Below are 71,040 nucleotides of genomic sequence, written 5' to 3'. Positions count from 1 at the left end.
GGTGTGTTCGCTCAGGGAGAATATTTGAAAGCAACTCGAGCCAACAAATTCACGATCCCTGTCCTTGCTCTACGGCGCTAAGGTTTCCGACCTCCAGGTACGGTCTGGAAATCTCCCCAAATTACGCCTGATCTCCAGATTACAGAAGTCAGTCTCCCCCGAAGCACATGGCTATGTCAGAGGGTGGATTCTATGGTGCGATACCCTACTGAAATCCCCCTTCCCCAAATCCTTCCACATTTCACCTTCCAGGAATTTTCCAGCCTGAAGTTGTGGCTGCCAATTTCCAGGGGGGTCTCTTGGAATCACAACTGATCTCCAAGTTTCAGAGATCCATTCCCCTGGAGAAAATGGATTCTTTGGAGGGGGGGACTCTATAGCGTAATACCTACTCAGTTTCCTTCCATCCAGAGGTGGGATCCAGCAGGTTCTCACAGGTTCCTGAGAGTAGGTTACTAATTGTTTGTGTGTGCCGAGAGGGGGTGACTAATTGGTGATTTTTGCCACGTGATTTTTGCCTTAGTTACGCCCCTCCTCCGCTCCTCAGCAGTAGCGCGCAGAACTTGAAGCAGTCTAGCAGGAGGTGCGCCGGCATGCGTGGCAGCCGGCGCCTGCATGCATTTGTTTTCCGCCCAAGGACTGGCGCAGCGGCTGCGTCCTTGCCACAGCCCCGCCCAGGAATGCCCCACCCCCGTCATGCCCCGGCCAGCCCCATTGGCGCTACGCCACAGTTTGAATCCCACCACCATGGGAACCTGTTACTAAAATTTTTGGATACCACCACTGCTTCCATCCCAAAACTCTGCCCTCCACACGTGCTTCTGACTTTTCTCCAGTCCTTCTAAAAACGTGCTTTGCTCTGAGGTTTTTGGAAAGATCTCAGCGCAGTCTGGATGGCCGGTCTGGGTGGACAATACAGACCTTGGTGAACTAAAGTTCTGATTCAGTATAAGGCCAAATCCAAATCCAAAACCTTTATTCGGCATAAAACCAGAGTGTGTCATGAGTTCCAAATACAATACAAAGATCATTATTGCACAACTTGCAGTGCACAGAGTAAAAATGTAGCAACAGCTTCAGAGATTTCAGCATTAGAGTTATTTAGAAGCTGAGCCATTTTTACCTTATCAGAAAGGAGCATAAATCCTGTTGGTCATACAGTTCTCAAATCAGTTCTGATGTTGTTGTATTTTGAACAGTGAAGCAGAATATGAGAAAGTGAATAAGTTGTATTAGGACAGAAACGACATTTCCAGGGATATTGTATAGTTTTATCTTCAAAGATGTAATTGACGGAAAAGAGTTGCACCTTGCTCTAGTCACGACCCATCTGCAATTGTAACTAACAGGTATATAGCAGGGCTAGATTTCTCAGGGATAATCCCAAAGAATATTGGAGAGCAAGAGCTTTGCGCTTTGCTCTGGAGAAATTGATATTCTTGATCGAATAATCTAGACTTAAACGATGGTAAATCTCCGGAGCGGTGAGCATTTGTAGGGCCTCCCAAGAGAAGCCCACGGAAAAGATCTTTTTTTCAATATGTAGCCACCATTTCGAAAGCTGGAGCTCTCTCATTTCTAACTGGGACAAACTGTTAGGGTCAGTATAAGGCAGCTTGATGTGATGGGCTGTGGCTCTGGGGCAGAGCCTCTGCTTTGCACGCAGAAGGTTCCAAGTTCGATCCCCGGCATCTCGAGTTAAAAGGACCACGTAAGGAAGTGTTGGGAAAGACCTCTGCCTGAGATCTTGGAGAGCAGCTGCTGGCCTGAGTGGATGATGCTGACTTTGATGGACCAAGGGTCCGACTTGGTATAAAGCAGCCTCACATGTTCATGGGTTCTTTGATCCCAGCAACATTTGAGGACTGGACTGGGTGTCGTGAGCCAGCCCCTGGGTACTTACCAGGATACAGAGGACTCTGAAGCAGAACCTGATGACATGGGTGCAGCCAGAATTGGCTGCTCCTGAGGAAGACCAGAATTGGCTGCTCCTGAGGGAGACCTCCCTACGTGCAGGTGGAGGAGTCTGCAGATCGTCCCAGGGACCCCAGGAACGAGTCAGCTGTGCGCAGGAGGCAGAAGCAGAGGCAGCTGCTGCAGAAGCAAAGGAGGAGTGATTGTATTGCAGCAAGATATGGGGAGATAGAAGTGTCTGGATCTGATGAGGATTAACTCCTTGCAGAATCCCAAGCCCTGAGGCAAGGCTTTCTCTCTGAGGCAGGCGTGAGCCTGCTTCTGCCTGGGTGCAACAAGTGTGTTTCCTGTTGCTTCTGTGTGCCTGGTCTGCTACTGATCTCCAGCCTGTTTACCTGATCTCCTGTGCCGTGACCTGTTGAACGGACCTGTGACTACACCTTTGTCGGCCGCCTGCCTCGACCCATTGTACTGTCTTCGGACTACGCTCCCGTCGGCCGCCTGTTCTGTCCTGTGAGACTGGGCCTGACCGTTTTTTCCTGGTTTCGCCTGCAAACACGCTGAAGAAAGACAGCCGTGCACGGGATTTCGCTTTTCGACTGGACGGAATCTTCGTGGGTAACGCAGGCAAGCCATTTTCATTTTGGCGCATGGAGGAAGGAACATCTCGAGCTGCCCCTGCACATTCCAGAGAAGAAGCTGAGGACAGACTTGACTGGAAGAGCTAAACGGTTCCATATTTCTGTGGCTTTGGCAGTTTGGCTACGGCCATGGAATGAACACTTCTATGGCCAAGGAGTCTTCATGGCTGCTCCCTGAAGGAACCAAAACATTGGCCACTGGTCCCTTCAGCGGATTTTTTCACACAATTCCACAGAATTTGTCAAAACCACTGTCTAAAGTCAGGGCTCTTTTTTACATACCCAACTGGGTTGTTTGTATTTTCTGCGGCTCCGGAGAGCCCAATGGTTTGTCCCATGGGGAGTGGCCATGGCCATGTAGGCTTGGTGACAAAATAAAAACAGAACATTGTGCTGAGAGGAAGGAATCCCTGGCCAAAGAAATACTTAATTCCTGCCTCCTTGCATTGATGCACACGTGCATAGATTGGCATGCTTTATTCTACTCAACTTTGCTTTGGTCTCCTCCGACCACAACTGGGGAGGCATAACAGGGGGTGGGTAGAAAGGCCATGGATTCTGTGGGGAGCTCATTTCCTTCATGAGGAACATGGATCCTTATCCTCTTACTGGAGAGGAGGAGAAGGAGAAGGAGAAGGAGAGGAGGAGGAGGAGGAGAAGAAGAAGGAGAAGGAGAAGGAGAAGGAGAAGGAGAAGAAGGAGAAGGAGAAAGAGAAGAAGAGAAGAAGGAGAAGAAGGAAAAGAAGGAAAAGAAGAAGGAGAAGGAGGAGAAGAAGGAGAAGGAGAAGAAGGAGAAGAAGGAAAAGAAGGAAAAGAAGGAAAAGAAGGAGGAGAAGGAGGAGAAGGAGGAGGAGAAGGAGAAGAAGGAGAAGAAAGAGAAGAAGGAGAAGAAGGAAAAGAAGAAGGAGAAGGAGGAGAAGAAGGAGAAAGAGAAGAAGAGAAGAAGGAGAAGAAGGAAAAGAAGGAAAAGAAGAAGGAGAAGGAGGAGAAGAAGAAGAAGGAGAAGAAGGAAAAGAAGGAAAAGAAGAAGGAGAAGGAGGAGAAGAAGGAGAAGAAGGAGAAAAAGGAGAAGAAAGAGAAGGAGAAGGAGAAGGAGAAGAAGGAGAAGGAGAAGAAGGAGAAGGAGAAGAAGGAGAAGGAGAAGAAGGAGAAGAAGGAAAAGAAGGAAAAGGAAAAGAAGAAGGAGAAGAGGAGGAGGAGGAGGAGGAGGAGGAGGAGGAAGAGGAGGAGTAGTTTGGATTTATATCGCCCCTTTCTCTCCTGTAGGAGACTCAAAGGGGCTGACAATCTCCTTGCCCTTCCCCACTCACAACAAACACCCTGTGAGGTGGGTGGGGCTGAGAGAGCTCCGAGAAGCTGTGACTAGCCCAAGGTCACCCAGCTGGCGTGTGTGGGAGTGTACAGGCTAATCTGAATTCCCCAGATAAGCCTCCACAATTCAACCAGCAGAGCTGGGAATCAAACCCGGTTCCTCCAAATCAGAGTGCACCTGCTCTTAGCCACTGCTCTTAGCCACTACGCCACTGCTGCTCCTATTTGCATTTCAGACCTATTTGCTCCTATTAGCAGTCGGTCCACCTCACTCCGATAGGCAGATTCATCCCCTCCAGAGATGAGCCCCACCATCATGGTGTCATCGGCAAATTTGATAATTTGATAAATTTGATCTCCAGGTACTTCCCCATTCAGAATTGACAACCCTGCAAATCATTGGTCCATCTAGCTCCACATTGTCTTCTCTGCCTAGCGGTGGCGTTCGACGAAAGGTCATTTCCCCGTTACTCGGGAATCATTTTAAGCTGGTTTGAGGGATAGAACCTGGAACCACAGGACGCAAAGTTGGTGCTCTCCAGGTAAGCATGGCTGCCTCTTCCCTCAAGCTAGCTGGGCAGATTCTTGGGGCAGCAGACCGAGGACGGGCGCTGTAATTCTGCAGCCGGCGGCACAGAAGGAGGCAGTTGGGTGTGCCATGTGGAGGCGGAGCCTGGGGAGGGCAGGATTCTCCTGTCTATCATAGCAACACCATTATCAAATTTGCCGATGACACAACGGTGGTGGGGCTCATCTCTGGAGGGGATGAGTCTGCCTATCGGAGTGAGGTGGACCGACTGCTCTCATGGTGCAGTGAAAATAACCTGGTTCTTAATACTGACAAGACAAAAGAGCTTATGGTGGACTATGGAAGGAATAAATCAGAAATTCGGCCGCCGACTATAAATGGAGATGAACGGGCCCGAATTAGCTGGTTTTAAATTTCTGGGCATCATGATTAAAGAGGACTTGACCTGGGGCGTACAGAACTGCCGTGGTGAGTTAAGAAGGCCCAGCAAAGACTGTACTATCTGAGACTGTTAAGGACTTAACAACTGAATGGAAAACTCACAATTTCCTTTTACTGCTGTGCTATCGAGAGTGTCTTCCACCTACTGCATCACAATATGGTTCTCGAGTTGCACGGTGGCGGATAAGGAAAGCGCTCCAAAGGGTGATCGTTCCTGCACAGAGGATTATCGGCTGCCCTCTCCCCTCCTTGGAAGAACTCTATAATTCCCGGCGCCTAAAGAAAGCCCAAAATATTCCGAGAGACCCGTCTCATCCAGCACACTCTCTTTTTGAACTGTTACCATCTAGGCAGGAATTGATGCAGGTCTATCAAAGAGCAGGACAAAGAGGCTGAGGGACAGCTTCTGGGGCTGTGGCGATGCTGAACTCCGCGACTTCGTGTTGATGTGTTTGGGGCTGTGTAGGGATGGGTGGAGGAAGGGGAAAGTGAGGATGGGGTATGAGTCTGAAATTGTGTGCATTGAGGAATGCTGCTGTAAATTTCGTTGTGCGTGCACAATGACAATAAAATGCTTATGCTTATGCTTATGATTTGAGGAGAAGAGAGACCTCATCTGTGTGTCATGTCATAGAGTCCACAATCCAAAGCACCCAATTCCGCCAGGGAAACTGACCTCTACCATCTGGAGATCAATAATAATTCTGGAAGATCTCTTGACAAGCTGGAACAGGTCCAGAGGAGGGCAACCAAAATGGTCAAAGGTCTGGAGTCCATACCCTATGAGGAGAGACAGGGAGCTGGGGATGTTTAGTTTGGTGAAGAGAAGGTTAAGAAGTGACATGATAGCCATGTTTAGATATTTGAAGGGATGTCATGTTGGTGAGGGAGCAAGCTTGTTTTCTGCCGCTCCAGAGACCAGGACCAGGAGTCATGGGTTTGAGGTGAAGGAGAAGAGATTCCACCTAAACATCAGGGAAAACTTCCTGTTCGACAGAGGAATGCACTCCCTCGGAGTGTGGTGGAGTCTCCTTCTTTGGAGGTTTTAAAAGAGAGCCTTGTTCCTGAATTGCAGGAGGTCGGACTTGATGACCCTTGGGCAAGGTGACCAGACGTCCCGCTTTTGGCGGGACAGTCCCACTTTTTGAGCAATTTGTCCCGCATCCCGCGGGGTTGTTTAATTCTCCCGATTTTTGGAAGGCTGCCGCACTGCCTTCTGGGGCGTTCTGTGACAGGGCGGGAAACGGGAGCGCCCCAGAAGGCAGTGCGGCAGCCTCCTGTGACAGGGCGGGAAACCGGGGAGCGCCCCAAAAGGCAGTGCGCTCCTGCGGCTGCGTGCACGCGCATGTGCGCGCGCGTCCCACGTTTAAAACGTGAAAATCTGGTCACCTTACCCTTCGGGTCTCTTCCAACTCTATGGTTCTATGATTCCAGGCCTCACCTGGAGGTTGGCAGCCCTAACGCCTCCCAAATTTCCTGCCCTTTCCCCAAGCAGTTTCTTGTGGCTTATGCTTCATTGTTGTGCCAGCTCTGGATCGGCATCAGTCGAGAACTTCTTGCTCATTTTCAACCCGGGCAAGTTGCAAATGCTTGCATGATTCCATGGAAACCTGTGGCATTGGGTGTGTGTGTGTGTCCCCAATCTGCCCCTCTCCCTCAGAGCAGCGATATTTCCAACAGACTCCAAGCCCCCGGCCTCAGCCCACCCGCTCTCCTCCCTGCCAAGAACCAGGACAGCTTCTGACAGTAAACTAAACAGAAAAGTCAACCCGTCTGGTTAATGTGTCCTGTTGCTGTTGGGGCCTGGATACTTTTTCATAGATCATTTACACCCCCCCCCCCCCCCCGAGCAGGCTGGTAATTAAATCTTGGCTGCTCGTTTGGCAGGCTTCCCCTCCAGGGGTCACGATGTCGACATGTTCACTAGAGAAGATTCCTCCCAGCAGAGGAGCATCAATTGCCAAGGAGGAAAGCGTAGTGCAAGAAATACAAATCTGCAGCCCTCGGGAACAATAGCTGCTCATCGAGCGCTCTTGGGAGATGGGTTTGTTGGTTTTTCTACCCCTTTTCAGCTAACTGTTCTGAGCTGTTGTCCTTCAGAGGGTTGCCAGATTTCTGCATTTCATCTGGAGATGCTCCTCTTCCTTCAGGTCTCAGGATCAGTGGCCTAAATTTATTATCCATCCATCCATCCATCCATCCATCCATCCATCCATCCATCCATCCATCCATCCATCCATCCATCCATCCATCCATCCATCCATCCATCCATCCATCCATCCATCCATCCATCGGGGTGGGGGGGGGGGGGGGTGGGGGGGGGGGGGGTGGGGGGGGGGGGGGGTGGGGGGGGGGGGGGGTGGGGGGGGGGGGGGGTGGGGGGGGGGGGGGGTGGGGGGGGGGGGGGGTGGGGGGGGGGGGGGGTGGGGGGGGGGGGGGGTGGGGGGGGGGGGGGGTGGGGGGGGGGGGGGGTGGGGGGGGGGGGGGGTGGGGGGGGGGGGGGGTGGGGGGGGGGGGGGGTGGGGGGGGGGGGGGGTGGGGGGGGGGGGGGGTGGGGGGGGGGGGGGGTGGGGGGGGGGGGGGGTGGGGGGGGGGGGGGGTGGGGGGGGGGGGGGGTGGGGGGGGGGGGGGGTGGGGGGGGGGGGGGGTGGGGGGGGGGGGGGGTGGGGGGGGGGGGGGGTGGGGGGGGGAGATTGCAAATGCCTTAGCAGACCAGGTGCTTGGGAGCAGCAGCAGCCGTAGAAGGCCATTGCTTTCACCTCCTGCCTGTGAGCTCCCAAAGGCACCTGGTGGGACACTGCGAGTAGCAGAGAGCATTGGGGGGTGGGGGGGGGGGGGGGTGGGGGGGGGGGGGGGTGGGGGGGGGGGGGGGGGGGGGGGTGGGGGGAAGGGGGGGGGGGGGGTGGGGGGGGGGGGTATGGAGGAGAAGTCGATTTATGGCTACCAATCTTGATCCTCTTTGATCTCAGATTGCAAATGCCTTCGCAGACCAGGTGCTTGGGAGCAGCAGCCGCAGAAGGCCATTGCTTTCACATCCTGCAGGTGAGCTCCCAAAGGCACCTGGTGGGCCACTGCGAGTAGCAGAGAGCTGGACTAGATGGACTCTGGTCTGATCCAGCAGGCTCGTTCTTATGTTCTTATGCAGGCTGAACGTTAGGAACAAGATCTACCAGACCATGGCCACACAGTCCGGAAAACCCACAAAACCACCAAAAGATCTTGCCGATGGCTCACGCCCAGCACGAAGGAAATCCTTGCTCGGGTGCTCGGAAGCTGTGCTCGGAGGGCCGTGCCCTCAAAAGCATTCCCATTTGCAACCTCTCTGGGAACGCTGCTGCCCTTTGTATTCTCCATTGCAGACCCAAATAAGCAGGCAATCAAGAAATGCGGCCGTCAACCCCTGCGTGGCCTTCTCAGGAATGCGCTAATTGGGTAGCCGGGAGACATAAACTGCCCTTTGCAATGTATATGAAAACTGCTCATTAAGTCAGTGAAATCCCATGGTGGGCTGGGTGTGTTGCATCAAAAGAGGAGCCCGGGCACCAAGCCAGAGAAATGTGGGGCTATCGGCAAGGGGGAGCTTATAGATAAATTTGGGTGGGGGAATCACGAGCCAGTGAGAAACTGTAAAAAACAAATAAATACCCCCCCTCCCCAAACTCAATCCAGCTAAAATTAAAGCTCTTGAAGCCTCACTGATTTCAATTATAAAAGTCAGGCAGGGCACACTTTCTTGGGAGTAAGTCCCTTGAACGCAGCATGAGTTAGGGCTGCCTACTACGAGGTGGAACTCGGAGATCTCCTGTAGTTAGAGCTACAGGCAGTTAGATCTCCAAGCTACAGAGATCAGAGATCAATTCCCTGGAAAAAATGGCTGATCTGATGGGTGCGCTGGGCTCTATAGAATAATACCCTACTGCGTATAGAGCAGGGCTCTATAGAATAATACCCTAGTGCAGTGGTGGTGAACCTTTGGCACTCCAGATGTTATGGACTACAATTCCCATCAGCCCCTGCCAGCATGGCCAATTGGAGTGCCAAAGGTTCGCCACCACGGCTCCTAGTGAGAAGGATATTGACAAGCTGGAACAGGTCCAGAGGAGGGCAACCAAAATGGTAAAAAGTCTGGAGTCCACGCCCTACGAGGAGAGACTTAGGGAGCTGGGGGTGTTTAGTTTGGTGAAGAGAAGGTTAACGGGGGACATGATCGCTATGTTGAGATATTTGAAGAGGTGCCATGTTGAAGAGGGAGCAAGCTTGTTTTCTGCTGCTCCAGGGACTAGGACCAGGAGTAATGGGTTCAAGGTGAAGGAGAAGAGATTCCACCTAAACATCAGGAAAAACTACTTCCTCTTCCTCTTCCTCTTCCTCTTCCTCTGAGCTGTTGACTCTGCTGTTCAGGGCTCTATGGAATATTTAAGAACATTCCACCTTCAGCAGTGGATGAAACTGTGGCCATATGGCCTATGGGCAGACAGTAACCGACACCTGAAATTTACTGTCATGAGATCTGTTAATGATCACTGGCATGAAGCAGATTTATGGAGGAAAGGCCTACCCGTTGGCTGTGAGCCATGATATGTTGACAGATGGTGTTCAGGGGTCTGAAAAAGAAGAAGACTTTGGATTCATAAATGGCCTTTCTCTCCTGTAAGGAGACTCAAGGTGGCTTACAAACTCCTTCCCTTCCTCTCCCCGCAGCCGACACCTGGTGAGGCAGGTGGGGCTGAGAGAGTTCTGAGAGAACTGGCCCTGGCCCAAGGTCACCCAGGAGGAACGTAGGGGTGGGGAAACAAACCCGCTTCACCAGATAAGTGTCCGCCACCTCTGATACCTCTGAAGTTGGGGAGCGCTCTGAAGGGAAGATAATTGTGGGGTTCCATTGTGGAGCCCAATTGTGGAGAACCATCGGTGGAGTTCTCTGCGGCATCTCTCTGGCCATGGTATAAAACAGGATGTTAGACAACATGGGCTGTTAATCTGATCCGAAAGGGTAACTCTCATGGTACGCTCATACACTGTAAATTTTACAACCGTCCTAGAAGACTGGCCAGTGTTGTGACTACTCTCACATGCCAGATAGAAAGTTGAGGATGTGAGAAACGAGGGACAGGCCTAAAGCTACCCCAGGAGTTTGTGGCAAAGGAGAGATCTGAAACAGGGACCTCCCCTATCACAGTTGTTTACTCCTGCAGAAAACCTCATCAGCAAAATTGCTGCTTGGATAACATATTTAGTTTTTCCTTTGGGGGGAAATGTTCTTAATTAACACTGACTACAAACAGCTACATTTGAATGCACTCCATTGAATTGTTCTGTTTATCTTTGACTCTTTGACATGCATTTAGAAGGAAACGGGTATTGATTTCCTTGTTCTAAGGTGATTCCGCCTCATATACATAGTTTCAGGTGGGTGCAATAGAAAAGCAAGATTTGAGTCCAGAAGCACCGTAAAAGTACAACAATATTTCCAGGGATGAGCTTTTGATAACCAAATCTCCCTTCATCAGATACAAGTAGGAATGGAGATCCCTGACCTCTTTTATACTAGTCGGAAAGTGGGAGTGGTGTTTGCATTTTATTCCCTTTGCATTTATTTCCTTTCCCGCCTTCAGACTGGGGCTCAGGGGTGCAGGGATCTCCAGCCTGGCTTGTATCTGATGATCTGTACGGGTCTAACATTTTCCTCCTCATATAACTTCCCCCCCCTATGCTCCCAACAGGTGGGGTCTTTTGTACACCCCCCCAAGCCAAGACAATTTTGGGGTCCCAACAATGAACAGAGAGCAGAAAATGTGTTTGAAAACAATGCTATATCACGACAGAAAACAATGGAGAACACAAAGATCTTCTGATCTTCTCAACTGCCCTCTCCTTTCCAAGAAAAGCCCATTCTGCCTTCTGTGCTCCAAATCAAATTTGTTTGCCAGAAGAAGAAGGAGAAGGAGAAGAAGAAGAAGAGGAGGAGGAGAAGAAGAAGGAGCAGGAGGAGGAGGAGAAAAAGGAGAAGAAGAAGAGCAGGAGGAGGAGAAGAATCAGAAGAAGGAGGAGAAGAAGAAGAGGAGGCGGAGAAGAAGAAGAAGAGGAAGAGGAGGAGAAGAAGGAGAAGAAGAAGAAGGAGAAGAAGAAGGAGGAGAAGGAGATGAGGAGGAGAAGGAGAAGAAGAGGAGGAGGAGGAGAAGAGGGAGGAGGAGGAGGAGGAGAAGGAGAAGGGGAAGAAGAGGAGGAGAAAAAGAAGAAGGAGAAGGAGAAGAAGAAGAGGAGGAGGAGGAGGAGAAGGAGGAGAAGAAGAGGAGGAGGAGAAGGAGGAGGAGGAGAAGAAGGAGAAGGAGAAGAAGAAGAAGAGGAGGAGGAGGAGAAGAAGAAGAAGAGGAGGAGGAGGAGGAGGAGGAGGAGAAGGAGAAGAACAAGAGAAGACAAAGAAGAAGAAGAAGAAGAAGAAGAAGAAGAAGAAGAAGAAGAAGAAGAAGAAGAAGAAGAAGAAGAAGAAGAAGAAGAAGAAGAGGAGGAGGAAGAGGAGGAGGAGGAGGAGGAGGAGGAGGAGGAGGAGGAGGAGGAGAAGGAGGAGGAGGAGGAGGAGGAGGAGGAGGAAGAGAAGAAGAAGAAGAAGAAGAAGAAGAAGAAGAAGAAGAAGAAGAAGAAGAAGAAGAAGAAGAAGAAGAAGAAGAAGAAGAAGAAGAAGAAGAAGAAGAAGAAGAAACAACTGTACTGGCATTGCTCGGACATACTGGAATTCCTCTACCTTACCTCCTCTGACTGGGAAGAAAAATGAAGAGGGGTGGGGGTGGGGAATGCGTATATTCAGATTCAAATCTTTCCGTTAGAAATTCAGACAAAGACCCTGCCCAAGAGATGTATCTTCCCGGCAGACCAGGTCCGAAAGGGAGCCTGGTATCCAGGCACGAGGGCAAGGAGTCCTATGGGGGAAGGGGAAATGATGGCATCAGGCCAGAAAGGGAAAGAATTTGCCCAGAGGATGCCAGCAGCAGCCAAGCAGAGGCCGGATCCTCGCTATTTGTCTGCAGGAAATCACCGTGGCTTGCTTTTAAAGCGCTCCAGATGGCCGTTCACTAAACCGAAGAGAAACAGGAAGGGATGGAGCCAGGGATCCAAGTGAACGCCGGCTACTTTCTCATCGCTGTTACCAGGCTGTAGCGGGCATATAATTAACAGGACGCCGACAGAGTAAGAGAGCAAGTTTATGCAGAGGTCCACGCGCTTGCAATCGAGCAGGAGCCGGCACCCATTTGCAATTAAAGAGCCAAACTTCGCGAGAGCAACAAAGAACCAGTATCAGGAAGTCTTTCTGCGGTCGATTCCGCACAGCAAATGCATAATGGGTTGCAGACGTTATAAAGGAACCCGATTTCCTTTTTTCCCTGTCCACATGCATGTCATGCAGGCAGCGACTGCAGCCCATGGAAACAATTCTGGTTGCTTTTGCGCCTTCGCGTGGAGATGCTTCTCTTTTTTAAAAAGCTCATGTGTAGGAGCAGGGAAACAAATCCAGTTCACCAGATTAGAGTCCACCGCTCTTAAACATGCTGGCTCTACTAGAAGACCTTTAGTGCCACACGCTCATTATTTTAGCATCTTACCCAGAGGTGGGATCCAGCAGGTTCTCACAGGTTCCCGAAAGTAGGTAACTAATTATTTGTGTGTGCCGAGAGGGGGTTACTCATTGGTGATTTTGCCACGTGATTTTTGCCTTAGTTGCGCCCCTCCTCTCAGCAGTAGCGCGCAGAACTTGAAGCCGTCTAGCAGGAGGTGCACCGGCGTGCGTGGCAGCCTGCGCCTTCGCGCTGCAATTACCGGTTTTCTCACCCAAGCGGATCGGCATGTGCCAAGGCTGCGTGCCTGCCACAGCGCCCCGCCCAGGTGAGATGCCCCCCGCTCGCTTCCAGAATGCCCGCCACGCGACCCCGTGGTGCCCCGCCCAGCCCCATTGGCACTAAGCCACAGTTTGAATCCCACCACCATGGGAACCTGTGACTAAAATTTTTGGATCCCACCACTGATCTTACCCAGCCATCCAATATGGTGGGGGGAAATGCCAGCAAGTCACCCAGCCAATTCTGATTATGTTGTGTTTGTGTGTGCGCGCACGAGATAGGTCTCGTCTCCTTCCTCCAGCCTCCCTGATTGCAAACAGGGAGAATTATGAAATGATCTTGGGCAGGAAATGAAAACAGGTGGGAATATTAGCAAGAAATTATTTTCATTCCGTCTGTTATTTCTGTGAGTGGAGGGTTCAACAGGAGAGAGTCCAGAGAGGGCAGAAAACACATAACTGACACAGTAGCTTTCCAGTCAGCAAAGCTAAACAGATTTTTTTTTGCAACAGAAGAAATTCAAGAGGAAGTCCGACGGAGAAGGGTGGGAGTGAATGAAACTAACAACAACACTCTCTCAGTGAAAAACCAATGGAAATGGACATAGCAGCAAATGTTATGAAGACTGTGATGGAAAATAGTTAGCTGAACTATGTACCCTGTTTCCCCGAATATAAGACATCCCCGGAAAATAAGACGTAGTAGAGGTTTTGCTAAAGTGCGAAATATAAGGCATCCCCCAAAAGTAAGACGTAGCAACGTTTTTGTTTGGAAGCATATCTGACGAACAGAACACAGAAAAATAAGACATCCCCTGAAAATAACACATAGCGCATCTTTGGGAGCAAAAATTAATATAAGACACTGTCTTATATTCGGGGAAACACGGTATTAGCTAGAAACATGTGATATTATACAACCAGTGTTATTAGGAAGCTGAAGTATGTGAACATGGAGTTTACACAGAGGTGGGATCCAGCAGGTTCTCACAGGTTCCCAAGAGTAGGTGACTAATTATTTGTGTGTGCCGAGAGGGGGTTACTAATGGGTGATTTTGCCACGTGATTTTTGCCTTAGTTATGCCCCTCCTCTCAGCAGTAGCGTGCAGAACTTGAAGCAGTCTAGCAGGAGGTGCACCGGCGGGCTTTGGCAGCCCTGCGCCTGTGTGTGAATTCGTTTCCCGCTTAAGCGATCTCAGAGCAGCTGCGTCTTTGCCACAGCCCCGCCCAAGAATGCCCCGCCCCCGGAATGCCTGGCCACGCCCCGTCGTGCCCCGCCCAGCCCCATTGGCGCCACGCCCCAGTTTGAATCCCACCACCATGGGAACCTGTTACTAAAATTTTTGGATCCCACCACTGAGTTTACAGACTTCATCTCAAAAAGGGGCGTGTCATGGAATGATGCTATCGCTACAGTAAAGGGAAGTCACATATGACTGTGAAAAGCATCTTTGCCTTTTGATCTCCTGGAGGGAGGACAGGAAGCAGTACAAAGGTGCCAGGATGAAACTTCAAAGGCCTAAGTTACCTCGTGGCCTGAACAGAGTTTTCCGGAGAAGGGAAAAACAAAAGTTTTTGAATTCCATCCTGAGACGTGGTCAGAGAAGCATCTCTGGGCCATGGGTTCCCGGAATGGGGACAAAGAACCAAAAGGAATGTAACCAGCTAAGCAATTCCTTAACTGCATTTATGTTTTATTTCTTTGATTTCTGTTTTTCAATAAAAATCGTTGAGACCTCAGCTGGTTGGAGTTATTGGAGAAAAGGACCCAGGTTTTACCGAAACAAGCGTGGCTCCCCCAGGCTTGCTTTCATGATAAAGACAAATGAATATTTTGCAACCAGAAGAAAAATTAGGGGGAGTGCGCTTCTCGACACGGGGGGTGGGGGGTGGGATTGCCCAACAAGTGGGAAAATGGATTCTTGGCTGGATTCTTGGTGGGTTTGTTTGCTTTTGGATCCCGAGATGAGGGGAAGAGGGTAGGGGACCGGTCTCTTGTTTTTGTTTGCTTCTGTTTTAAACAAATAGCCGTATGTTTTAGGTACAGTTTTTTCACTAAGCAAGCCTTTATTGGCATAGACAGCAGTACAACAATAATAAAAACAGATTAAAAAGCATATCCAATACATGTTAGGACGAAGGAAATCTACTGGCATTTAGTAATTTCCAGGAGAAAGTCTGCCACTATCATACAGAGAGAAGGATCAGGGTTGTCCAACAAGTAGTGTAATCTAATTAAATCGGGGAGATGGGGTAAATGTAAAGGAGTGAGATTCACATACTTGGATCTGATTTCCTTGAATCTGAGACAGTGAAGTAATTGGTGGGCCGCAGAGATCCTAACTGGAGTCATCGCTTACATGGGCACAATCTTTTTAGCCTTTTTCTTTTGCTTTTATTAAAATCTGCCATGTAACAAGGCAGAAGGCATTAACATTAAACTCCTGGCAGCATTATGGCTCTCCTTTGAACAGGGTTTATTAAGCAATACAGGTAGTATGCCAAGTGGCCCCGTTCAAATGGGAGAGAAAAATACACGGGGGAGCACATTTTCTTGGCTGCGGTGAGTAGGGTAGAGAACTCTCTATCCAATAGTTGACCTTTTAATTTCCTATAAGCTTCTGAATAGGACAAAGGGCAAAGTAAATCCACTGACAGTCCAATAGAGGCCATTTTTTCTTCAATTATGGAAAACCAGGGGTTGGAATGGGTGTCAGAGAGCAGACGGTGGGCCAGGGAATTACAGCCCGAGAGAAAATGAATTCGCAGCCAGAATCCAAAAGTCCTGTTTTAGGTACAGAGATAATGTCCCAGCAGGAATGTACATTGTGTCCTGCTGGATTCTGCCCCTAGGTCCTGTCCTCAAAACTGAACTTTGATTTCAGGAGATGATAACTCTTTCACCTACCTGAAGAGTCAGTTTGTGCTGCTGTGGATATAACAACCCTGTCTCATTGGCCTGTCCTGAGTAGGGAATGCCTCATTCCTTGACCATACATGCCTAAGGCCATAATATGTCTTTCTTTGTCCTGCTGTGAATTGTTTGTTTGGGTCAGGCCTACGTAGGCTTTGTTCGGATCCAGGAAAGCTCTTTGATCGTATCACCAAACATTCCGGGAACCGTTCACGGAAGAGAATGACGGAGAACGACACCATCTCTTTCTCTTTCTTTGGTTGAATTAGCTAAAGGTTAGCAATATTGTGAAACTGGACTTTGGCATCGGCAAAATGCCTAACCTCAAAACTTTCAATGCGGCTTCTCTGCCAATTGACACTGTTGATTAGTGTTGGCTAGATTGACAATACTGAGAAATTCATGGGGGATTCCTCCTCCTCCTCCTCCTCCTCCTCCTCCTCCTCCTCCTCCTCCTCCTCCTCCTCCTCCTCCTCCTCCTCCTCCTCCTCCTCCTCTTCTTCTTCTTCTTCTTCTTCTTCTTCTTCTTCTTCTTCTTCTTCTTCTTCTTCTTCTTCTTCTTCTTCTTCTTCTTCTTCTTCTTCTTCTTCTTCTTCTTCTTCTTCTACGCAGTGGCGTAGGAGGTTAAGAGCTCGTGTCTCTAATCTGGAGGAACCAGGTTTGATTCTCCGCTCTGTCGCCTGAGCTGTGGAGGCTTATCTGGGGAATTCGGATTAGCCTGTGCACTCCCACACACGCCAGCTGGGTGACCTTGGGCTAGTCACAGCTTCTTGGAGCTCTCTCAGCCTCCACGCACCTCACAGGGTGTTTGTTGTGAGGGGGGAAGGGCAAGGAGATGTCAGCCCCTTTGAGTCTCCTATAGGAGAGAAAGGGGGGATATAAATCCAAACTCTTCTTCTTCTCCTTCTCCTTCTCCTTCTCCTTCTCCTTCTCCTTCTCCTTCTCCTTCTCCTCCTCCTCCTCCTCCTCCTCCTCCTCCTCCTCCTCCTCCTGTCTAGAATTCAGGTATGTCCTTACTGTGTCTTCTCTCTCAGGACACCAAAGGCCCAATTCAAAATCCTCAGACTGTAGTGCTGAACAGCCCTCGTAGAACTACATGAGAGCCACAACAGTGCAGTGGTTACTGTCAGAATAGGATCTGCTAGACCCAGGCTTCAATCCCCACTCTCAGACAGTGAGTGTTTTTGTCTTGCCGCACAATGTTTAAAGTAAGCCGGAGACTCCTCATTTGTGGGGCTGTTGTGGTGGAGCCATTCCTTGAAGGAAGCGTGCCCCATCTGTTTATAGGGTCTGGAAAACTGGAAGGACGCGTCCAGCCTCATTAGTTTTGTGAGCCAGCCATGAGATCAAACCACAGCGGGAAGACTCTCGCAGAGGGCTCGCAAAGAATATCGGCTTGGCGCGAACTGTCTGGCGAACAGTTTTTCCTTTATATGTTTTTGGCATGATGTTTCATGTTCCTAATGATAAATGGAACAGAAGCAGCACCATAAAGGGAAGTCTGTGAAAAGGAAAGTTGTTGCGGGTTGAGCTGTGAAGCCCCAGAGAGAGAGAGAGAGAGAGAGAGAGAGAGAGAGAGAGAGAGAGAGAGAGTACAGTGGGAAATGAAACGTCAGAACCCTTTCAACCAAAATGAAAACCAGACTTGTCTATTGAAGCTGATATTCTCACACATATCTGGAAGGGTACAGTCAAAAAGAGACAAGCAACTGAGCATATGTTGTTTTATGTGCATTTGGGGTAGAAAATTCAAAGATAATTCAGCTGCTCAGCAGTCAGAGTTGCGTCCGCATGTGCACGCCAGCCTTTGCCGTGGTTAGGGGGGCTTCCAGCTTTTCCTCTTGGGAACTCCTCCCTGGATCTAGGAATTTTGAAACACCGGGGATCCATCCGAGCTGGATAAGCCAGGCTTTGTTTTACAGTAGTGTGATTTGGCAGCCAGGAAATCCAAATGCAATTTTGCGCTGGATCAACAGGTCTATAGTGTCTCAATTGACGCACGTAATAGTACCTCTCTAATTCTGCGTTGGTCAGACTTCACCTGGAATCCAGTGTCCAGTTCTGGGCACTGCAATTCAAGAGGGATATTGACAAGCTGGGACAGGTCCAGAGGAGGGCAACCAAAATGGTCAAAGTTCTGGATTCCGTGCCCCATGAGGAGAGACTTAGAGAGCTGGGGATGTTTAAGAACTAGCCTGCTGGATCAGACCAGAGTCCATCTAGTCCAGCACTCTGCTACTCGCAGTGGCCCACCAGGTGCCTTCGGGAGCTCACGTGCAGGAGGTGAAAGCAATGGCCTTCTGCTGCTGCTGCTGCTGCTCCCGAGCACCTGGTCTGCTAAGGCATTTGCAATCTGAGATCAAGGAGGATCAAGATTGGTAGCCAGAGATCGACTTCTCCTCCATAAATCTGTCCAAGCCCTTTTTAAAGCTATCCAGGTGAGTGGCCATCACCACCTCCTGTGGCAGCATATTCCAAACACCAATCACACGTTGCGTGAAGAAGTGTTTCCTTTGATTAGTCCTAATTCTCCCCCCCAGCATTTTCAATGGGTGCCCCCTGGTTCTAGTATTGTGAGAAAGAGAGAAAAAGTTCTCTCTGTCAACATTTTCTACCCCATGCATAATTTTCTCCAGACTATAGTCTGGAGAAGAAAAAATTAAGGGGTGACATGATAGCCATGTTTAAATATTTGAAGGGATATTATGTCAAAGAGGGAGCAAGCTTGTTTTCTGCAGCTCCAGAGACCAGGACCAGGAGTCATGGGTTCAAGGTGCAGGAAAAGAGATTCCACCTAAACATCAGGAAAAACTTCCGGACAGTCAGGGCTGTTCGACAGTGGGATGCACTTCCTCCGAGTGTGGTGGAGTCTCCTTCTTGGGAGGTTTTCAAACAGAGGCTGGACGAACATAGGTCAGGAGAGCAGGAGGAGAGCAGGCTAGCAGCAGGAGGAGTTCATATGCATTAGCCTAGTAAGCATACTCAATATGTACAATCTGATACACGCCTTGCCTTTCAGCCCAGTCACCCCACAGTCTTATCTTGTCCTGCCACAAGCATCCTCCCTTATGACTATGGTGACCAGACGTCCTGCTTTTGGCGGGACAGTCCCGCCTTAAAACAATTTGTCCCACGTCCTGCGGGTTTTTTGAACTGTCCTGATTTTTGGAAGGCTGCCGCACTGCCTTCTGGGGCGCGCCCCAGAAGGCAGTGCAGCAGCCTCCCGTGCATGCGGCCGCAGGAGCACTGCCTTTTGGGGCGCTCTGTGACAGGACGGGAAACGGGAGCGCCCCAGAAGGCAGTGCTCCTGCGGCCTTCTGGACACCCAGAAGGCAGTGCGCTCCTGCGGCTGCACGTGCATGCGCGCACGGGGCCACCCGCCTGCCCGCCCGCCCGTCCCGGTTTACAAAGGTAACGATCTGGTCACCTTACTAATGACTCATCTCCTCATTCCTAGTACAAAACACATTTCTCGTTTATCACAAGTGGATTGTATGGCATTATTCCCCACCGAAACTTTTCCCTTTCCCCCAAACCTCCAGGCATTTTCTAACCTGGAGATGGCATTCCTAGCCCTCACCAAGCATCTGTTCAGACTCTTGCAGAATCCCTCTCATTTTCTCCCATACCCACTATTTTTGTAAAAAAGATAATCTTCAAACTGCCTGGAAACTATTCCTTTGCCTACATCCTGAGTGGATCTGTCTTCATCTGTTCCTCAGCAGCGTTAATTGAGAAAACCTGATGGAAAGTTTGGAGCGGGTTTTGATGCCACCCGGCGTTTGGGCTGAGGTTTTCATTTCCGGCGTCGTGGCGAAAGGGGAGACGCGGGAGTTTACACAAAGGCAGGGCGGGGTGATGAAGGACGAGCTTGTTTGGTCCGAGTCAGGAATCTGGCAGCACGTAGGTGACTTGGAAGGGCGCGGGCTTGGCCCAGTTCAGAATGGGGCTGCTCTTTGGAAAATTGCATGGAGCAATTCGACCCCCGGGCACTGAGGAGAAATAATTTCTTCCTGGAAACTGCAGGGCACCGGTGCCATTGATTGGCTCGATTTGTGTCTTTGGATCGCCTCAGTCTCAGGATTCGAGGTGGTGAGCGATACTTTAGGAATGCAAGTGGTTGTAAGAAATCTCAATTGCAGCCAGGCCGAAACATAAATACATTCTAAGGCAAGCAAACGTCTTCTGCCTTCAGGCAAGCTGGACACCCAAAACAGCAAGAAGAAGAAGAAGAAGAAGAAGAAGAAGAAGAAGAAGAAGAAGAAGAAGAAGAAGAAGAAGAAGAAGAAGAAGAAGAAGAAGAAGAAGAAGAAGAAGAAGAAGAAGAAGAAGAAGAAGAAGAAGAAGAAGAAGAAGAAGAAGAAGAAGAGGAGAGTTTGGATTTATATCCCCCCGTTCTCTCCTGTAGGAGACTCAAAGGGGCTTACAATCGCCTTGCCCTTCCCCCTCACAACAAACACCTGCGAGGTAGGTGGGGCTGAGAGAGCTCCGAGAAGCTGTGACTAGCCCAAGGTCACCCAGCTGGCGTGTGTGGGAGTGGACAGGTTAATCTGAATTCCCCAGATAAGCCTCCACAGCTCAGGCGGCAGAGCGGGGAATCAAACCCGGTTCCTCCAGATTAGATACACAAGCTCTTAACCTCCTACGCCACTGCGTAGGAGAAGGAGAAGGAGAAGGAGAAGAAGAAGGAGAAGAAGGAGAAGGAGAAGGAGAAGGAGAAGGAGAAGGAGAAGAAGAAGAAGAAGAGTAGCTTGGATTTATACCTCACGATCTTTCCTGTAAGGATACTCAGAAGGGCTTACAACAGTGGTTCTCAACCTTCCTAATGCTGCGACCCTTTAATACAGTTCCTCATGTTGTGGTGACCCCAACCCTAACATTTATCCATTTTACAGATGGAGAACACTGATGCAGAGTTTTAGGTGACCCCTGTGAAAGGGTCGTTCGATCCCCAAAGGGGTCTCGCTCCCCAGGTTGAGAACCACTGGCTTACAAAACTCCTTTTACCTTCCTCTCCCCACGACAGACACCTGGTGAGGCAGGTGGGGCTGAGAGAGTTCGGAAAGAACTGTGATCGGCCCAAGGTAGGCCTCGTGTAGAGGAGCAGAACATCAAACCCTGTTCTCCATATTAGAGTCTGTTGCCCATGTGGAGGATTAGAATCCGCCGCTCTTCACCACTACACCATGTTGGGTCTCCGGGGTCTTCCTCCAAAGGATTGTTTGACAAGTTGTGAGTCAAGATCAGAGAGGCAAAACGCAATTTTCAAAAGCGCTGGATGAGCGTGAGGATAGATTCATGGAGGTGGAGTCTTCTGCCCCCTCTGCCCACCCCACGATGATTCACGGCGCGGCTGCTTTCATCTGTCCTGCTTACACGTCTTGGAACTCTCCCCCGATGTAGCTGCATCTCTGTGAAAGAAAAAAAGAGACAGTTTTCAGTGCTCTTCTATCTGGTTTTTAAACGGATGGAAGACTGTGCAGGAAAAGGGCATCACAGTTCACTTTTGATTTGAATGTTATGTGTTATCTGGTTTGCCAGCCAACCTCCAGGTAAATCATCCCATAAACACCTATACGGCTAATGGTATTAATGCACCAATGTCTCTAATATTCAACATACATAGGCTCAAACAATTACAAATAAGCTTTTATACTGATTAACATAAACAATAAGAACATAAGAAAGAGCCTGCTGGATCAGACTAGAGTCCATCTAGTCATAAGCATAAGCATAAGCATAAGCATAAGCATTTTATTGTCATTGTGCACGCACAACGAAATTAACAGCAGCATTCCTCGATGCACACAATTTCAGACTCAAACATCATCATCCTCCACCCATCCCTACACAGCCCCAAATACATCAATATGAAGCAGCGGAGTTTAGCATAGCCACAGCTCTAGAGTAGAAGCTGTCTCTCAGCCTCTTTGTCCTAGTTCTGAGGGCCCTGTATCGTCTGCCGGATGGTAACAGTTTAAAAAGAGAGTGTGCTGGATGAGACGGGTCCCTCAGAATATTTTGGGCTTTATTTAGGCTTCGGGAATGATAGAGTTCTTCCAAGGAGGGAAGAGGGCAGCCGATAATCCTTTGTGCAGTGGTGATCACCCTTTGGAGCGCCTTCCTATTCGCCACTGTGCAACTGGAGAACCATACACAGATGCAGTAGGTTAGGACACTCTCTATAGCACAGCGGTAAAAGGACACCAGAAGTTTTTCATCCAGTTGTTGCTTCCTTAAAAGTCTCAGAAAGTACAGTCTTTGCTGGGCTTTCTTAACCACCACTGCAGTCTGGTAATTCCCCAGGTCAAATCCTCTTTAATCATAACTTACCCAGAAATTTAAAACCTTAGCCACCCGCTCCTAATTTGATCTCCATTTTATAGTCAAGGGCTGAATTTCCTGAGCTTTCATTCCTTCTATAGTCCACTATTGCGGAGCTCCTTTGTCTTGTTGGTATTAAGAACCAGGTTATTTTCCCTGCACCATGAGAGCAGTCGGTCCACCTTCATTCCGAGTAGAGCAGACTCCATCCCCTCCAGAGATGGAAGCCCCACCACTGTTGTGTCATCCGGGCAAATTTGATAATGGTGGTATACTATGGATAGACAGGAGTACAGTCATTATATGTATAAAGGGTGAACAGTAAAGGGCTCAACACACAGCCCTGTGGCGCTTCCCCATATTTAGAGTAAGAACTGAGGAAACCCGATTTCCCAGTCTTAACCACTCTAGGGAACGCCCAGACAAGAGAGTCCCTAATCCACAAACAGATTGAATGCTTGAGAGTCCAAGATCCACAAGTTTTGTCACTCAGTCTTTGTGGTATGCAGATTGTATTGTAAATGCGGAACTAAAGAGTCCGCAGTTAAGAGCGATTCCGCACATTAATTCCCCTGATGTCTCCAGATGCGTCTAAAGCAGTGTGGAGACTAATGGCAATGGCGTGCCCCTCCGTTAGATCTCTCTCTTCTTAGTCCGATATGTGCTTAACTGATGTTTATCAAATGTATCTGGAAGGCAAGAACTAATATGCCTATGGACCAGTTTTTCAAAACACCTCATGATGATGGGGGGTGAGTGCCACTGGTCTATAATCCTGAAGATTGTCAGCAGGAAATCTCTTTGGTAGTGGAACAATGGTGGAAGCTTTCAAACAAGATGGAATGGTGGACTGGGATAAAGATCGATTAAAGATCCCAGTAAAAACACCAGCCAGTTGGTTAGCGCATTCCTTTAACACCCGACCGGGAATACCATCCGGTCCAGCCGCCTTCCAGATGCGTCGTAGAAATGGTGGTAGATTTCAGGAGAAACCCTCCCATCCTACCTCCTCTCACAATACTAGACAACACAGTATCAACAGTAGAGACCTTTAAATTTCTAGGCTCCATCATATCTCATGACCTAAAATGGTCACCTAATATCAAAAATGTCATTAAAAAAGCACACAACAAAAAGAATGTTCTTTCTACTAACTCAGGAAGCTCAAACTGCCCAAGGAGCTGCTGGGATACAGTTCTACAGAGGAATCCATTGAGTCCTGTTATCTGCACCTCTATTGAGACTGTGTGGTTTGGTTCTGCAACCCAACAAGATCGTACACAGACTCTCAGAGAATAATCAGAACTGCAGAAAAACAATTGCTGCTAACCTGCCTTCCATTGAGGACCACCTGTATACTGCACGGGTCAAAAAAAGGGCTGTGAAAATATTTACTGACCCCTCGCATCCCTGGACACATAAAACTGTTTCAAGCTCTTACCCTCTAAACGCATTAAGCTACAGAGCACTGCACACCAAGACAACTAGACATAAGAACAGTTTTTTCCCGAATGCCATCACTCTGTTAAACAAATAATTCCTCGATAATCAGTCAAACTATTTTATTATATATTTATTATATAATTACTGCACTACTTTTTCTACTCATTCCTATTACCCATCTCCTCCCAATTATGACTGTATGACTATAGCCTGTGCTGACATTTCATTTTATTTTATGATTTTACATTTTATGTTTTCATTACTATTGATTGTTTCCTGATTGCTTACTAGACCTATATGACAATCATTAAGTGCTGTACCTTATGATTCTTGACAAATGTATTTTTCTTTTATGTACACTGAGAGCATATGCACCGGAGACAAATTCCTTGTGTGTCCAATCACACTTGGCCAATAAAGATTCTATTCTATTCTATTCTATTCCTTGGATTCACAGCCCTCAAAACTTGCCTCACCTCATGTTCCTCGACAGTGAGGTGGGAGCTGCAATCACCTAGTGGCTGTGTGTCATCTCCTGCTGATAGACCTGTTTCAAAGCGGGCAAAAAAGTGATTTAGCTCCTCTGCCAGCGAAGAAGAATCCCCATCTACAGAGATGTCATTGGTGGGTTTATGATTGGTAATTTGTTGAATCCCCTGCCACACCTGCCTCATGTTGTTATTATTAAAATAATCCTCAATTTTTCTCTTATAACTCATCTTGGCTTGTCGTAGATACCTCTCTTGAGACTGGCTCTCACCGCACTATATTCCTTTGGCCTCATCACCAGATCTAGAAAGCAATATTCCTGGTCAAGTGCAAAAGTCGCTGAACCTCCTTTGTCATCCAGGGTTTATGGTTGGAGTAAATCTGGATGCGCTTATCCACAGTAAGAGTGTCTGTGCAGTAGGTGATATAACTCAGAACAGCAGTGGTATATTCCTCCAGATCTGGGTGGTAGAAAACATCCCATCTAGTCCAGCACTCTGCTACTCGCAGTGGCCCACCAGGTGCCTTTGGGAGCTCACGTGCAGGAGGTGAAAGCAATGGCCTTCTGCGGCCGCTGCTCCTGAGCACCTGGTCTGCTAAGGCATTTGCAATCTGAGATCAAGGCAAATCAAGACTGGTAGCCATAGATCGGCTTCTCCTCCATAAATCTGTCCAAGCCCTTTTTAAAGCTATCCAGGTTAGTGGCCATCACCACCTCCCTGTGGCAGCATATTCCAAACATGGGCTAGTCACAGTTCTTCTGAGCTCTCTCAGCCCCACCTACCTCACAGGGTGTTTGTTGTGAGGGGGGAAGGGCAAGGGATTGTAAGCTCCCTTTGAGTCTCCTGCAGGAGAGAAAGGGGGGGGATATAAATCCAAACTCCTCCTCCTCCTCCTCCTCCTCCTCCTCCTCCTTCTCCTCCTCCTCCTCCTCTCCTCCTCCTCCCCCTCCTCCTCCTCCTCCTCCTCCTCCTCCTCCTTCTTCTTCTTCTTCTTCTTCTTCTTCTTCCTTCTTCTTCTTCTTCTTCTTCTTCTTCTTCTTCTTCTACTTCTTCCTCTTCTTCTTCTTCTTCTTCTTCTTCTTCTTCTTCCTCCTCTTCTTCCTCTTCTTCTTCTTCTTCTTCTTCTTCTTCTTCTTCTTCTTCTTCTTCTTCTTCTTCTTCTTCTTCTTCTTCTTCTTCTTCTTCTTCTTCTTCTTCTTCTTCTTCAGGACATAAGAAAGAGCCTGCTGGATCAGACCAGAGTCCATCTAGTCCAGCACTCTGCTACTCGCAGTGGCCCGCCAGATGCCTGGCAACCCAAATTTCCACCTTTGGACCAACTGACACTCTTCTTTTGGGCTTCTGACAGGTCGAGTCCGAAGACCAAGTCTTGGCTACTTTTTGTGGGAGAGAGGCCACAGACACAGAGCTGACTCCGGGCCAGCAAGCTATCATGTCTCCTGGTTCATACATGAGCCTCACGTTCCGGTCAGACTTCTCCAATGAGGAACGCTTCACGGGCTTCGACGGCCATTACACAGCAGTTGGTAAGTAGTTCCTGTCCTACGATGTGGTCTCCCAAGCCTCTGGTTTTCAGTTTTTCACCTTCAGTGAACATTTTCTATGGTCTTTACCAAGGAAGGGGTTGTACTCAGTGGTGTGATCCAAAAATTTTAGTAACAGGTTCCCATGGTGGTGGGATTCAAACTGTGGCATAGTGCCAATGGGGCTGAAGGCGGGGCACGATGGGGCGTGGCCAGGCATTCTGGGGGCGGGGCATTCCTGGGCGGGGCTGTGGCAAGGACGCAGCCGCTGCGCTGGTCCTTGGGCGGGAAACGAATGCACGCAGGCGCATTTCCCGCCGTAAAGCAAGAGCCAATCAGGAATGAGGAGCGAAAGAGGTACTGAAGATGATCCCTCCCTCTGAGCTTGGTTCAAGTTGGATGAACTGAGTTGAACTCAGTTGCTGTGGGGAGTGACGAGAGTCGACCCTAGGTTAAAGGAACCGTGTCGAACCTAGTTAAAGGAACCGTGTCGAACCTAGGTTCACTCTGCAGTGGGGAATCAACCTAAGGGACCTTTCCCCACGGTTTTTGGTCTTCTTGTCCAGGAACTCAAAAGCAGAGGCGAGCAAATTTTGTTGCGCTTGATTTGGAACACATGTGGCATTTCCAAACTTTCTTGGGGAAACACTCGTTTAAAAATATTGCCCTTGTCAGAGAGTTCTTCTACAACTTTGGGCTGGCACATTTACTAATGTATTCACTGAAACGTTTATATCCCCCTGGTCCAAGGCAGCATAGAATAATAGTTGCACAATACTGATTCATTGCCTCATAAGCATTATACTGCCTATTGTTTATTCTGATTCCAAGAAGAGTTTTTATTTTATTTTTGCATGTAAATGCTGCAGTGTTTACATTTTAAAATAACTTAGCGGTTTATATTTTAAGTTAAACCTGCTGTCCCCTACAAATGTTGACACTGGGACTTTTTCCTTGGAATGATCAGGAGCCAAAAAAAATTCAGCACTTGCAGAAGTTTCTGTACAGTCTTCAAGGGGAAGTCCCCACAAAGCATGGGGGCAGTAGTCAGTCATGAATCAGCAAAAGCGTGAGCGGCAGATGCTAGGTCAACCTGTGACCAAAGGCGAGAATTTCCCATGCTAATCCCTTGCTTCTACTTTGTCCCATTGCAGATATAGACGAATGTCTTGAGAAGAGTGATGAGGAATTGGCTTGTGACCACCACTGTCACAACTATATTGGCGGCTATTACTGCTCCTGCAGATTCGGTTACATCCTGCACTCTGACAACAGGACATGTAAAGGTATCATCTTTCTTATGCACTGTTCTTTCTTATGCACTGTTTGGATGCCTTGACTAGAAGAAGAAGAAGAGGAGTTTGGATTTATATCCCACCTCTCTCTCCTGTACGGAGACTCAAGGTGGCTTTCAAGCTCCTTTCCCTTCCTCTCCCCACAACGGACACCTGGCGAGGCAGGTGGGGCTGAGAGAGTTCTCTTAGAGACTGGGATTTGCCTGTGGTAGGGAACCAGCAGCTCTCCAGATGTTCAGGAACTACAATTCCCATCAGCCCCTACCAGCATGGCCAATTGGCCATGCTGACAGAGGCTGATGGGAATTGTAGTTCCTGAACATCTGGAGAGCCGCAGGTTCCCTACCCCTGGACTAGCCCAAGGTCGCCCAGCAGGAACGTTGGAGTGCAGAAACACATGGCCACGATTACAAACCTCCAGGTGGAACCTGCAGATCTCCTGGAATTACAATTGATCTCCAGGCAACAGAAAATAAATTATCCTGAAGGAAATGGCTGCCTTGAGGGATGGACTCTACACCCTACTGAGGTCCCTCCCTTCCTCCAACTCCACCTTTTATGGCTCCCAATCTTGATCCTCCTTGATCTGAGATGGCAAATGGCTTAGCAGACCAGGTGCTCGGGAACAGCAGCAGCAGCAGCAGCAGACCCTTGCTTTCACCTCCTGCACGTGAGCTCCCAAAGGCACCTGGTGGGCCACTGCGAGTAGCAGAGTGCTGGACTGGATGGACTCTGGTCTGATCCAGCAGGCCAGTTCTTATGTACTTGTGTTCTTGCCCCTGCAAATCTCCAGGAATTTCCCAATCCAGAGTAGGCAAACCTAATTGTAACCCAGCCTGCTGTGACGTCCACAGACTGTTAAGAACATAAGAACATAAGAACTAGCCTGCTGGATCAGACCAGAGTCCATCTAGTCCAGCACTCTGCTACTCGCAGTGGCCCACCAGGTGCCTTTGGGAGCTCACGTGCAGGAGGTGAAAGCAATGGCCTGCTGCTGCTGCTGCTCACGAGCACCTGGTCTGCTAAGGAGGATCAAGATTGGTAGCCTTAGATCGACTTCTCCTCCATCAATCTGTCCAAGCCCTTTTGAAAGTTAAAGCAGTTACCTGGACCACAGGTAACTCAACTGTCCTCAACGAGGGGAAGAGTTTTTATATTAATGGTCCCTGCCTGGGGGAGCTCTCTGCAGATGACATCCAGGATCTTGCTAGCTTCTGTAAATCTCTGTAAAGCAGAGTTGTTCCACCAGGCATTCCGCTGAGGACAGTTGAGGCCAATTTTCCGCCCGCCAACAGCGCTGTCTCGTTTCGACAGCAGTCGGGGATGTAGGTTGCTGGGTGCTAATGGATGATGTTTTGTTAGGATATTATTTTACTGTCTTGTATTGTTAACAGCATGTATGTTTTATCATTGTTGAATGTGTTTGTGGAGCTGCTGTGAGCCAGAGTTAGAGGCGGTCAATATCTGAATCCCAGTGTTGAGAAAGAAACAAAATCAGGGGAAGGCCTCAGCCTCTAGGTCCTATTGTTTGCCCTCCAGAGAAGAACATAAGAACTAGCCTGCTGGATCAGACCAGAGTCCATCTAGTCCAGCTCTCTGCTACTCGCAGTGGCCCACCAGGTGCCTTTGGGAGCTCACAGGCAGGAGGTGAAAGCAATGGCCTTCTGCTGCTGCTGCTGCTCCCGATCACCTGGTCTGTTAAGGCATTTGCAACCTCAGATCAAGGAGGATCAAGATTGGTAGCCATAGATCGACATAAGAACATAAGAACAAGCCAGCTGGATCAGACCAGAGTCCATCTAGTCCAGCTCTCTGCTACTCGCAGTGGCCCACCAGGTGCCTTTGGGAGCTCACAGGCAGGAGGTGAAAGCAAGGGCCTGCTGCTGCTGCTGCTGCTCCCGAGCACCTGGTCTGTTAAGGCATTTGCAACCTCAGATCAAGGAGGATCAAGATTGGTAGCCATAGATCAACATAAGAACAAGCCAGCTGGATCAGACCAGAGTCCATCTAGTCCAGCTCTCTGCTACTCGCAGTGGCCCACCAGGTGCCTTTGGGAGCTCACAGGCAGGAGGTGAAAGCAAGGGCCTGCTGCTGCTGCTGCTGCTCCTGAGCACCTGGACTGTTAAGGCAATCTCAGATCAAGGAGGATCAAGATTGGTAGCCATAGATCCACTTCTCCTCCATAAATCTGTCCAAGCCCCTTTTAAAGCTATCCAGGTGAGTGGCCGTCACCACCTCCCATGACAGCATATTCCAAACACCAACCACACGTTGTGTGAAGAAGTGTTTCCTTTTATTGTTCTACCTCTGACTGTTCCCCACCCCCTTTGTGGTTGTTGCAGTGGAATGCAGTGACAATCTCTTCACCCAGAGGAACGGAGCCATCAGCAGCCCGGACTTCCCCAACCCCTACCCCAAGAGTTCGGACTGCTTGTACCGTATTGAGCTGGAAGAAGGGTTCTTCATCACCCTGCAGTTCGAAGACAGCTTCGATGTGGAGGACCACCCAGAAGTGTCCTGTCCGTATGATTATGTAAAGGTGAGCACAGCCTGATGGGGGCAGCAGTGGCGTAGGAGGTTAAGAGCTCGTGTATCTACTCTGGAGGAACCGGGTTTGATTCCCCGCTCTGCTGCCTGAGCTGTGGAGGCTTATCTGGGGAATTCAGATTAGCCTGTGCACTCCCACACATGTCAGCTGGCTGACCTTGGGCTAGTCACAGCTTCTCGGAGCTCTCTCAGCCCCACCTACCTCACAGGGTGTTTGTTGTGAGGGGGGAAGGGCAAGGAGATTGTAAATCCCTTTGAGTCTCCTGCAGGAGAGAAAGGGGGGATAGAAATCCAAACTCTTCTTATTATTATTATTCATACAGTGGAGTAGCTAGGGAAAATGGAGCCTGGGGCACCATCTGAGTTTTCTCCCGCCCATATGGGTGGCCGCCAGTGGTGGGATCCAAAAATTTTAGTAACAGGTTCCCATGGTGGTGGGATTCAAACTGTGGCGTAGCGCCAATGGGGCTGGGTGGGGCACGACGGGGGCGTGGTGAGGCATTCCGGGGGTGGGGCATTCCTGGGCGGGGCTGTGGCAAGGACGCAGCCGCTGCGCCGGTCCTTGGGCGGGAAACGAATGCACACAGGCGCAGGCTGCCACGCACGGCGGTGCACCTCCTGCTAGACTGCTTCAAGTTCTGCGCGCTACTGCTGAGAGGAGGGGCGCAACGAAGGCAAAAATCACGTGGCAAAATCACCCATTAGTAACCCCCTCTCGGCACACGCAAATAATTAGTAACCTACTCTCGGGAACCTGTGAGGACCTGCTGGATCCCACCTCTGGTGGCCGCCCTCCCCAACCACGACTAAACAACTGTTTTCTTTGCACCAGGTCATCTCAAAGTCACCATCACATTATAGAACATGCCCAAACTCACAAATCTGGATAAAAGCCAGATCCAGATGAGTTTAAACGGATCCTCATGAATTAATATGATTTTTGCATTGGAATGAAATGAAACCCCCACGAAACTATAGAGCATAGATGTCAAACTCGTGGCCCTCCAGATGTTATGAACTACAGTTCCCATCATCCCATGCCAGCATGATGCTGGCAGGGGATGATGGGAACGGTAGTCCATAACATCTGGAGGGCCACGAGTTTGACACCTGTGCTATAGAGCATGTCTACAAGCAGCACCAAAACAATCACGCCTCCCACGATCTGTGGCGCCACAGTGGCGCAAGAACCTGCCCGAAGAACACGGATCCTCATGATTTTTGCACTAAGTCATCCCAAAATCACCGGCACATCACAACTCCAGCCTTCACAACTCCAGCTCGTTTGCCCACAGATCTTGTTTGGGCAGCTCACAGTATTTGTTAAAACTCTCCTTCGACATGTTTTAAATTAATCACCTTTCTGCCTCTTCATTGTCCAGCTTTCAGCTCTGCACATAGTCGTGGGGAATACGGTGGCATAAATTATCTTTACAGGGGATATTCACTTACAACCCGAGGTGGGATCCAGCAGGTTCTCACCAGTTCCCGAGAGGGGGTTACTAATTATTTGTGTGTGCCGAGAGGGGGTTACCAATTGGGTCCGCTTTTCCGTCTCCATGGCCTCACCTCCCCAAGAGGCATCCTGCCTTTGAACGCGAAGGTTCCATATAGCAATGGCGACTAATAATGTCACTCCCTGAACTGGGTTAATCCCTTTCAGGTACTGCAATTCATGGATTCTCAGCCTTTCGTACCTTTTATCTCACCAGTCTCTATCAAAGAACCTGTGTGTTTCACCATTGCTGTGTTCAGATTTGTGAGTTGGGGCATTTTCTATAATGTGATGATGATTTAGAAATGACCTGGTGCAAAAAAATGTTTTGGGGTTGTGGTGGGGTGGCTGCCCATGGGGGGGCATCTAACCAGGGCTCAGGTTTGCCCAGGTATGCCTCTGCCCCCTTTGCTGAGGGGGGGCTGGCGAGGGAACCTGTTACTAAAATTTTTGGATCCCACCACTGCTTACAACCCTTTCAAAAAGGTTTCTGATTTATTTTATTCCCTTTAACCTCTGATTTAGTAGTTCTGTAGTAGTTCTGACCGCCTGCCTACCCCCTCTCTGTTTCTGTTCTATTTCCTTTGGCAGATCACAGCTGGGCTGAAAGAGTTTGGGCCCTTTTGTGGAGAAAAATCTCCGGGACGTATCGAAACCAGAAGCAACAGTGTCCAAATCCTGTTCCACAGTGATAACTCGGGAGAGAACGGAGGCTGGCGGCTGTCCTATACAGCAATCGGTGAGCTTTTCCAATACAATGTTCTTTGAGTTTGTGAGGTTTCTGCTGATCTCCCGTGTTTTGACACCACTACTGAATTTAGGCTTACCATTGGTGTCATGTTGTGGTTAAGGTGTTGGATCTGAATCTGAGAAACTCAGGTCGATTCCGCACGTGCGTTATCGACCTAAGTTCGAGCTGCGTTCGGCCTAAGTGCTATACACAACCACTGGGATTGACATGGTTTTGTACCAGCTTCGCCCCGTGTAACGGTCAAATTTCCGACTCCAGTTGGGAACGACTACTTTTTCAGGGAACCACGCTCGAACTCAGCTCGATTCCAGGAAAGTCCGGAATCTCTGGTTCCAGGAGTCCCCCACTCAGCCAATCACAGCTGAGTGTTTTGGGGATACATACAGCTGGCCAATCAAAAAACGCCACCTTCGTCCCTCCGTTCCTGTGGCAGTTTTTTAATAACGTGTGTGGGGATAGACAGAACATGGCCGTAGAACAGCAGCCAATCGGAATGGAGCACAGGATGATTCCACCCTCCGAGCTGGGATCAAGCTGGTTGCAGTGGGGAACAACAATGGTTTCGACCTAGGTCAGTACCCTTCTCAGGAAACTGGGTCGAACCTATTTTACTCGTGTGCGGAATCGCCCTCAGGTTCAAATCCTCACACTGCCACGGAAGCTTGTTGGGAGACCTTGGGTCAGTTGCACGCCCTCGGCCTAACCTACCTCACTAGGTTGTTGTAAGGATAAAATAGAGGCAAGGAGCATGATGTAAGCGTAGGCTAATATAGTCAATAGAGATACTTAGCAGCAGAGATGTGGAAGCAGTCTAGTGTGGAAAAAGTAAGATAGCCAGAGATACTTTGAGTTGCTTTTTGTCTAAAAATAGTTTACTAGCTTAAAGGAAGGGTTACATGGAATAAAACAACAAATGCTGCACTGCTCTGTTACATATTTACAGTAGTAATTGCCATCTAGGACTACATCTTGCTTTCTGTCTGCTATCTCGCCTCGTGGTTCTGAACATGTACAGTGAACAAAGAAAACAGGTAACTTTATAATTTTAGATTTACATGCTTACTAACATGTAGGCAATGGCGGTCTGACTGACCAATGGCTAATCAATAGACCAGGTCATAGAACAGTGACCTCAGCAGCTTATTTACATCCAGATAGTTAAACCCTTAGTAACCGAATTGTGACAGACACTTGCAAATACCAACAGTTAGCCACTTGGGGACTCCGTGGGGGGGAAAAGAAGGATGTAAACAAAGCAAATAAAAATAAATGGCCACTAACCTGGATAGCTTTAAAAAGGGTGTGGACAGATTTATGGAGGAGAAGTCGATCTATGGCTACCAATCTTGATCCTCCTTGATTTCAGATTGCAAATGCCTTAGCAGACCAGGTGCTCGGGAGCAGCAGCAGAAGATATAAGAACATAAGAACTAGCCTGCTGGATCAGACCAGAGTCCATCTAGTCCAGCTCTCTGCTACTTGCAGTGGCCCACCAGGTGCCTTTGGGAGCTCACGTGCAGGAGGTGAAAGCAATGGCCTTCTGTGGCTGTTGCTCCCGAGCACCTGGTCTGCTAAGGCCTTTGCAATCTCAGATCAAAGAGGATCAAGATTGGTAGCCATAGATCGACTTCTCCTCCATAAATCTGTCCAAGCCCCTTTTAAAGCTATCCAGGTTAGTGGCCATCACCACCTCCTGTGGCAGCATATTCCAAACACCCATCACACGTTGCGTGAAGAAGTGTTTCCTTTGATTAGTCCTAATTCTCTCCCCCCCCCCCCCGCATTTTCAATGTATGCCCCCTGGTTCTAGTATTGTGAGAAAGGTGCCCACCTCCCAGGTAGGAGACATCGCAGGATCAAACAGAGGCTGACCAGGACACAGATCTGATTATCCACACTTAGCTATGTGGAGAGATGAGGGAAGGGGAGAGACGAAAATGTACTGGAACTGGACAAATATGCTGCAGTTGTCTGTACTTTTCTGTGCTCTGTTAGTAGCTGTCTCTGCCAGGAAGTGGCAGGAATTGTCATGCTAAACACCTCCCGTGTGCCAGGAAGACATTTGGCCTCAGCCCACAGGGAATCCTCGCTGCATCCCAATTCTGCTTTCTGCCTAACTGGACATGGCGGGTTTTCTCCTTCCTTTCTGTCTCCTTATTTGCACTCTGGAAAAACAGGGGATCCGTGCCCGCTGGTGGAGCCGCCACTGAATGGCAAGATCGAGCCCTCGCAGGCAACGTACACCTTCAAAGACCAGGTGGTCATCAGCTGCCACACCGGCTACAATGTCCTCAAGGTAGGCTGGTCGTGGGGACCAACCTTTATTGGGAAGCGATACTGAGAGCCAGTGTGGCGTCGTGGTCAAGAGCAGGTGGATTCTAATCTGGAGAACCGGGTTTGATTCCCCACTCTTCCACCTGAGTGGCAGAGGCTTACCTGATGAACCAGATGTGTTTCCGCACTCCAACATTCCTGCTGGGTGACCTTGGGCGAGTCCCAGTTCTCTCAGAACTCTCTCAGCTCCACCTGCCGCACAAGGTGTCTGTTGTGAGGAGAGGAGGGGAAAGGAGCTTGTAAGCCACCTTGAGCCTCCTTACAGCAGAGAAAGGTGGGGTATAAATCCAAACTCTTCTTCCTTTTAAAGGAAAGTGTCCAGCTTTTCTAAATCACCTGAAGCTCCTGCCTGATATCACAACACCAGCCTTTATTGGCATATAAAACAGGACAAAATTTTAAAACAAAAGAAGGTTAAGAAATACAGTTAAAATTAACTAATTTCCAGTATAAAATTTGCAACAGTTTCACAAAAGAGTACATCAGAGCTGTTCAGGAGATTGGGTATCTTATAACACTCATGCCACTGAGAACATTGCAAGAAAATAGAATTCATATATTTCATGCGTATCTTATCATATTTAGGGCATACAAACAGAGAATGGTGAAGTGTTTCAACTGTAACCAGATCACAAGAACAAACCCTTTTAGAGCGTTGCATATTCTTACATCTTCCCTCCAGCAGAGCTGATGGCAGCACATTACATCTTGCAGTAGCCGAGGCTCTCCTCTGGGTGGGATTAATCAGCAGACGAAGATATGCTGCCATAATTCCTCGCTCGCATGGGATTAATAATGTAGTCGGAGAACAGGTTGTCTTGGCAGCACGAGTCAAATTATGAAAATCAAGATCCAAGAGCCTATTCTTAACTAGTCTGAAGGCTTCCCCCTTTGTGAGCATAAGGAGTGATTCCAAGGGGAAACCAATAGCTTCAACCTTTCTAAAGATCAAAGTATACCATTCTGAAATAAAGTGATCTGATAACATAGAGGGAATATAGCTATTGGATCCCACTAGAAAATGTATATGCAGCCTGCTGCCTGATATTGAATTAGACCAGTGGTGGCGAACCTTTGGCACTCCAGATGTTATGGACTACAATTCCCATCAGCCCTGCCATCATGACCAATTGGCCATGCTGGGAGGGGCTGATTTGAATTGTAGTCCATAACATCTGGAGTGCCAAAGGTTTGCCACCACGGTATTAGACCCTCGGTCCCTCAAGGTTACTGTGACGGGCTCCTCTGACTGGCAGCTGCTCACCAGGGTGATTCTCAGTTCTGAACCGTTGTGATAATATTCACACAAATCTGGTGATGCAGTGGAACTTATTTAACTTCATGTCACATATTTGTTGATTTTTGTTTAGTTTAGTTTACTGGGTTTAATATGCTGCCCCTCCCTTTTTGGGCTTGGGGCCGCTCACAATATAAAACAATATAAAAAATAAAACAAATATATAAAACAAAACTCTTTTATTATACCCTGCTCAAATCCCTCCTCGTCCTCATGCTCTCTCCCCCCCTTCCAATCTCCAGGAATATACCGGCTTGGATCTGGCAATCCTAGCTGTTCTCCCCTCTTGTACTAGTCTCTCTAGCACAGGGATCAGCAACCTTTAACACCCAAAGAGCCATTTGGACCCGTTTTCCACTTGGAGCCACAAATACTTTTTGATATCTAAAATGAAGATAACACTGTATATATTCTCATGCAGGGAGACGTTCCCTTCTTTGGGGCCCATTTTTACCCATCAAAGCAAAAAAAAAAAGGGGGGGAGGGTTAAAAAGCCTGTTGTTTTGTACATGATTCAAATGACCTCCTCGGCAATGCAGAAGCAAACAATTCCCACCCCCACCCCTGTGTCAAACAGCCCCGACGAGTGCAACCTTGCAGGGCTGCAGGTAATAACTCCTTTCAAACCTGACATCGTCTTTCTCACCTGGACTCAGCCAGACTGCCATCCGCCAGGAAAGCCCCTGGAGCTCAGTAGGGTTGCTGGGGGGTCAGCAGTGGCATAGTGGCTAAGAGCAGTGGCTAAGAGCAGGTGCACTCTGATCTGGAGGAACCGGGTTTGATTCCCAGCTCTGCTGCTTGAGTTGTGGAGGCTTATCTGGGGAATTCAGATTAGCCTGTGCACTCCCACACATGCCAGCTGGGTGACCTTGGGCTAGTCACAGCTTTTCGGAGCTCTCTCAGCCCCACCCACCTCACAGGGTGTTTGTTGTGAGGGGGGAAGGGCAAGGAGATTGTCAGCCCCTTTGAGTCTCCTACAGGAGAGAAAGGGGGGGATATGAATCCAAACTCTTCTTCTTCAACCCAAGGTGGCGCTGCTGGGGTCCCCATGTGGCCCCACCCCCCAAGGACCCAGGGAAGGGGGAAACGAGGCCACCCAAAGCAGGGTTGACCCCTGACCCCCGATTCAAGGGGGGCGGACTGAGGTTAGGATCACGCTGAAAATCTGCGCTCCTGCAACTCTCTCCCATTTCCCGCCCCTCGCTGCTCTCCTGTTCAAGAGGATCCACTAGCGGTGCTCTGCCCCCACCCCGTACCATCATCACCGCCATCAGCCAACCAGGCAGCTGAGACAGGGAAGCCGGAAGTGGCTTGGGATAGCCGTCTCAGGCTGTGCCCCTCTCTCTTTTCCATTATTGACCTTTGAGGCCTTATGCAGCCTGGGACCCTCGTACCTTCGGGACCGCATTACACCATATGTCACTACTCGGCCTCTGCGCTCAACAGAGGCCAATTTGCTAGTGGTTCCTGGCCCCTCCATGATGCGGCTGGCCTCCACTCGGACCAGGGCCTTCTCGGCCTTGGCCCCCGCCTGGTGGAACACTCTCCCTCCAGCTGTCCGGGCCCTGTGGGATCTTGGTGAGTTCCGCAGGGCCTGTAAGACTGAGTTGTTCCACCGGGCTTTTGGAGTGTCCAGCCACTGAAGTGCCCCCTCCCTTTTATTCCTCCGACTTGGAGTTCCTTGCCATCTAGGGGACCCACTTTCCTGTTTTGTTCCCCCCCCCTCTCTCTGGGAGGGTTTTAATTGGGGTTTATCGCTGACGCCATCTTTGTTAATTACTGCTGTGTTTTAATCTAATTTTAATGGGGTTTTGTTTGTATATGTTGTATGAGGAAATTATGCTGTGCACCGCCCAGAGCCCTCCGGGGGTAGGGCGGTATACAAAACCCATAAATAAAAAATAAATTAATTAACCCTTAGGGCGACTCTCCAAAGGAGGCTGAGAGGAGCCAAGCCACCCAGAGCCGCAGTACAAGGACAAAAGAGCCGCGTGAGGCTCTGGAGCCGCAGGTTGCAGACCCCTGCTCTAGCAACAGTGAGGGCAGGTCACGAGGCAGAAGCGGCCCGCCCCTTTGACCCCCCTTCCTGTTTGCTTTCTGTCTCCCTCTTTGCAGGATGACGTGGAAAGTGAAACGTTCCAGATCGAGTGTATGAAGGACGGGACGTGGAGCAGCCAGATTCCTGTTTGCAAAAGTAAGATTCTTTTCCACCCCCTGGAGCCCTTTCTTAACAGCCACCTCACCGTCCGTCCTAGGTTAAAGTATTCCCCCAGCCGCCCATCAAAGGACACCTCTTTGTGGCCAGGTGAGGGCCATACTCCTCGTTGGTGTGAGGGGCATCTTATGGGTCTGCCTGTCTGGACAGCTGGATGGCTTCTCAAAATCCTCAGCAGAAAGATCCTTGAAGACCCAGCAAGCGCCCAAGAAAATCAGCAGGGGTATATCTGTGCAAAACAGCACCTTCGGCAAGCACTGAAAACCCCTTTCCCTCCAGTGTGGTGTAGAGGTTAAGAGCAGGTGCGCTCTAATCTGGAGAACCGGGTGTGATTTCCCGCTCTGCTGTGGAGGCTTATCTGGTAAACTAGATTAGCTTGTGCACTCCAACACATGCCAGCTGGGTGACCTTGGGCTAGTCACAGTTCTTTGGAGCTCTCTCAGCCCCACCCACCTCACTGGGTGTCTGTTGTGAGGGGGGAGGGCAAGGAGATTGTAAGCCCCTTTGAGTCTCCTTACAGGAGATAAAGGTGGGGATATAAATCCAAACTCCTCCTCCTCCTCCTCTTCTTCTCCTCCTCTTTTTCTTCTTCTTCTTCTCTTCTCCTCCTCCTCCTCCTCCTCCTCCTCTTCTTCTTCTCCTCCTCCTCCTCCTCCTCTTCTTCTTCTTCTCTTCTTCTTTTCCTCCTCCTCCTCCTCCTCCTCCTCCTCTTTTTCTTCTTTTTCTCCTCCTCCTCCTCCTCTTTTTCTTCTTCTTCTTCTCCTCCTCCTCCTCTTCTCCTCCTCCTCCTCCTCCTCCTCCTCCTCCTCCTCCTCTTCTTCTTCTTCTTCTTCTTCTTCTTCTTCTTCTTCTTCTTCTTCTTCTTCTTCTTCTTCTTCTTCTTCTTCTTCTTCTTCTTCTTCTTCTTCTTCTTCTTCTTCTTCCCTCCCTCCTCTGCAGCATGGCTGAGTCTAGCTTTAAACTGTGGACTCTGCCCCAAAGTCCATGAACTTTGGAGGACAGTCTGCAGTTTAAAGCTGAACCTGACCAGGTGGAGTCCAGTGCTGGACTGTGGGCTCCACCTCCAAAGTCTGTGTGGACTTTGAAGGAGCCTGAAGTTAAAAGTTCTTGGCGGGGAGGGGGCCAGGCAGCTGAATCTTCCAAACATGCAACAATGAAAATTGCAACATAACACATAGAGTCTTATGCAACACTTTTAGACCGAAACGTCTTTGGGCCCGTTGGCCTTCTTTGGTGGTCAAAAATAAGGTTACAAAATAATTTTGCAAAATATGCCTATTTGAGACAGTAATCACAACAGTAAGTATGCCTCCCTTTCATACTTTGCCCCTTCAGTCTGTGCATGGTTATTAATGGCTCTTGGTTTTATCTGTTGCTCGCTGCATGCCCTCTCTCGCTGCCTGGGTGCTAATTCCGGCTTTTTCTCTTCTTGCTTCTCCCTGACCCCTTTCCACCCCTCCTTCGATCTCCCGCCTTCACCGCAGTTGCTGCAACTGAAGCAACAATTGAAGCCACGGATGTCAGGACAGAGATAAACGTGGACATGGACCAAGTGGCAGAGTGACGGCTGAGCCTGATGCACTGTGCCTTTAAGGAGGGCGTGGCCCCAATCCCTCCCTGGAGGACTGTTAAGGCTTTACCCTCAGCTACTTTTCACAAACTCTCAGGAGACAGTTTGGCATCCTTTCCGCTGCTCTTGGGGGCCAGTTAACCTGTTCCCGCCTGGCATGCTGCTAACTACAACAATGATGGCAGAGAAAAGGAAAGAATAACAATCCATGCATGGCATGAAAGAAAAATGCTTCTCATCAGAACAAAATAACTCTTGATGGTGGTTGGGGGTCTGCACCGTTCTTGGGATGCCTTCTGCAGTCCCCACCCTGGTCTCTCTAATTTAGTGCGCTCCAGTCCTGCAAGAACAAAACGGGCTTTGCAAGGATTCGCTGACTTGGCTGTGATTTTCTTGGTGGTGGGATTTGTTTTTCTCACTCAGTTTCAGTTCTTTTCAGCCTTCATTATTCTCAGGTCTGAAATTTCTCTTTTAGCGAAGCATCAATTGGCCATGCTGGCAGGGGCTGATGGGATTTGTAGTCCATGAACATCTGGAGAGCCGTAGGTTGCAGACCCCTGCTTTAGCCCAAAACTGAACCAGCAGAAAAGCAGATCTTGGGGGATGGTTTGGCCAATTAATTAACAAACATTCTGATCCCTTTTAAAATGATTTGTTTGCTGAAGTGAAAATTCCTTTGTGTTGCCAACTTTTTTGTCTGGGTGAGTGCCTGCACCTGACAGGCAGAAAAGAACAAATGAAGTTTTATTTTCTTCACCTGGTGGTGCAGCGATGGGAGACTCGCCAGCAGAATTTCTGCATCTGAGAGACAAATGTTAATGGCATAGGAGCCCTGCCAGACAAAACGTTGGCAACCCTATTTGTATTTGCTTTATTGATGTGCATGCTACACAACCAGATATTGAATGTACTGAAGCAAATGACATTTCAAACAGGACTGCACCATGCCCTGGAGGGGCAAAAGGCCTATCAAGATAAGAATGCAATTCCTCTCTCAAGCCATGGTAGACCCACAGAAGCCAAGGAAGCCAAATCCCCTGGCAAATCCTGGCTCATTTTTGTTTACATCAAGCATCACCCAAATATGGGCAAAGTCCTAAGTCCACAAACAACACAGGGAAAATGCAACTGACAGCTTTATTCTTCTCATTCTTCTGGAGCAGCAGTGGCGTAGGAGGTTCTCATGTATCTAATCTGGAGGAACCGGGTTTGATTCCCAGCTCTGCCACCTGAGCTGTGGAGGCTTATCTGGGGAATTCAGATTAGCCTGTACACTCCCACACATGCCAGCTGGGTGACCTTGGGCGAGTCACAGCTTCTCGGAGCTCTCTCAGCCCCACCTACCTCACAGGGTGTTTGTTGTGAGGGGGGAAGGGCAAGGAGATTGTCAGCCCCTTTGAGTCTCCTGCAGGAGAGAAAGGGGGGATATAAATCCAAACTCTTCTCTTCTTCTTCTTCTTCATATTGAGAGCTAGCGTGGTGTAGCGGTTTAGAGAGGTGGACTTTGTTCTGGAAAACTGGATTCAATTCCCCACTCCCGTACATGAGCGAGGGACTCTAATCTGACGAACTGGATTTGTTGCCCTGCTCCCGCACATGAAGCCTGCTGGGTGACCTTAGGCCAGTCACAGTTCTCTCCAAACTCTCTCAGCCCCACCTGCCTCCCAAGGGGTCTGCTGTGGGGAGAGGAAGGGGAGGTGATTGTAAGCTTCTTTGAGGATCCTTAAAGGTAGAGAAAAGCGGGGTATTAATTCAACTCTTCTTCTTTTCATATGCATGGCTTTTTCCAAAACTACTGTGGCCGAATTCCCACTGAAAATTTAATCTAGATACAACCAAGTTTCAAAAGAATTGGCACCTTTTCATCCAGGTTCCAACATCCTCACTGCGGCATGTTTCTAGTAAAGATCTCTAGGCCTGCCCCTTGGGGTGTGTGTGTGCCTGCTGTCAGGGGTACAATCGTTGAGCTAGCAGCACCAAAATTTCAGAGAATCTTTAGGAGACCCTCCTGATGATACCACCCAAGTTTGGTGAAGTTTGGATCATGGGGGCCAAAGTTATGGACCCTCAAATGTGTAGCCCCAATCTCCTATTAGCTCCCATTAGAAACAATGGGGGGTGGGGGCACCCCCTTTGGGAGTCCATAGCTTTGAACTCCCTGGACCAAACTTTAAAAAACCTGGGTGGTATCAGTAGGAGATTCTGCTGATGATACCACCCAGGTTTGATGAAGTTTGGATCATGGGGGCCAAAGTTATGGACCCTCAAATGTGTGGCTCCCATCTCCTATTAGCTCCCATTGAAGTGGTTTTTTTTTCAAAAAGGTGCATATACAGGCAGGTCCAGGAAAATCCCGTGATAAGGGGGGGGGGGAGGAGCACCAGAAATGATCCGTGTTCTGTGGTTCGGCAGTGCGGAGATCGCGAGGAAACCTGGATATTTCAGGTAACTATCCCAGGATCAATCGCCAGTGGGAAAACGCCCTGCGGATTCCCTTGTGTAAATTATTGAGGAGGTTCCTGAATTACAGCTCAACACATCCTAGAAAGCAGAAAAGAGGATTCCGAGGGGGTAAGTTGTTATGTCAACACCAGGGGTCATCCTGCCAAAAATAAAGGAATAGAGGAAACTCTTGACATCAGTGGTGGGATCCAAAAATTTTAGTCACAGGTTCCCTCGCCAGCCCCCCTTCAGCAAAGGGGGCAGAGGCGTACCTAGGCAAACCCGAGCCCTCGGCAAAACCTGAGTTGGATGCCCCCCCCCATGGGCAGCCACCCCACCACGACCCCCAATAATTTTTTTTTGCACCAGGCCATTTCTAAATCATCATCACATTCTAGAAAATGCCCCAACTCACAAATCTGAACACAGCAATGGTGAAACACACAGGTTCTTGGATAGAGACTGGGGAGATAAAAGGTACGAAAGGCTGAGAATCCATGAATTGCAGTAGCTGAAAGGGGTTAACCCAGTTCAGGGAGTGACATTATTAGTTGCAATTGCTATATGGAACCTTCACGTTCAAAGGCAGGATGCCTCTCTGGGAGGCGAGGGCGTGGAGATGGAAAAGCGGACCCAATTGGTAACCCACTCTCGGCACACACAAATAATTAGTAACCCCCTCTCGGGAACTGGTGAGAACCTGCTGGATCCCACCTCTGCTTGACATGTAGAAACCTCACGGTGTTGTGGGTACAGTTGGTGTATCCTGAGTTAGACCGTTAGACCCTCTGAATTCCAGCAGGTCATTGAGGCTTAGGGCAGAGATCTCCCCATATTTTGTGACCAAAGACCTTTGAACTGGAGATATCAGGGACTGATCCTGCATGCAAGGAAAACACTTTCCCACTTAGCAATAATTACTCTTCACGTGGCATTTCTGTTATTTCTTTCCCCCACAATCTCCATGTTTCATTTCATCGCTGTCCATCTTGAATCACTGTTGCAGAATAAGAGCTAGCTTCAATTCCAGTAACACCTTGATAGACCCGCAAGATTTTTAGGGTATAAACCTTTGAGGTATTTTACCGCGTTTCCCCGAAAATAAGGCAGTGCCTTATATTAATTTTTGCTCCCCAAGATGCGCTATGTCTTATTTTCAGGGGATGTCTTATATTTCTGTGTTCTGTTCGTCGGGCATGCTTCCAAACAAAAACTTGGCTACGTCTTACTTTCGGGGGATGCCTTATATTTCGCACTTCAGCAAAACCTCGACTACGCCTTATTTTCAGGGGATGTCTTATATTCGGGGAAACAGGGTAGTGTACAATGCTTCCTTCATCGCGTATGAGAGTTTGGACTTTCAAAAGTTTATATCCTTAATATCCTGTTGTCCTCTAAGGTGCTGCTGGGTGCAAATCCGGCTCTTCCTCACCAGTCCAACATAGCTACGCTCTAAAACGGTTGCCGAATAGAGTCTGAGGCCACTTCCGCACATGCAGAATAATGCGCTTTCAATCCACATGTGCGGAAGGGGGCCAAGTCATTAAAAGCGCCATCCGAAGCAGAGTCAAACTCTTTGCAGTCTGTTGAAGTCAAGGAGCTCAGAAAAATGCAACTCTACTGGGGACTGCACTCTAAGTCAGTGATGGCGAACCTTTTCGAGACCGAGTGCCCAAATGGCAACCCCAAACTCACTTATTTATCGCAAAGTGCCAACACGCCAATTTAACCTGAATACTGAGATTTTAGTTTAGAAAAAAACGGTTGGCTCTGAGGCGTGCGTTACTTGGGAGTAAGCGTGGTGAAGCAACCGTGCAACACTTTGAATGGATGAATTACGACTCTAGGAGGGTCTACTCAGAAGCAAGCCCCATTGCCGGCAACTGAGCTTACTCCCAGGTAAAGGATTATGCTTTAGTTCTTCCCATGAAAATCAGTGGGGTTTTCCATCCCCCCACATGACAAACTCTGTGCGCGCGTGCCCACAGAGAGGGCTCTGAGAGCCACCTCTGGCACCCGTGCCATAGGTTCGCCACCACTGCTATAAGTCATGCTGGAAATGAAGGTTTGTTCAAGATCCCACAATCCTCCCACGGAGCGGGCAGGCGGCACTCAACATCCCACATCAAAGCCTGTCTTTCTAGCCGACAGACCACAGTTATGAGCTGTCCCTAATTCGCAAGTATCCGAGTCTTCCTTCGCACATGCGCAAGCGCAGCTGACAATCTTATGGCCCGCTTATGTCATGGTCCGGAATGTGGGAGGCGTGCGTGCTCTCATGTTTGACTCACAAAGGACGGTGGTGTGGAAACAGATTCTCAGAATCTCCGTTGGTGTCAAGGCAAGGAAAGACTTTAAAATGATGTGACTTGTGATTCTTTCTGCAGACAGGCCAAATAGGGCATTGCCTTAGAACTGAGCCGCGATCAGAAGAACATAAGAACAAGCCAGCTAGATCAGACCAGAGTCCATTTAGTCCAGCTCTCTGCTACTCGCAGTGGCCCACCAGGTGCCTTTGGGAGCTCACCTGCAGGAGGTGAAAGCAAGGGCCTTCTGCTGCTGCTGCTCCTGAGCACCTGGTCTGCTCAGGCATTTGCAATCTCAGATCAAGGAGGATCAAGATCGGGAGCCATAGATCGACTTCTCCTCCATAAAACTGTCCAAGCCCCTTTGAAAGCTATCCAGGTGAGTGGCCATCACCACCTCCTGTGGCAGCATATTCCAAACACCCATCACACGTTGCGTGAAGAAGGGTTTCCTTTTATTAGTCCTAATTCTTCCCCCCAGCATTTTCAATGGGTGCCCCCTGGTTCTAGTATTGTGAGAAAGAGAGAAAAATTTCTCTCTCTCAACATTTTCTACCCCATGCATAATTGTATAGACTTCAATCCTATCCCCCCTCAGTCGTCTCCTCTCCAAACTAAAGAGTCCCAAACGCTGCAGCCTCTCCTCATAAGGAAGGTGCTCCAGTCCCTCAATCATCCACACTCATTTTTGTGAGTGTGCTAAGCGGCTTCACATTTTTCGCTATTTTTACTGTTCCTTTTAATGACGTTTCCCCAGTTTGCTTTGCCTTCACTTTCAGAACCAGCGTGGGGTAGTGGTTAAGAGCCCGCCCCACCTACCACCTGGTCCCCACTCAGGCTTCTGCAGTTTGTTGCTTGCTCCTTGGGGGGGGGGAGTGTGGGGGGAGGTGCCTCCCCCTAAGTACGCCATTGATCAAGGCTAGTACTGGCAGCGCCTCTCCAGGGTCTCCGGTAGAGTCTTTGTGTAAAGGAGGAGTAGTTTGGATTTCTATAAGCATAAGCATAAACATTTTATTGTCATTGTGCACGCACAACGAAATTTACAGCAGCATTCCTCGATGCACACAATTTCAGACTCATACCCCACCCTCACTTTCCCCTTCCTCCACCCATCCCTACACAGCCCCAAACACATCAACACGAAGCCCCGGAGTTCAGCATCGCCACAGCTCTAGAGTAGAAGCTGCCTCTAAGCCTCTTTGTCCTAGTTTTGATAGACCTGTGTCGTCTGCCGGATGGTAACAGTGCAAAAAGAGAGTGTGCTGGATGAGACGGGTCTCTCAGAACATTTTGGGCTTTCTTTAGGCTTCTCCCCCTCCCCCCTCTCTCACCTCTAAGGAGACTCAAGACACCTTACAAACTCCTTCCCTTCCTCTCCCAACAACAGACAATGATGCCAATTAGAACTACCTTCACTGGGCCATGCAAATCATTCCCAAATCTCCAGGTCTGGGCTGTGGTCAAATTCCTGTAAGTCCCCCCCCCCACCCCCCCGCACACAGAGGGTAGATTTTCTGGCAAGAAAATGGTAAGGGTGGAACATGTTACACTTCCTGCCCTCCTCCCCATGCTGAAACACATATGAATGGAATAGATTATTGAACCTTCATCTGTGCAGAGAGCAGTTAAAGAAAGGGGAGCAGGACAGCCGAGCAAGCAGTGGCGTATCTGCCAGAGAAACATGGGGGGGGGGGGTCGACCCCGGGCGCCACCCATTAGATCACATGGGGCACAAAATCACCCCACACCCCTCCTTTCTAGCCGACGGACCACAGTTATGAGCTATCCCTAATTTGCAAGTATCTGAGTCTTCCTTCGCACTAGAAAGCAGCAGTGGCGTAGGAGGTTAAGAGCTCGTGTATCTAATCTGGAGGAACCGGGTTTGATTCCCAGCTCTGCCGCCTGAGCTGTGGAGGCTTCTCTGGGGAATTCAGATTAGCCTGTGCACTCCCACACATGCCAGCTGGGTGACCTTGGGCTAGTCACAGCTTCTCGGAGCTCTCAGCCCCACTCACCTCACAGGGTGTTTGTTGTGAGGGGGGAAGGGCAAGGAGATTGTAAATCCCTTTGAGTCTCCTGCAGGAGAGAAAGGGGGGATATAAATCCAAACTCTTCTTCTTCTTCTTCTTCTTCTTCTTCTTCTTCTTCTTCTTCTTCTTCTTCTTCTTCTTCTTCTTCTTCTTCTTCTTCTTCTTCTTCGTCTTCTTCTTCTTCTTCTTCTTCTTCTTCTTCTTCTTCTTCTTCTTCCTCCTCTTCTTCTTCTTCTTCTTCTTCTTCCTCCTCCTCCTCTTCCTCCTCCTCCTCCTCCTCCTCCTCCTCCTCCTCCTCCTCCTCCTCCTCCTCCTCCTCCTCCTCCTCCTCCTCCTCCTCCTCCTCCTCCTCCTCCTCCTCCTCCTCCTCCTGTGGAGAGGCACCCTCACCTGGGCCAGGAGCCTGCCACGGGCCTCCTGGGTGCTCCTCGGCCCAGCCCCACCAGACCTGGTCCTGCCTGGCTGCCCAGGACCACCTCTGTCCTCCTCTGCCAGCTGAGATAAGTGGGGGGAGGGGGCACTTGGGGGGGCGCTGTGAGCAGGTGTTGCCCCGGGTGCCTTCCCCCCCAGTATGCCTCTGCAGGCAAGAGACGGGAAAAGAGGACTACACACAAGGGCGGGGGTTTGTCTGGAACCGTTGCCGAGACGCAGGGCAGGAAAATGACACTCCAGACTATGCAAGAAAGAGTTTCTGCTCCCACACCAGATAGTGGTGATGTGGAGATGCCAGGTCATCCCCCCCCCCCGGCCACTGATGGAGGAGGTGGGGCAGGGTTGCCAGATCTGGGGTGGAAAACGCCTGGAGATTTGGGATTGGAACCTGGGGAGGCCAGAGATCTCAGTGGGGGACGATGCCACAGAGCCAGAGGTGGGATCCAGCAGGTTCTCACCAGTTCCCGAGAGTGGGTTACTAATTGGGTCCGCTTTTGTGTGTGCCGAGAGTGTGTGCCGAGAGGGGGTTACTAATTGGGTCCGCTATCCCGTCTCCCCGCCCTCGCCTCCCCGAGAGGCATCCTGCCTTTGAACTTGAAGGTTCCATACAGCAATGGCGACTAATAATGTAACTCTCTGAACTGGGTTAATCCCTCTCAGGTACTGCAATTCATTGATTCTCAGCCTTTCGTAACTTTTATCACACCAGTCTCTATCAAAGAACCTGTGCATTTCACCATTGCTGTGTTCAGATTTGTGAGTTGGGGCATTTTCTATAATGTGATTTTGATTTAGAAATGACCTGGTGCAAAAAAAAATTATTGGGGGTCGTGGTGGGGTGGCTGCCCATGGGGGGGGCATCCAACTCAGGTTTTGCCCAGGGCTCAGGTTTGCCTAGGTACGCCTCTGCCCCCTTTGCTGAGGGGGGGCTGGTGAGGGAACCTGTTACTAAAATTTTTGGATCCCACCACTGCACAGAGCCCACCCTCCAGAGCACCCATTTTCTCCAGAGAACGGAACTCTGGGAGTCTGGACTTGAGCCGTAACTCCAAGCGATCTCCAGATCCCCACCTGGAGGCTGGCGTCCCTACGAACAACCGGGACATTCCTCGTGAACTGGAGGGGGAAAAGATTCCCCAAGTAGTGGAGACATTCCAAAACCATGCCCTTATATACAGCCGTGGTGCGACCGCACTTGGAGTCCTGTGTTCAGTTCTGGTCGCCACATCTCAAAAAAGATATTGAAGAGATAGAAAAAGTGCAGAGAAGGGCAACGAGGATGATTGAGGGACTGGAGCACCTTCCTTATGAGGAGAGGCTGCAGCGTTGGGGACTCTTTAGTTTGGAGAGGAGACGGCTGAAGGGGGATATGATTGAAGTCTATAAAATTATGCGTGGGTAGAAAATGTGGACAGAGAGAAATTTTTCTCTTTCTCACAATACTAGAACCAGGGGGCATCCATTGAAAATGCTGGGGGGAAGAATTAGGACTAATAAAAGGAAACGCTTCTTCACGCAACGTGTGATTGGTGTTTGGAATATGCTGCCACAGGAGGTGGTGATGGCCACTAACCTGGATAGCTTTAAAAAGGGCTTGGACAGATTTATGGAGGAGAAGTCGATCTATGGCTACCAATCTTGATCCTCCTTGATCTCAGATTGCAAATGCCTTAACAGTCCAGGTGCTCGGGAGCAGGAGCAGCAGAAGGCCATTGCTTTCATCTCCTGCAGGTGAGCTCCCAAAGGCACCTGGTTGGCCACTGCGAGTAGCAGAGAGCTGGACTAAATGGACTCTGGTCTGATCCAGCAGGCTAGTTCTTATGTTCTTATCTTCTTATGTGCGTGAATTCGAGCGTCGTGGTCCTCCACCAGCCACCCGCAGAGGGCGGAGGAGGAAGCAATAACAACGCGCCATCTGCTCGGCCCACTGTTCTGAGCTGTGCCGACTCCGTTCAGCTGGCAACGCCGAGCCTTCCCCAGGAGGATTTTCTGGGGACGCTTCAGAAAGAAAAGCGTTCTCTGCCTCCTTCCCCAGCTCCGTGACACACTGGGGCCCATCTGTCCCTTTTGGCTGTGCTGATCGATGAGGCAGCCCCTTACGTAGGAGAATGCAGAAACACCACTTAACTCGGTAGTGGGAAAGGATGCTTCTCAATAAATAGCAGTTCTCACTGCATCAACAGGCATTTTGGGGGAGGGGGGAGGTGGAGACATGGAGGGGCCACAGCTTTGCAGGTGTTCCTGTCACTTCTGGTGAAACCTCGGAAGTGCGATAGGGTAGCTCTAGGACACACCTGGGCATTATACGGCCCGCGGGCCACATCTGGCCCGCTGGATGATCCTGACTGGCCCCCCCTGCCTTGCTGGGGAGTGAGGCATCTTTGAAAGCTCCGCAGAAGCCGGTTGCCTTGGCTGCCGGCTTCTGCGGGGCTTTCAAAAGCGCCTAGCCCCTCTGCCTTGTTGGGGAGCGAGGTGTCTTTGAAAGCTCGGCAGAAGCCGGTTGCCTTGGCTGCCAGCTTCTGCGGGGCTTTCAAAAGCGCCTCGCCCCTCTGCCTTTTGGCCTGGCCCTCCACTATTTTTTCTGTTTCTTATGCGGCCCCATGGAAAAAATAATTGCCCACCTCTGCTCTAGGAATTTCTGGAGACTCTATGGCAAAAACCATAAAGCCTCCAGCCATCCTTACTGCTGCCCTCGATCACTTCCATGTCATGGTGAACACAACACTACATTTTAAATTTCTCTCTGCTGTTTGGAGCTACAATGGGCACGGGCAGTAGGAGTTGGGGGCAGGAAATGCCCCACCCCTACCAGGGGATTGGCAAGGAAGTAGTGTGGGAAGTTGGCCTAGAAGCTTGGGTTGCTTGGCTCAGGTCCCTTTCCGCACACGGAGAATAATGCATTTTGAATCTACTTTCACAATTGTTTGCAAGTGGGTTTTGCTATTCCACACAGTAAAATGCAGCTGCAAAGTGCATTGAAAGTGGATTGAAAGTGCATTATTCTGCATGTGCGGAAGGGGCCTATGCCCAGTTAGCGGTGATGAGCATCCTCTGTGTCCCTGCCAACATCTCTGGGTCTTAGCTTTACACGGGATCATTGTTGGATATTCAAAGAGATTCTTAAGTAGCAGAGTAAATATAATATGCAGGGATGCTGAGTTGCTTTTGTTTAAAATATACTTTACTTAGCTAACAAGAGGGAAGGGTTACATGAGTGAAAAGCAAGAAATGCTATACTAACATAATACACAGTTTATTTATTTTATTTATTTATTTCTTCAATTTGTATACCGCCCGATCCCCGAAGGGTTCCGGGCGGTGAACAACATCATCTAAATATCAAACAGGAGCGGTCATACAAATATAAATACATAGGCTCCATCCCATAAAATAGCTTAAAACTCATAAAAACAGCGAATAACCGTAATACATAAACAGGAGGCGTCCGACCCCAATTTAAAACCTACCCCCATGAGGGGGGGACGGTGGGGCCCCTCAATATGAGGGGACCCTGATGTAACAGAGCAGTGAGGGGGCAGTTAACACTACATCTTGTCTAATTCTATCTGACAAGTCTCCTGTCTCAGAACAATTGGGTCTGTACCAAAGAAAGTCAGGTAACTATAACCTTACATCAGTGATGGTGAACCTATGGCACGGGTACCAGAGGTGGCACTCAGAGCCCTCTCTGTGGGCACAAGCAAACAGAGTACCCCCCCCCCAACACACACATCTAGGCTGGCCTGGACCGCTGGGCTTGATTATTAGCATTAAACCTAAGACCTAGTTTTGGGGAAGCAGTGTAGGTAACCCTGTTAAGCGCTGTTAAACCCCACTGATTTTCATGCAAAGAACTAAAGCGCGATCCTTTACTTGGGAGTAAACTCAGTTGCTAGGAATGGGGCTTACTTCTGAGTAAACCCTCCTAGGGTCATGATTCACCCATTTGAAGAGTTGCACGGTTGCTTCAAAGCAAAGCCATCAACTACCACTGACTACTCCTGAGTAACGCACGCCTCAGAGCCAACTGTTTTTTCCTAAATGAAAACCTCAGTATTCAGGTTAAATTGCTGTGTTGGCACTTTGGGATAAATAAGTGGGTTGCAATTTGGGCACTTGGTCTTGAAAAGGTTCGCCATCACTGCCTTACATGTATGTTAGAACCCTTCGGGGATGAGGCGGCCTATGAAATCGACTAACTAACTAACTAACTAACTAACTAACTAACTAACTAACTAACTAACTAACTAACTACGTATGTACGTACGTATGTACGTACGTACGTACATACATACATACATACATACATACATACATACATAAGCGAGTGGTTGCTGACATGTAAACAATGGGATCTGCTGACCAATAGCTGATCAATAGACCAAGTCATAAACAGTGACCTAAACAACTGCTTTACATATCGGCAGTTAACCCTTTAGTAGCTGGATTGTGTGGCAGACGCTTGTAAATCCCAACAATCTTCCACCCAGAGATGAATAAACTGAACGGAACAATTGAGGAAGATCGCCTTTTAGCCTGATCTACAGCCCACGCTCTCTTGCGTACCTGCTCCCCCCCGCTTCTGTTGTGTGCTCAGCAAATTCTTATCAATGAGCACAACACCAACCACAGCCATCCTTCTTGTACAGATCAGACAGCCGCCCCCCTCCCCCGCCTTGCTGGACGGGAGTTCTGTACTTCTGGAAAGCCATGTGAAAAACTGACCTCACCTCCGTGGCCTTTGGGACAGTTTCCAGCCCTTTCCCGTCATTATTTACACTTCCCCAAAATGCGTTCTGTAGCGAGAAAGGAAGGGAATGCAGTTGGTTAACAGGCGAGAACAAAACCCTTTCTCAGCAGAAAAGGCGCTTTCAAAATGTGTGCGAAAAGTCCGGAACTTGCTTAAAATCCTAGAGTGGGAAGAGACCCCCCAGGGCCATCAAGTCCAATCCCCTGCCATGCAGGAACACACAACCAAAGCACTCCCAACATATGCTTGAGAAATCAGGATTTGAATAAATTATTTTTTAAAGTAAATTATTTATCTCCTATGTCAGTGATGGCGAACCTATGGCACGGGTGCCAGAGGTGGCACTCAGAGCCCTCTCTGTGGGCACGCACAAACAGAGTCACCTCCACACACACACAGACAGACACATATCTAGGCTGGCCTGGGCCACTGGGCTCGATTATTAGCATTAAACCTAAGACTAATTTTGGGGAAGTAGTGTAGGTAACCCTGTTAAGTGCTGTTAAACCCCACTGATTTTCATGCAAAGAAGAAAAGTGTGATCCTTTACCTGGGAGTAAGCTCGGTTGCTGGCAATGGGGCTTGCTTCTGAGTAAATCCTCCTAGGGTCGTGATTCACCCGTTGGAAGAGTTGCACAATTGCTTCAAAGCCAAGCCACCGACTACCACCAAGCTTACTTCCGAGTAACGCATGCCTTGGAGCCAACCATTTTTCGTTAACTGTAGCCTCAGCATTCAGGTTAAATTGCTGTGTTGGCACTTTGCGATAAATAAGTGGGTTTTGAGTTGCAATTTGAGCACTTGGTCTCGAAAAGGTTCGCCATCACTGTCCTATGTTATCCTACGTTAGGAAGAGCTTCGTGACGGTGAGGGCTGGAGGTTTTTAAACAGAGGCTGGATGGCCCACTGTTGGGAGTGCTCTGATTATGTATTCCTGCATGGCAGGGATTGAACTGGATGGCCCTTGGGGGGTCTCTTCCAGCTCTATCATTCTATGATTCCGGCTGTGAACGCCTTTGACAATACAGATTGTCAGTTGCACAAAGTTGTTTGTCCTGGCTGGCGCGCTACTGAGAAGTGGTTTTCTTTCCAGCTCTTCCCACAATATGCTTCTGTGTACCTGCTCGGTATCTTCCCAACGACAACCTTGTGATGTAGGCTGGGCTGAGAGAATGTGACTGACCCAAGATCACCCAATGAGCTTCTGTAGCAAAGTGGGGATTCAAACCTGGCTGCAAACTCTTAACACTCTTACATAAGGGGGGGGGGGCAGTGGTGGGATCCAAAAATTTTAGTAACAGGTTCCCATGGTGGTGGGATTCAAACAGTGGCGTAGCGCCAATGGGGCTGGGCGGGACACGACGGGGGCGTGGCCGGGCATGCCGGGGGCGGGGCATTAATAATTTCTCTGTTACTGTAAAAAACTCTTACTGTAAAAAAAACCTCCCTAATTTCCAGCTGGTATCTTTCAGTCCATAATTTAAACTCATTCTAGCAAGTCCTATCGTCTACTGCCAACAGAAACAACTACTTCTCCTCTAATTGACTGCCTGTCAAATACGCAATACTTTCAAATACTTAATTTTGTTTCTAGAAATCAAAAGAAGGAGACTTTCCTTAAACAAGGAACTTGACCATATTTCTAAAACATGTTTTTAAAAAGCCCAACAGGGAGAATTATCCCATTTTCTACCTTCGCTAACCAGCCTTGTAGGAAACAACAGGACTTTATGATTTTTGGACCTAATGGAATTTCTAACGGAAAAGCGGACCCAATTAGTAACCCTCTCTCGGCACACACAAATAATTCGTAACCCACTCTCGGGAACTGGTGAGAACCTGCTGGATCCCACCTCTGGGGGGAGGTCTAAGTCCATCTGATGGCTGTATAGCTAGTAGTTTAACTGCCTTCCACAACTAAAAATCTGACCCAGAAATCTCCAGACCTCGCACCTGCACAAAACATTTATTTACTGACTTCTTTATTCACTTTATTTATACCCTACCTTTCTCCCCAAGGAAGACTAAAAAAACAGCTCCTTCATTTTACCCTCACATCGGCCCTGTGAGGTAGGCTGGGCTGTGCGTATGACTGGCCGAAGGCCACCCAGCAAGCTTTCTGGGCAGAGTCGAGATTCAAACCTGAGTTTTCCAGCTCTTAGCTCAATGTTTTAAGCATGCTGGTTCTGAATGGTTGATTCTGCACAGCCTACGTATAACACATCGCAAAAGGAACCCCATTGTCCTTTTTCCCATTCACACGGGTGCCGATTGGCAGGCAGCGATTGGAGCCCATGGAAACAGTCCAGGTTGCTTTTGTGCCTTCGCACGGAGATGCTTATCTTTTTAAAAATTTCCTGCAACAGATACGTAGCTGCGACGGCATTTAGAAATGAACCCCCGGAGCCATGCCTGATCGGCTGCATCTGTGTAGCTGCACATGTACAACCCGCAAAATTTTTAAAAAGGAAAAGGGGTCCCCCTACAGTGGCAGAGTAATGGCCGGTGGATCCTCCCTGATTGTGAACGGCATGGCGGAAGATGGGGAAATAAAACACATCCCGCCTGACCGTTCACAAGGGAGCGGCTCCAACTCTGGATCTTGCAAAAGAATAACTGGTTTAACGATTTTCGAAAATCCTGGGTCGAGGGAAATAAAACGGGGCAGACTCACGAGAAGTCCCCCCCCTCCCACACGGTTTGTATTGCGTTCTACATCTGCTATATTTGCCCTGTGGGGAACCCACCATTATGAACTTTAATTAATTTATTTATAGGGCGTTTCCCCACTTGCCACGACCCCCCTATGCCGCACGCTGCTCTTAGCGCGCGTCATTTCTGGTGCGCGCCCAGGCTTCCCCACAACCACGCGCTCTGCGCGGGGTCATCAAAAGGCACAGTTTGGAAGAGCGCCAGGAACAATGTGCACTGAGGGGGTGTGACAGCGGCAGCATCGGGGCAGCTGCATTGTCGCCAACCCTGTAGTGAGGAGTGCCGGGGAACCCCGCGCTACTTGCCTACAGTTGCGCGCAGCTACTGGTAAGTGGGAAAACGCCCATAATTAAATTTATAAACTGCCCGGTGAACAACGAAAGAATAAAACAATAAAATCAACCATAAAATTCTATAAAGAAGGAAACAATACAAAAAGCAGATGGCGACAAACCTACCCCCACCGTGCCCACGAGAGGCCCACGAGAGGCCAAGTTACCCGATGCCTACTGAAATGAAAACAAGTTTAAAATAGGGCAGCAATCTTAACATTGGTGTTCCTTAGCTGTGAATTAACGCAATTCTATATGTCTCGCCTCCTTTCTCGCATTCCTTACACCATCCTTGTTAATTAGAATTCTTTTTTCAGACTGTCAATTTTCAGAGTAACAAAGTTGCTTTGGTTTGTCCACTTAGGAAGCGAAGCACAGTGCATATAGGATTCTAGGATCGGGGTCCCTAGAGTGCATATTTAGGAAACCAGCGGGGCCAGGTACAGCCTTTGTCCCCCGATGGTTCTGATGGACTGATGGAGATTGGATCGGCTGTGCAGTTAAAAAAATATTGCGTTGGCAGCAGCTGCCACCGGATCTACCCTGTGTGACTGAATTTAAGGCAAGGCAACCATTTGTTGCTGGCTGGGTCTCTTAGGGCAGACATTTTGTGGTTGCGCACACCATGCTGTGCAGTGGTGGGATCCAAAAATTTTAGTAACAGGTTCCCATGTTGGTGGGATTCAAGCAGTGGCGTAGCGCCAATGGGCCTGGGCGGGGCATGACGGGGCGTAGCTGGGCATTCTGGGGGCGGGGCATTAATAATTTCTCTGTTACTGTAAAAAACTCTTACTGTAAAAAAAAGTTCCTAATTTCCAGCTGGTATCTTTCTGTCCATAATTTAAACTCTTTATAGCAAGTCCTATTGTCTGCTGCCAACAGAAACAACTACTTCTCCTCTAATTGACTGCCTGTCAAATACTTAATACTTTCAAATACTTAATTTTGTTTCTAGAAATCAAAAGAAGGAGACTTTCCTTAAACAAGGAACTTTGCCATATTTCTAAAACATGTTTTTAAAACAGCCCAACAGGGAGAATGGTCCCGTTTTCTACCTTCGCTAACCAGCCACATAGGAAACAACAGGACTTTATGATTTTTGGACCTAATGGGATTTCTAACGGAAAAGCAGACCCAATTAGCAACCCCCTCTCGGCACACACAAATAATTAGTAACCCACTCTCGGGAACTGGTGAGAACCTGCTGGATCCCACCTCTGACGCTGTGCCAGAATTCCAAATGTGCCTGCTGATCCAGATAGGTTGGGGACCCCAGTTCTAGGCTGTGTTTGCAGGGCAATTGGAGTCGGCGACTCTGTCTCAGAAAATTCCCGGAGATTTGGGAGAGGAGCTGGTGGAGTTTGGGAAAGGAAGGACGTCAGCGGAATATAATGCCAGAGTGCCCATCTTCCAAAGTCGCCGTTTTCTCCAGGTAAAATGATCTCTGTAGTCTGGGGATCACTTGGGACAGCCGGAAATCGCTCGGTGCCACTCGGAGGCTGGCAGTCCTAGCAGGATTTGCCCCTCCCTGGTGAGACAGAAGCACTCAGAGGTCGAATCCCCACTACCGTCTTAGCCAGGTTTCAGAACACAAACTAACCAGGTTTGAGGGACGACCTCCCCATTGCTTGTGTGGCAGATTCCGTTTCTGGCGCTCGTTCTCCCCATTAATCCGCGTTCCGGCAGGACCTGGTTGCAAGTGGCACAGACCCCATTAACACTGTTCAGAGATGATCCGAGGGGAGGGATGAGGGTTGAAACCCTGACTCGTTTCCTGCCCTGGAGTGTGATGCGGAATTCGGGCTAACCAATCAGCGCTGCGATGCGCGTGCAGCCTTTCCTTGGTTTCGTTTCCGCTTTTGCGATTGGCCAGCAGAATGGGATGCAAATGTTAAACAGTCAAATGTGTAACTTTGAATCGTTAATAGTTTACATAGGTAACAATTGACTGTTTGCACAGTTAAACAGTTAAACATTAAACTTTTACACGCTGGTTTTTTTGATCCCGCCCTTACAATGTACGTTTCCGCAGTGGGGAAAGGACCCGCCCCATCAAGGCATGTCAGCCAATCAGGGGAGACCAGCGAAGCGAGCTCACCTGGTAGTGGGGATTGCTAAGAGTTCTGCAACTGGGTGTGTCTGCTGTGTGCTCGCTGCGGTGGGGAGGGAGAAACTCTGATGAAGAGGACACAGTTTCACAATGAACAGGTTTCGATCTGCGTGCAAATTTCAAGTGGGGATTCAACCAGAGGTGTACAGCAGGTACCTGGCTGCCTTTTGAGGAGTTTTGGAGGGGTCACGTTTCTCTAGGTCAGTGGTTCCCAAACTTCTTTGGGCTGCCACCCCCTTGGCTCCCACCCCACACCCCTAGTGTCCCCCAAATATGAACACCTACCTCTTTCTTGAAGAAAACCAAGAACCAGAAGAAGAGTTTAGATTTATTGTAAGAGAGACTCAAGGTGGCTTACAAACTCCTTTCCCTTCCCCACAACAGACACCTTGTGAGGCAGGTGCGGCTGAGAGAGTTCTGAGAGAACTGTGACCAGCCCAGGGTCACCCAGCAGGAATGTAGGAGTGCAGAAACATCTGGTTCATCAGATAAACCTCAGCCACTCAGGTGGAGGAGTGGGGAATTAAACCCGGTTCTTCACATTAGAATCCACCTGCTTTTAACCACCACATCTCGCTGGTATTAGGTCTACTGGACTCTGTGGCATGGCGGCCTGCTGAGGCCCCTCCCCCTCCCCAAGCCCCACCCTCTCCAGCCTTCACCTGTCAAAACCTCCAGGTGTTTCCCAATCCAGAGGTGTCAGTCCTAGATGGGATTTACCCACATGAAAATGTGTGAATCTTTCCTTTCTCTGCTGGGATCTCCAGTGGCAGATTGCAAGCAGCCGCCTGAGCTGGAGCACGGCTACGTCACTTTTTCCACGTCCAACAACCTGACCACGTACCAGTCGGGGATCCAGTATTCCTGCCAGCGTCCCTACTACCAGATGGTCCCCAATGTCACAGGTAAGACTGGCGGACTTATTTATTTAAATTCATACCCCACCTAGATACAGGATATATTCCTGGAGTGAATTCTGAAATAACTAGCTTTGCAGGGTTTTCTGTCTTGGCAAACTATGGTGCGTGTTGATTGACTAGAGCCTGTGTCATCAACCAACAGAAGAGTCCAGCTGGCTCAGACCAGGGAGGGTCCATCTAGTCCACCATCTTGTCTCACACATTGGCCAACCAGTTCTTTAGATTTGCCCCCCTGCCCTTTGCTAGCCAAAGGCCAGCCTCGTGGAAACTAACACACAAAATTTAACAAGTGTATCTCAAAATTTGAATTCAACCAGAATAAACATTAAAACAGAGCACCAATTTGTACCAGTCATGGTGTCTGATTGACATACTCCTAAAGGGCCCCAACGTCGCCAAAAACCCTTTCATCTCCCTCTACACTACAGCCAAAAAATGTTTTCAAGTGCAGTCGAGATGTGGCTACAGCACCACCTGGTGGTATAATTCATGTCGTAAGAATATAAAACATCAGAAGAGCCCTGCTGGATCAGACCAGTGAGGGTCCATCTGGTCCTCTTGTCTCACACAGTGTGGCCAACTGGTTACCTCAAAGGACCAACAAACCGGACCTGCCCAGTGGTAGACCTGGGCCCTTTCTGGCCTGCCCAGTGGTAGACCTGGGCCCCTTCCGGCCTGCCCAATGTTGGCCTGGGCTAACAATCACCACTATCTTTAAGAGTGCAATGTCAATGTTAGCCTAAATAAACTCAAAAATACACACGTTGCACTCTGGCTGTGTCCAATCTTATATATTGATCTTACATATAATTAAACAACTTAACACTTCTATTTGTATTTACATTTCCTTATTTCTCCGACAAAGTTCTTAAGGATACAGCATAAGGCTTCCAACTCTTGTAACTAAACATAAATAATCACTTCGTCCATTCAATTCTTTGTTCAGAAACAAAGCTTCAGTTCCATATAGTCCATCTTCCAATTCTGTAGGTTCTACATTAAAAAAACGTCTTGTGCGTATAGAATGTTTTTCGTGCATCTTCCTCAGTAGGCCAGTATGTTCAAACAACTTCCAACAGTTATTTGAAGCTTCTAATGGGTATATTGGCCCTCTGTTAAGAGTTGCCCACTCCCATCTCTGCCTTCCGTTTGTCTCCATGAGATTGGCAGATGACTTGTTTTCCCTCCCCCCCCCCCCCCCGCTGCCCGTATCTAGGGAAAATGGAGCCTGCCTCCGCCCCGGAAAACTCAGATTTTGCCCCGGGCTCCATTTCCCCCAGATACGCTTCTGATTGCCCTTGAATGTGGAGGTCACTATGGAGTAGCCACTGATAGTCCTCTCTTCCATGGAGCTGTCTAATCCCCTTCTAAATCCATCTATGCCTGTGGCCCTCACTCCATCCTCTGGCAGCAGATTCTGCATTTTAATCATTGTCTGCGTCAAAGAGCATTTCCTCTTGTCATCATCTCATACTTTGGTCTCTTCCTAGGAGTCTACACGTGTGATGCCCAGGGGGTCTGGATCAGTGCTGAGCTGGGGACGCACCTGCCATCTTGTCAACCAGGTACCGAAATGCCCCTGACCTACGAACCTTGGAAGCTCAGTGCAAGGTTCCGCTTTAAAGATGATGCCAACGTTTGATTTGTGCTGTAACTTCCAACAGAGAGCCACTCTAGAAAGTGAAAGAGTTAGATTCTATTATAGGAAATGGAATCCAGATTCTTCTAGCTGTATCGAGATCCTAGGCTCTAGAACATAGGTGTCAAACCTGCGGCCCTCCAGATGTTATGGACTACAGTTCCCATCATCCCCTGCCAGCATCATGCTGGCAGGGGATGATGGGAGCTGTAGCCTATAACATCTGGAGGGTCGCGAGTTTGACACCTGTGCTCTAGAAAGTAGGGGAGACTCTTCGCGGCCTTTTGGAGAATCACATGCAAGGCCAGCCCCGGTCCTGAGACAGCTGTCATGAAATTTGGGGTGAAATTTTGTCAAAATGGAGGTTCCTTTTGGTGCACGCCTACCTAGCTCATTCTTCAAAGGCAGCGGGCAACGGAATGGCCCCAGGTGTGGGCAGTATGATAAAGTTTCATACAGCAGAGACTCTTGTTCAAGATGGATCACTCTTTAGATACCACCGCAGCAACCCTGCGTTAGATAAGCCTGCCCATCCTAACCCCTATCAGCAGAGTTTAAAGCGGAGTCACTCTGGTAAGATGAGAAGGTCTAGTAGTCTTCTTGCACTCACTGCAGCCTCCTATCATGCTTGGAAAAGACTACCCTCCACGCAAGCTGTTCTTTCCATAGGAAGGTTTTACTTTAGCAGTCGCAAGGTTACACAAATCTATGCAATACAAGACTATAAGACTATACAGAACTCTTCAGCAAGAACAAAGTTGAACACACACACACACTGAACTTAGACTCAGCTCAGAACTCACACCCTCTCTCTGAACTTAGCATATACAATGCATTGCTTCTTATACATCCAACCAAATACTTTTCCCCCGCCTCGGCAACAGCCTCTCATTGGTCTAGACTCACAGTTGAACTCACCAATCATGTTAAAGGTCTACTGTTGTTACTTCGCCCCAGACTGACTGTCTCCGGCCTCTGTTGTTGGGCAAACTTCTGCTGACTAGAAGATGAACATTTTGTGAACCTTTATATATATATAATATATATAAAATATACTATATCTATATATATAAAAAGCTAACAGTGACTTTGTTAGTCACTCCCTAACGCCGAAACGGCTGGATGGATCGCCCCCAAATTTTCACATGATGTTCCTCCCTGTTGCGGGCAGGTAATTGGACCTTCAAATCGCCAAAAGTCCATACCTGAGCCAGGTAAAACATCTTTTTCCTGGCACACCAGGCCATGTAGCTGTTTGTGTTTAACTGTCACCCTTAGAATGTTCGTGCAGCCTGTCTGTCTGTGGCCTGAGGGCTTGGGCTGAGGGCTTAGGATGTTTGCACAGATGGGCAGAGATGAGCAGTGAAAACAGTAAATAGGTAATACTGGTAGGTAATATGAGTGGAAGTGAAACACATACACACTTTGCCATGTGAGACGTCAGGTGGGGTTCCCCCCCCTCACACGCAGGTAACTTTCACTCTCTGTGCCTCACCCACTGCTACCACACAACACACATCCAGCTCATCCTCACACACCTCACTCTGCCCTCTCTCACATCCAACCACCACCTACCCACTTCCTCACCCATATTCGCCACAGCTCTCTTTTACTAAAAGCGTTAGCTGGAGTTTCTGCCTTTTCTTCCTAAGAAAATCCACGGGGTGGGGGCTTAGACCAACACTACCAGCTCTGCTTCTTTTTGCACACTTGGCCCCTTTAAGAACCCAGGGAGCTGGGCAGCCTCGATCTGAGCGCCTCACCCCCCCTGCCTCCTGCTGCCCTGACTGGGATAGCCTGCTTGCCCCAGTTATGCCATACCCAAGCCAGGACTGTGCATGTCAACCAGCCTCATTGAAAGCTGGATTCGGACTCTGGACAGGGACGTTGTGAAAGGGGAAGGGTTACCTTATACTAAAAAAATAAGACACCATCATATAACAATGTGAATTGAAAAGGGAAAGAGGGATTCCATTTGACTACCGCAAGAGGCTATGCTGCGGATCATTGGACCTGAATGGACATCTGTGTGGGTTGCGGACTGTGATGAGAAGGACAATTGCCACAGCAACGCGTGGTCGGGCCCCGCTAGTTATATATACATATATAACGAAGTGACTTTGTTAGTCACTCCCTAACTCCAGCGAAAATGGCTGGACGGATTGCCCCCAAATTTTCACATGACGTTCCTCCCTGTTGCGGGCAGGTAATCGGAACTTCAAAGCGCCAGAAGTCCATACCTGAGCCAGGTAAAACGTCTTTTTCCTGGCGCACCAGGCCATGAAGCTGGCTGTGTTTAACTGTCACCCTTAGAATGTTTGTGCAGCCTGTCTGTCTGTGGCCTGAGGGCTTAGGATGTTCATGCAGATAGACATTGAAAAGGGAAAGAGGGATTCCATTTGACCACCCCAAAAGGCTATGCTGCGGATCATTGGACCTGCATGGACATCTGTGTGGGTGGCGGACTGTGATGAGAAGGGCAATTGCCACAGCAACGCGTGGCCAGGCCCCGCTAGTAATATATAAAAACATCCCCGTGGTGTTTCCTGCCTGTTGTGTTTTAATTCTGCCCTACCTCCAGGGTGCCCAGGGTTGAGAATGTGGTGGTTTTCCCTTCCTCCATTTCTGCCTCATAACAACCCCTGTGAGGCTGTGTTTCTGCTGAGAGAGGGTCATGGATCTAAGGTGGGGTTGCCAATCTGCAGGTGGGACCTGGAGACCTCACAGAACTGCAACCAATCTCCAGGGGGCAGAGATCAGTTCTCCTGGAGAAAATAGCTGCTTTGAGGGTAGACTCCAGGGCATTATATCTTGGGGCCTTTCCCCACTTACCTTAAGCCCCTGAGGAGAGTAGTGCGGGGTCCCCCGGCACTCCCCACGAGAGGGGCGGCGACAGTGCAGCCGCCCCGACGCTGCCGCTGTCGCGCCCCCTCAGCTCGCGGCATCCCTGGCGCTCTTGCAAAGGGCACCTTTTGATGACCCCGCGCAGAGCGTTGGGTCGTGGGGACGGCCGGGCGCGCGCCAGGGATGCCGCGCGCTGAGAGCAGCGTGCGGCATAGGGGGGATCAGGTGAGTGGGGAAACGCCCCTGGTCTTAATCGTGGTACAGCCATGATGGAATTCAGGACATACCTGGCTCCTTTATTATTATTTCAGGATGTCAATATGTAGAAAACCACTCTTTGGGATTTCCCCCCCTAATTTTGGGTTTGATCGGAACCTGAGAACGAATGTAAACGAGATCTCTGTTCGCCCTCTTACCTGCAGCCGGCTTGTGAGTTCCCCAGTCATGGCTGAGTTTTGGCTGAGATTCCTCAGCAGTTGCCGGTATCAAGGCTGCATAAACAGCCGGTTGATCGCAAGCCAACCATCTGGGAGGTCTCTTCAATCGAGTCGGGGTGGGATGTCACTTCTCGGGAAGCTGGGAAGCCGAACTGGCCGAGGTGTCTTTTGTTTCAAAAGAGCTCAACGGGCTTGCAAAAAGTTTACACGGAAACACAAGATTGCTTTTGCTTAAAACATCAGCTCTGCCACGCGCTCTCTCTCCGTCCCGTCTGCTGGTGCTGATGGAAGCCAGGCGGGCTGGCGGTTCCTCAGGAAAGTCTGAGTTTTCCCGAGGTCGGAGGGAATTGGCCAAGAGCAAGGAATGAAGTGCGCTTCACTTCTCCCCAATCCAAGCCCGCTGCCAAAGGCCAAGAATCCCTCTTAGTTCCTAGAATAGAATAGAATAGAATCTTTATTGGCCAAGTGTGATTGGACACACAAGGAATTTGTCTCCGGTGCATATGCTCTCAGTGTACATAAAAGAAAAATACATTTGTCAAGAATCATAAGGTACAGCACTTAATGATTGTCATATAGGTCTAGTAAGCAATCAGGAAACAATCAATAGTAATGAAAACATAAAAATGTAAAATCATAAAATAAAATAAAATAAAATAAAATGTCAGCACAGGCTATAGTCATACAGTCATAAGTGGGAGGAGATGGGTAATAGGAATGATGAAAAAAGTAGTGCAGTAATTATATAATAAGTATATAATAAATAGTTTAACATTATCGAGGGAATTATTTGTTTAACAGAGTGATGGCATTCGGGAAAAAACTGTTCTTAAAAAACTGTTCCTTCCTGCCTTCTGTTCCGGGGCAGACCCCCTATTTGTCCCAGCTGCAACAGGCAGCGGCTGGGAAAGTTCAGAGAGAACTGAAACTAGCCCAAGGTCACCCAGCAGGCTTCATGTGGAGGAGGGGGGAATCGAGCCCAGTTCTCCAGATTAGAGTCTGCCACTCTTAACCACCACACCACGCGGCCTCTGTGCATTTCTCCCCATCCCCCAAAGCCAGCTCTTTGTATAAGGAAAAAAGAGTTTAACCTTTTTCACCCTTCAGAGTTTGCTTCCCTGGCCCCAAATGGTCAAAGGTCTGGAGTCCATGCCCTACGAGGAGAGACGTAGGGAGCTGGGTGTGTTCAGTTTGGTGAAGAGAAGGTCAAGAGGTGACACGATAGCCATGTTTAGATATTTGAAGGGATGTCGTGTTGGTGAGGGAGCAAGCTTGTTTTCTGCTGCGTCAGAGACTAGGACCAGGAGTCATGGGTTCAAGGAGAAGGAGAAGAGATTCCACCTAAACATCAGGAAGAACTTCCTGACAGTCAGGGCTGTTTGACAGTGGAATGCATTACCTTGGAGGGTGGTGGAGTCTCCTTCTTTGGGGGTATTTGAAGAGAGGCTGGGTGGCCATCTGTCAGGAGTGTTTTGATCGTGTGTTCCTACGTGGCAGGGGGTTGGACTTGATGGCCCTTGGGGTCTCTTCCAACTCTGTGATTCTATCTCAAATTCCTCTGGAGGCTGTCTTCTGACATCCATTTCTATAATGCAAGGGTTTCACGACAGATCTACTGGGGTTCTGTAGGAGAAAAATATATATATATATATATTCAGTGGTGGAAAAGTATCCAAATAGTGAAATGTTCTGACTCAACTGGTCCACGTGGTTAGAGCTGTCATGGGACAAGACCCATGACTTTGATTGTGTGTTCCTTCATGGCAGGGGGCTGGATGGCCCTTTTCGGGGTCTCTTCCAACTCTTTGATTCTATGAATTTTCTTCTCCCCATGGCTATTTCAAAACTTAAAAACACAACAGACGCTTCGTCTACTGCAGGGGTCTTCAAACTATGGCCCTCCAGATGTTCATGGACTACAATTCCCATCAGCCCTGCCACTTGGCCATGCTGGCAGGGACTGATGGGAATTGTAGTCCATGAACATCTGGAGGGCCATAGTTTGAAGAGCCCTGGTCTACTGTGACCCTAAGCTGAAAGACAGTTTACCGATGAGATTGGTTTCATTCTATTTGCCACCCTGAAATCAAGAGTTCTCAACATGGTTGAACCCTTTTGTGGGACGGCATTCATGAGGAGCTCTGGGGAAAGGTTACAGGGTAAAAAAAACTGTCTCCACAGTGCTGCGGCTTGCCCACTTTCCCATACCCACAACAAACATGGTCAAATATCATATATGTCTCATATACATGATAAGTCACGTCAAACATGAGGCCTGCAGACTGGGTCTGGCCCCTTGAGAGGGTTTATCAGGCCTGCGAGCAAGCCAGCCACACACCCTGCTGTGGGCTCACCAGTCCAAGCACCCCCCGGTCCCAATTTGGACTGGCCAGCACATTGTAGGCTCACCAGTCCAGGAAGCCACCCCACCCTCCTCATCAGTCAAGGCTAGGCTGACCAGACGTCCCACTTTTGGTGGGACAGTCCCGCCTTCACACAATACTCTGTCCCACGCGTCCGCTTAGCAGTTGTTTCTAATGTCCTGATTTTTTTGGAGAGGCTGCCGCACTTGCCTTCGGTAGCGCAAGGCAGGAATCGCAGCAGGCCTCCAGCGCGTGCGCGGCTGCAGGAGCCCGGCTTTTGGGGCGCTGCCGTTTCCTGCCCTGTCACAGGGCGGGAAATGGCAGCACCCCTGAAGGCAGTGCGCTCCTGCGGCTGTGCACGCGCACGTGTGGGGCCGCCTACCCCCGTCCCGGTTCACAAAGGTGACCATCTGGTCACCTTAGTCAAGGCACCCAAGGCACCCCTGTGTGGACTGGCTAGTCCAGGCACCCACTGTGGGCTTGTCAGCTGAGGCAACCCCCCCCAACACTGATCAGGACTGCCAAGCATGCTGTGGTCTCAACAGTCGAGGCAGCGCCCCTCCCCCGGGTCTAACCAGTGGTGTAGCGTCAAGGGGGCGGGGGGAGTGTGATGCACCGTGTGTGTGCTGGTTCAGGGGTTTGGTGGGGGTGAGGTGTTCCTGAGTGTTCTGGGATGTGACAGGGTGGGCAGGGGCATGGCAGGGGTGAGGGGCGCACACATGTTTCCCCTCACTCCGGCCCTTGGCCTGACCCAACCCGACCCATTCGCAATCATGTCATAGAGGGGCTTTCCCCGCTGACAGATTTGAACTGGTTTCGACCTAGGTTCGCCTCAGTGAATCCCCACTGCCCCTGAGCTCAACATTGTTTTGTCTCAATCCCCTCCCCTCAGAACGGCGACATCCTTGTCGCAGTTATGAACTACACTTTTCTGCCGGAACAAGGTCGATACCGCTTCGAAGCTTCGAAGTGGGGAAGCATCGAAACGACACCTCATCCGTTCAACCAATCATGAGCCGCTTTTGTGGCATGCGCAGAACGGGAGAGTCGTGGCGGGCAGAAAGCGCATGTCACTGTAAACTGTAAAAACTGTAAAAACTGTAAAAAAAGAACGCTCCCGTTTCCTGCCATAACACAAGCTCCAATCACGATCGAGGAGCGAAACAGGCACCCAGATGATCCCGCCCACTTAGCTTGGTTCCAGGGGGCCAACTCAGTTGCTGTGGGGACAGCCTGGAATCGCCCTCCACTGAAGGGAACCGAGTCGACCTTAGCTCCCTTCTGTAGTGGGGAAAGCCCCACAGTTCTAGTAACTATATTCATTCCAGCAAAACATTACAGCCTATACCGTTTCTGACAGCAGTTGGTTGGTGACATGTCTTTGTTCCGGTGAATTGAGGCTGCTGAGGGGGTGTGTGTGTCTCGCCCTCCCCCCTGCCATGCTTGGTTTTCAGGGGGAAATTATGCTGGACTTTGCATTGGGAATGTATCCTTGTCCGATGAACAAAACTAACCCATTTTGACCCATTCCTGATGTCAAGACTGTGTGAGCAGAGATCACTGACTGGTCTTCTGTGGACATTGCCTGATGCAAAATGCATACCCAAGTTAAAACTGGGCACCGGACCGTGTCCTCCCCCAAAAGTTCTCCTGTAAGCCGTTTGGAGTTCCAAAAGAATCGGTTCCCTTCCCCATCCCCAATATGCTGGAAACGACTGTCTGTATTCTGTTTCATTGACAGCCTAGGCTCTCTCCGAAGAATGGGTGGTTGTGCCGCCCAGCGACGGGACGGGCCAGCTGCTGTCACCCCATTGTGCATGTTGTGGGGGGAGCGAGGGGGCTCAGCCCCACAAAGGTATTATGGATTCTTGAGGGGGCAATGATGGACAGCACTGGACGGTGCGGCGCATCATTGCCGGTAGATTATGCCACGGAGCACAGCTCCCTCAGGGCCGTGGAAAGGAACTTGCAGGAGAATTCTGGAAATACATTTTCAGGGGGAGCCATCCTCAGAGGTGAATCATGATCCAGAGGGAGAGGGGCGGGGGTTAGATTAGAAGTCGCCAAACTTTTTGATTCTGCACGCACCTCTGGAATTCTGACACACTGGGGCTTTCCCCACTGACAGAGTTGAACTGGTTTCTACCTAGGTTTGCCTCAGTGAATCCCCACTGCCACCGAGCTCAACATTGTTTTGTCTCAGTCCCCCCCTCAGAACTGCGACATCCTTGTCGCAGTTATGAACTACACTTTTCTGCCGGAACAAGGTCGATACCGCATGTGCAGAACGGGAGAGTCGTGGTGGGCAGAAAGCGCATGTAACTGTAAACTGTAAACTATAAAAACTGTAAAAAAAAGAATGCTCCCATTTCCCGCCATAGCACAAGCTCCAATCACGACCGAGGAGTGAAACAGGCACCAAGATGATCCCGCCCACTTAGCTCGCTTCCAGGGGGCCAACTCAGTTGCTGTGGGGACAGCCTGGAATTGCCCTCCACTGAAGGGAACCGAGTCGACCTTAGCTCCCTTCTGTAGTGGGGAAAGCCCCACTGTGAACCATACAGCCACAAAATGGCTGCCCCAAGAGGCAGAGTCACCCACAAAATGGCTGCTGCATCTTATCTTTGGTCACGCTGTGAAGATCCTTGTGCTGTGGTGGCAGCTGCTGCCGAAGCAACGTTTTTTTAAAAATCTGCACAGCCTTGATGGCAAAAGCCCCGCTGGACACTGCCCACATTCCAGAACCACTTGGTGGGTTCCAGGAAAGGAGTTGATGGGCGTCATGGTGCCCACGGGCATCATCTTGGGGACCTGTGGATTAGATTAATGTAGGCAGAAAGAGATGTCTAGGAGCCGATGAGAGTTTGGGGTCTCCAGCCCAGCAAAGGAGCATAGCCAGGATGCCATTTACAGAAAGCAAGTTGCAGGGGTGATGAATGCATATTCCACCACTTCTTTCTTGCACACCCTCCACGCTAACTGTAGCAAGCATGGCAGGAGCGTTTCTAGCATGGCGTAGTGGTTAAGAGCAGGGGTGCTCTAATCTGGAGAACCAGGTTTACTTCGCCATTCCTCCATAGGAGTGATTGACTCTAATCTGGCGAACTGGACTTGTTTCTGCACTCCGACATTCCTGCTGGGTGACCTTGAGCTAGTCACAGTTCTCTCTGAACTCTCTCAGCCCCACCTACCTCACAAGGTGTCTGTTGTGGGGAGAGGAAGGGAAAGGTTTGTAAGCCCCTTTGAGTCTCCTTACAGGAGAGAAAAGCAGGGTATAAATCCAAGCTCTTCTTTTTCACCATCCAGGTCCAAAATACGTCCAGTCTGATGAGGGCGGAAACTTGGCATAATCTACTAGAGAGTCACAGTTGGGGGCTACTTTTTGGCACAGTGGCCAGCCACGCAGATTGACCATCCACTCTACCATTTTCTTTCCCCAGTTTGTGGTCAGCCCACTCGCCCGCTGCCCACTCTCGTCAAGCGGATCATCGGAGGACGGAACGCCGAGCCCGGCTTCTTCCCCTGGCAAGCGCTGATTGTGGTGGAGGACATGTCCCGAGTGCCCAACAACAGGTGGTTCGGCAGTGGAGCCCTGCTTTCCGAATCCTGGGTGCTGACCGCTGCCCACGTCCTCCAGTCTCAGCTCCGAGACAGCACCATCCTCCCGGTCTCCAAAGAACACGTCATTGTCTACCTGGGCCTCCACGACGTCAGAAACAAGATGGACGCCGTCAACCGGACGGTCGAGAGGATAATTCTCCACGAAGCCTTTAACATCCAGAACTACAACCACGACATTGCTTTGGTGAAGCTGAAAGAGAAGGTGGACATGGGCCCGTACGTGATGCCGGTTTGTATCCCGCAGCTGGAACATGAGCTGGAGGGGCCTCAGCCCAACACGCTGGGCCTCGTGGCCGGCTGGGGCATCTCCAACCCCAACGTCACCGTGGACGACGTTTTCAGTTCAGGCTTGAGGACCCTCTCGGATGTCTTACAGTACGTGAAGCTGCCCGTTGTGTTGCACACGGAGTGCAAAGCAAGCTATGAGTCCCGATCGGGCAACTACAGCGTCACCGACAACATGTTCTGCGCCGGTTACTATGAAGGTGGGAAAGACACCTGCCTCGGTGACAGCGGGGGAGCGTTCATCATCCAAGACCTGGACAGCCAAAGATGGGTGGCCCAAGGATTGGTCTCCTGGGGTGGACCGGAAGAATGCGGTAGCAAACAAGTCTACGGGGTTTACACCAAGGTCTCCAACTACGTGGACTGGCTCCAAGAGCAAACCGGGTGGACATTCGGGAATCCCGAACGGAGGAGATGAACTGAGACGAGAGACCAAATCGAAGACAAAGGACGGCTTGCCATCTGGAGGGACAGCTGCCCCAATGCACCATTTTCTTGCAAGCACTCCGAGGGCCTTCCTGGAGGATTCCATAAATATATTTCACACCACAAAAGTACAATTAGTTTGAAAGAAAGAAAAGTACATAGTTATCTTTCCTTGAAAAAAAGTATTTCCATGGTCGGGACCTGCAGATCTACATTCACAACTGAATTCCAGGCTACAGGGATCAGTTCCGCTAGAAATGGCTGGTTTGGAGGGTGGATTTTGAGGTCTCTCCTCTCCCCAAAATCTGGCCTCTCGAGGTTGCACTCCCCAATCCAAAGTTGAAAAACCTGTCTAGGGCAGGAATATTTCATTTTGTGAGCACTCAGGTCAATGTTTTGTTACTGGAACAGTATCATTTCACACTCCAAATTAGCACATCCATTTAGGGTTGCTACCAGTGGCGTAGCTACCATGGGGTAGGGTGGGGACATGCGCCCCGGGCGGACAACATTAGGGTCACTTGGGGGTGGAAAATTGCCCCCATACCCCTCCTCCTTCCCCCCGTGTCTCGTCCCGCCCTGCCAGGCCCTGTTGCTGGCTACGGTAAGTGGAGCGTGGTGTATGTGTGAGGGTGATGTGGGCGGAAAACTCAGAGTCTGCCCCAGGCTCCATTTTCTCTGCTACACTCCTGGTTGCCACCCTCCAGGAGAAGCCCAGGGATCTACTGGAATCACAACAGATCTCCAGACTACACCGATCAGATTATCTTCCAAATATAATTTCTTAATTACAGAATCAGCTTTTACTTTTTGTAGCAGGCTTTCAGGCTGCACAGAGATCTTCATCAGACATTGGCCCTCAGAGCAATGAATAACGTGTTTTCACAGCAGATGGTGCAATAATGCGATATTTTACTACGGGCAAATGGAAAGTCCTGTGCAACTCAAAAGCTTGCATACCTGTCCACTGCCAAAGTTCAGTGTGGAAGATTTTTTTAAAATTGAATTTCAAGATTCCTTTTTATGACATGATTGGGAGCCTTTTTGTGCCTTTAAGAAGAAGAAGAAGAAGAGTTTGGATTTATATCCCCCCTTTCTCTCCTGCAGGAGACTCAAAGGGGCTCACAATTTCCTTGCCCTTCCCCCCTCACAACAAACACCCTGTGAGGTGGGTGGGGCTGAGAGAGCTCCAAGAAGCTGTGACTAGCCCAAGGTCACCCATCTGGCTTGTGTGGGAGTGCACAGGCTAATCTGAATCCCCCAGATAAGCCTCCACAGCTCAGGCGGCAGAGCTGGGAATCAAACCCGGTTCCTCCAGATTAGATACACGAGCTCTTAACCTCGTACGCCACTGCTGCTCCTTAAATACACGAGCTCCTTAAACCACACAAACATTCCTAGGCTGATTATTTCTTTAAAGGAACTAGACTGGATTCTTCTGGAAGGTTTTATGCCCAGTGCCCAGCAGAGATGTTGTGATCATTCTGTACATGACTCATGGGCAGAGGCGGTGCGCTCAGGGGGACATGTGGGGCCACATATCCCCGGGTGCACGCCAGCTGGTCACATGGTTTTGCCCCGGGTGCCATTTTCCCCTCCCCAACGCCTCTGCTGGAGCTCCAGTGTGGCTGGAGCTTTCCTGGGATTACCGCTGATCTCCACGCGGCAGAGATCAGTTTGCGTGGGGAAAATGGCTATTTGGCAGGATACCCCCTCTCCTCCCCAAACCCCACCCTCTTTGCGCTCCACCTCCCAAATCTCCAAGTGTTTCTCTACCCGGTGCTGACCATACTACTCATGAGGATCCTGAGGATTTTCCCATTAAGGCAACCATCTTTGCTCCAATCTAAAGGGGAAACGGTAGGGAAACTGAGGAAAATCCTCTCCGCAGACTTTCCACCCGTAGCCAATCCAAGGCAGGAACGGAGCTGACATTCATAAGCACAAGCACAAGCATTTTATTGTCATTGTGCCCGCACAACGAAATTTACAGCAGCATTCCTCGATGCACACAGTTTCAGACTCATATCCCATCCTCACTCTCCCCTCCCTCCACCCATCCCTACACAGCTCCAAACACATCAACATGAAGCTGCGGAGTTCAGCATCGCCACAGCTCTAGAGTAGAAGCTGTCTCTAAGCCTCTTTGTCCTAGTTTTGAGAGACCTGTATCATCTGCCGGATGGTAACAGTTAAAAAAGAGAGTGTGCCGGATGAGACGGGTCTCTCAGAATATGTTAGGCTTTCTTTAGGCTTCGGGAATTATAGAGTTCTTCCAGGGAGAGGAGAGGGCAGACGATAATCCTCTGTGTGGTAGTGATCACCCTTTGGAGCGCCTTCCTATCTGCCACGGTGCAACTGGAGAACCACACACAGTTGCAGTAGGTTAAGACACTCTCTATAGCACAGCGGTAAAAGGACACCAAGAGTTTTCCATTCAGTTGTTGTTTCCTTAGAAGTCTCAGACAGTACAGTCTTCAAAATTCACCTTCAAAATAGTGGACCTATGCCCCATTTTTCTCCAA

At 49.4% G+C, this 71,040-nt stretch overlaps 1 protein-coding gene across 1 annotated transcript; it reads left to right on the top strand.

The window, feature by feature from the left end:
* Nucleotides 1-25,190: 25,190 nt before the first annotated feature.
* Nucleotides 25,191-69,649, top strand: MASP1 (MBL associated serine protease 1). Its single transcript, XM_048506504.1, has 9 exons — nt 25,191-25,365; nt 26,517-26,648; nt 29,000-29,196; nt 31,291-31,438; nt 33,628-33,746; nt 37,197-37,275; nt 56,748-56,885; nt 58,391-58,465; nt 67,624-69,649. Exons 1-9 carry the CDS (start codon nt 25,272-25,274, stop codon nt 68,505-68,507), a joined length of 1,866 nt encoding a protein of 621 aa, XP_048362461.1. The 5' UTR covers nt 25,191-25,271; the 3' UTR covers nt 68,508-69,649.
* The last annotated feature ends 1,391 nt before the right edge of the window (nt 69,650-71,040 follow it).

This window comes from Sphaerodactylus townsendi, linkage group LG08 (genome assembly GCF_021028975.2).
Source record: "Sphaerodactylus townsendi isolate TG3544 linkage group LG08, MPM_Stown_v2.3, whole genome shotgun sequence".
Lineage (NCBI taxonomy): Eukaryota > Metazoa > Chordata > Lepidosauria > Squamata > Sphaerodactylidae > Sphaerodactylus > Sphaerodactylus townsendi.
The sequence above is the reverse complement of the archived record's forward strand: the minus strand, read 5'-3'. Positions and strand labels throughout refer to the sequence as shown.

Excerpts from the sequence above, each read along its gene's own strand:
- MASP1 (XM_048506504.1), top strand. The coding sequence starts at position 25,272 with ATGTCTCCTGGTTCATACATGAGCCTCACGTTCCGGTCAGACTTCTCC. Across the intron at positions 31,439-33,627 it reads GCTGTCCTATACAGCAATCG|GGGATCCGTGCCCGCTGGTG; the intron begins GTGAGCTTTTCC and ends CTGGAAAAACAG. Across the intron at positions 33,747-37,196 it reads CCGGCTACAATGTCCTCAAG|GATGACGTGGAAAGTGAAAC; the intron begins GTAGGCTGGTCG and ends CCCTCTTTGCAG.